This window comes from Triticum aestivum, chromosome 5A (genome assembly GCF_018294505.1).
Source record: "Triticum aestivum cultivar Chinese Spring chromosome 5A, IWGSC CS RefSeq v2.1, whole genome shotgun sequence".
NCBI classification, from domain to species: domain Eukaryota; kingdom Viridiplantae; phylum Streptophyta; class Magnoliopsida; order Poales; family Poaceae; genus Triticum; species Triticum aestivum.
This window is the reverse complement of record NC_057806.1, coordinates 473,171,577-473,243,665: the sequence shown is the minus strand read 5'-3', so window position 1 is coordinate 473,243,665 and position 72,089 is coordinate 473,171,577. Positions and strand designations below refer to the sequence as shown.

General features: G+C 46.0%; 2 protein-coding genes across 2 annotated transcripts; one reads left to right on the top strand and one right to left on the bottom strand.

Annotated features, from left to right (window-relative positions):
• Positions 1–49,014: 49,014 nt before the first annotated feature.
• On the top strand, positions 49,015–50,105 carry LOC123104117 (small heat shock protein, chloroplastic). The gene is made up of 2 exons (XM_044525868.1): positions 49,015–49,380; positions 49,474–50,105. The coding sequence occupies exons 1-2, from the start codon at positions 49,155–49,157 to the stop codon at positions 49,995–49,997; spliced, it is 750 nt and encodes a 249-aa protein (XP_044381803.1). The 5' UTR covers positions 49,015–49,154; the 3' UTR covers positions 49,998–50,105.
• A 1,827-nt stretch (positions 50,106–51,932) lies between these two features.
• Positions 51,933–53,314, bottom strand: LOC123104118 (uncharacterized). Its single transcript, XM_044525869.1, has 2 exons — positions 52,865–53,314; positions 51,933–52,393 (listed from the first exon to the last, which is right to left on the bottom strand). The coding sequence occupies exons 1-2, from the start codon at positions 53,212–53,214 to the stop codon at positions 52,063–52,065; spliced, it is 681 nt and encodes a 226-aa protein (XP_044381804.1). The 5' UTR covers positions 53,215–53,314; the 3' UTR covers positions 51,933–52,062.
• Positions 53,315–72,089: the final 18,775 nt, after the last annotated feature.

The following is a 72,089-nucleotide window of genomic DNA, read 5'->3' as shown; positions in this document are numbered from 1 at the left end:
AATCCACTGCAGTGACGAACACGGTCTATGTCCCTGTTTGTATTGAGTGTAATTTTTCCGAAGCTCCCTGATATCTACTCCCTCAGTAGTTGCAGAGGGAGCAGCACACAATGCAAGAATTACACTCGATCCAGGATGATTTGGGCTCCAAAAGGATTAGTCTGATGTAACCCCACATCCTTAATTATCTTGAAGGCATATATGCTTAGCCTTCTCACTAGTGCACAAACAATTGAGGCTTGCATTTTCCCTGTAGAAACATAATGCATCAGTAGAACTGTAGAAGACTCAGGATTGGAGGAAAACATGACATTTTCGGAATGGACATAGGCCTAGAAGTTCATAAGATACAACCTATGGTCACTAGGCACTATCTATTATGTGAATACTCTGAGCATAAAACATGGAGCAATTAGACTATCTAGGACGTGCGGCCAAGCATGTTTGTGACCAAAAAGAGCTGATGGATGTCACTCGTGGTGAATACATATATGCTTTGAGAGGACCATTAAAAGACCTGTCTTATCAATATCCATTGACTTCAGAAAACACATACGTTTGATACTGTTTCTATCTCCATCTGGCGGTACATGCAAATTAAGTAAACTGAAACCAAATTAACAGCTACCGTGTACTGAACAAATTAAGGCACAGATATGTATAAGCATATGATCAAGGCTAGCTAGCTATGAGCAAACTGCAGATACTTTGTAGATATAGATAGACGACAGTCCAACCATTTGACCACAATCAAATAGAAATATCGCGGTGTGGTGATTTTGGCTGTCTAACTGAATTCCAGATTCAGTCATCGAAACCGGAACCAAAGATGACGATCAAACAGGCAGCCCAGCCATGACAATTGACAACACTCAGGGCTGGGTACAGTCGAATCAATCGACTTGTGTCCTCTCACCAGAGTACCAGGCAAGCAATGCATATCGATACCATCTAAGCGCGTGTAGACTAGCCTTTGCGATCACTGATGTACAAGCCAGGCAACCATGTCACAGTAGTCTCTGCCCATCTCACCAAAACTGTTCTGTACGTAGATGGGATCGACAGTGGCGAAAATTAACCCGATCGAACCCGATGGTGGCTTCAGAATCAGAGGGCTACGCAATTCTAGTCATGGCATGAATTGGAAACAAAACTTGAGACGAAGCATGGGTTCAATCTCCGGCTGCTGCTGCCTCGTCTCCAGCGGCTGCAGCTCCGGCTGTACGTGGAAGCAAACAATCATGTGAGCAAGACCTCAAACGTAGATTCTCCAAGCTTGTTGACGGTACGTCGGCGACCAGGAAGGAAAGGAAGCTAGGCGAGAAAGAGTAAACAAATTAACCTGCGTCGGCGTCGGCGTCGGCGTCGGCGATCGGCGGGCCGAAGAACTGCATCACGCGTCTGGGAGGCGGCTCATCCAGAATGTCCTCGCGGAGGCCTCGCAGGGTGACCAGGACGCGGCGCAGATTCTCCGAGGCCTCACGGGCGTGCTGAGCCGCCGTGCCGCACCTCTCGGCGGTCGCGACACATGCCTCGACGGCGGTGGCCGCTCCCTCGGGCTCCGATGACATCGGCACGGCGAGAAAACGAGCCAGATCCGGGTGAACACGCTCCGCCTCCGAGCGCGCGTGGTTCAGCCTGTGGAGCGCGTGCGTGACCTCCCTCTTCACGCGGTGGAGCCAGCCCGGGTACCAGGCGTCGCGGTCCTCCTCCCAGCGCAGCGAGAAGGAGTGCATGACATGCTCGGGAGGCTCGGTGCGCAGGAGGAGGTCGATCCCGCAGCCGACGTTGACCAGAAGGCCACAGTTGGGGCGCAGGGCGGCGCCCGGGCCTGGCTCAGCGGCGGCGGCGGCGAGGGGCTCCTCGCGGCGGAGATCGGCGACCCGGTCGCGGTCGAGGTCGAGGGCGACGTAGATGTCGCGGCGGAGGAGACACAGGACCGTCGAGTAGGAGGCCCAATGGGCTATGGCGGCGAGGCGGTTCGCCTCCGCGGCGGCAAGGTCGAGCTGCTGCGCCGCCTGCTCCAGCGTCTGGCGAGCCACCGCGGCGTCGGCGATGATCCAGGAGAGGATGGGGAGGAACTCGTACCAGGTGTGGTCGTCGCCGATCGCCGCCTCCATGACCGCCTCCTTCGCCTCTCTCTCGCGCGCGCGCGGGGCCGGATCAGCGTAAGAACAAAGCAGATGACGTGGAGCAACCGAAGCCTTTCGTTTTGAACCAAGGCGCGGTTGGGGGAGGGCAGCGCGGGCGCCCAAAAGTATCTTTTACCGCAGTAGAAATCCTCTTTTGCTCGCGATGGGTGGTGGGTCCCGGTCTGTCAGCAAAGCAGTAATTATTTCTTTTTTAACTTTTCTTAACGTACACGCGCACTCATACGTACATATATTCATCCCTATAAATGCGTGCCCACACATCTTGTCCCTATGAGCAGGGTTGGATCCACCCCAGCGGGTCGCCCCGGGCCCCCTCTGTATACTGTAGTAATTGGTACAATATTGTGCTACGGTGTACAAAGGAGTTGGGCCGCACGCACACAACCCCACCCCCACCCTCCCCCCCCCCACCCCCGGGTCTGGGGCCTAGATCCGCCACTACCTATGAGCACCTCCAAGAAAACCGAGACGGCATATTCGTAGTCGACGAGAACGTCTCTTCTTAGTAAACACACATAGTTTGTAGGCCTGAAATAAATTCAGAAAAATACGAGTATCAGTGTCAAGTCTAGAATTTAAATTCTCGTAGGCTAAAGAAACCGCTGTCCTTTTAACCATCAAACTACAAGTTGGTTCGCTATTTCCCTTTTTAGTTGAAGAGAGAAGTTTGGACTTTGGACATGTTAATGTTATAGCATCTACAACAAATCCCATATATTACTCACATACATCAGGGCGGAAGACCCGGTAAGTGACCGGTCAAGAAATCATGATCCAGCCGCACCGTCCAAATCGTTCATATACGTTCGGGCTGACCGACACCTCTCATACTCAGCCCGTATCTAGGGCGGATATGGGGAGGCCCAAACCCGCCTAGCCACATTTGTCACGCCGGTCCATGCTCCCCTAGCCCGACACCACAAGTATCTCCATCATATCTACATTCAGACGAAACCCTAGCCACTTGCCACTCCAATCCACTTACAGTCTCTGCCGCTCCGTCCTCCCCCAGCTCCTCGCCAGCGATCTCCAGCCTCCTCTGACATGTCGGGCAGCATATTCGACTCCGACAAGTCTAAATTTGCCGACTGGGAGATCGTCCCGGCAGAGACGAGCTGGAGCTGTCATGTGCCTGGCTATCTGACGCTCCTAGGAGGAATCGTCCCAAATACACGATGACATATGCTTTCATCTGGGCAGTCAAGGCCACTCCGACGAGGAGCCACTAGTGGGCCTTGTCCTTCGGCTGCGTTTAGTAAGTTCTCTTCTTTGCGCCCACAGTTTTGGTTATAGGAATAGGGTTTCAAAGTATATATTGGGGGAAATAAAGGGAAATTTATGGATTAAGTTTAGGGTTTGGATTACAGTTGGGTTTTACAAATTAATTGTCCACAAAGCACTTCCATGCTCTGCCTAATTGGATATGTAGGTTATGTAAAAATTATATTGTTTTAAACTACCACTACTGCAGGATGCTGCTAACGCGACACTATGATCAGAGACCCTTCGAGAAACTGTGTGCGATGCTATAATCGCAAATGATGTTGTATGAAAACCGTTAGAAATGTATAAAACGTTTGCGATGACGGATGCATCAAACACGGTTCAGGTTTTAATTGCATGTGCGACGAAGGGCATACGGTTCAGTTCAATTAACTGTTTGCGATGAGGAGGAACAAAAGAAACGGGCAGCCAGATGAAGGCGTGCGCGATACACAGCATATGGTTCACTCAGATGAACTGTTTGTAATTAGGCAACACAAAAGAAACGGCCAGCCAGATCAAGGTGTGTGTGATTGAGGGCATACACTTCAGAAGGATTAACTGTTTGCAATTAGGCAACAGAACAGAAATGGGTCAGCCAGATCAAAGTGTATGCGGTTGATGGCATACACTTCACATGGATGAAAGTTTTGCGATTAGTCACAATAAACTAAAACAGTTAGATAGATCAACCAGTGTGCGCTAGACGGGCACACACATTTTAATTAAAAAAACATGCGCGATGGTGCTGACATTGCCTATTGTGGTGCACCCTATGGTGCAAACGCCACGTACGTGGCCGAGAAGGCGTACGGCCCACGTTACGCCTTCCGGGAATAGTGCCGCACTTATAACCTTCAGTAAATTTTGAGCATGCGTCCCGTCACAATTTTTTTAGAAGAACAAGGAGGTCGCGTCCCGTCACATTCCAAATTGCAAACCTGTTCACACCGACCAAAACCTAAACGGTTTCCCACTTAGGAGCGTATTACTACGCGGTTATAAATACCACTACTTCAAGATGACTGCACATTCCTCCTCAAATCTTCACCCACAAAAATTCAAAAACAAACAAATCATTCATCATCGTTCCCTTGCGTCCGCCATGGCCAGCGTGAGTTCTGGGTCGAGAGATTGCCATCAGGGAGAGGCGAGCCTGGAAGCGGGAGCATGAGAGATGTCTTGCCTCGCCGCGAAAGCAGCCAACATGTCCCGCCGCACGGCCGTAGCAGCAGAGAGGTCCCGCCGCGCTGCCGAAGTAGCACGGAGGACCCGCCGCGCCGTCGAAACAACAGACTGGTCCGACCGCGCCGCGGAAGCAGAAGAGACGTCCCACCGCGCCGCGAATGCGGCAGAGATGTCCTCCCGCTCCGCGGCGGCCTGGGAAAATGCCTCGCGGGCAGGCGGGGACTCTTACAGGCGCATGTGTGCCCTCGTCCTTAGGCAGATGTATCAGATCTCCAAGTGAGCGAGGTTGCAGGATGACCTGCAAGCCTCGTTTGAACAGTCTACCGACATCATCCGGCAACTAAATGAGAGCAATGCAAAGCTCCGGGCTGAGTGCGACCTGCTGAGGGCGAAGATCGTCGGAAGTGCAGAGCAGCAGGAGCAGACCACTGCCTTGTTGAAGAGGACCGGCCTCATCGTCGAAAAACTTACGGACGAGAATGCCATGCTGCGCATCGAGCGCAGAAGGCTAGTGGAGGAATCCGTAGATGCTCTCGACCAGCATCTTGAGGACAAGAAAGAGGTCGTCGCCGCCCGCCGCGGAGACTAGTTGTCTTCCTTTTTCTTTTGCCCTTGTGTATATCGGGCGTTGCCGCATGTGGCTTTTTAATTATGTTTATAAATATGTAAGACAATTATTATCCAATGTCATCGTCCTTATATTCATCATGCTTGCTACAAGTCATAGTCGATGCTATATAGGTCCGTCGGATCTTACATCAAGATCCGTGCAAAACTTTCTTTTTAGATTTTCATTTTTCTCTCTTACACCTCAATCCAGTGAGACATATAGCCACGCCGTAGAACAGGTGCTCGGGCGCCATTAATGGAGATGCTGGGAGGGAGGTGCGCGGCGGGTAGCGGTCAAAAGGGTTCTTCTCCCGATGAGCATGCGCAGGGATCTGATCAGACGCCTCCCATACTCAAATAGCTACCCCGCACGGCACCTCCTAGCCAATAAAAAAAGGGACACGTGGCCGCACGTAATTTGTAAGTCGAACGCCCACGGTTTTAATAATACTTGTGTTTCTGATTTGTAACGTGACAACACTTGTTCCAAAATGACTTTGTTGATTGTTAATGTGTGCGCCTTCGCAAATCGGACAGAAAAATTACCACATCATGTTGGTGCCATGTCATGAGACCATGCCAAGTTTCATGATTTTCAGGCGTGTTTTGGAATTACAGGATTTAAAAAACCAAGTTTCTCAATCTTTCCGGCCGAGCCAGGATGCCCAGATATTTGAATTTTACTCTCATCTCTTGCATGGGACCTAGAAATTCATCCCAGGACACACATGTGATTTTTCAAACAACTTTGGTGCACTGGAGCATCTGCTTGTAGTTCAAATTTGAATTATGCATATTAAATGCCCAGAAACTCAATTAATGTATAAAAAAGGCCAAACGAACCCGAAATAATTCCAAAATTTAGCATGGTACTACTATTTGGTCTAATCTGGTTGTGTAAAAAAATTAAGGCAGGAGAAGGCAGTGTACGTATGTCGTTTCGCACACTAAGGTGACACGTTCTCTCTCGGAACCACGAGCCTTCTTGAGGAAGCTCCGGTTTGCAAGAAGCTTACACCAAAGCTTGTCTCAATTCGATCAAAAAATTTACCGCAACATATTGGTGCCATGTCATGACACCATGCCAAGTTTCATGATTTTCAGACATGTTTTGGAATTACAGGAATTAAAAAACCAAGTTTCTCAATCTTTCCGGCCAAGCCACGACGCACAGATGTTTAAATTTCACTCTCATCTCTTGCATGGGACCTAGAAATTCACCCAAGGACACACATGTGATTTTTCAAACAACTTTGGTGCACTGGAGCATGTGTTTGCAGTTCAAATTTGAATTATGCACATTAAATGCCCAGAAACTCAATTAATGTACAAAAAAGGCGCAACGAGCCCGCAATAATTCCAAAATTTAGCACGGTACTTCTATTTGGTCTAATCTAGCTGTGTAAAAAAATTAAGGAGGGAGAAGGCAGTGTATGTATGTCGTTTTGCACACGGATGTGACACGTTCCCTCTAGGAACCACGAGCCTTCTTGAGGGAAGCTCCGGTTTGCAAGAAGATTACACCAAAGTTTGTCCCAATTCGGCCAAAAAATTACCACAGCATGTTGGTGCCATGTCATGACACCAAGCCAAGTTTCATGATTTGCACGCATGCTTTGGAATTACAGGAATTAAAAACCCAAGTTTCTCAATCTTTCCGCCCGAGCCACGACGCCCAGATGTTTGAATTTTACTCTCATCTCTTGCATGGGACCTAGAAATTCACCCAAGGACACACATGTGATTTTTCAAACAACTTTGTTGCACTGGAGCCTGTGCTTATAGTCCAAATTTGAATTATGCACATTAAATGCCTAAAAACTCAATTAATGTATAAAAAAGGCAACACGAGCCCGGAATAATTTCAAAATTTAGCACGGTACTTCTATTTGGTCTAATCTGGCTGTGTAAAAAAATAAGACGGGAGAAGATAGTGTACGTATGTCGTTTCGCACACGGAGGTGACACGTTCCCTCTCGGAACCACGAGCCTTCTTGAGGGAAGCTCCGGTTTGCAAGAAGCTTACACCAAAGCTTGTCCCAATTCGACCAAAAAAATTACCGCAACATGTTGGTGCCATGTCATGAGACCATGCCAAGTTTCATGATTTTCAGACACGTTTTGGAATTACAGGTTTAAAAAATCAAGTTTCTCAATCTTTCCGGTCGAGCCACGACGCCCAGATGTTTCAATTTCACTCCCATCTCTTTCATGGGACCTAGAAATTCATCCAAGGACACACATGTGATTTTTAAACAATTTTGGTGCACTGGAGCCTGTGCTTGTAGTTCAAATTCGAATTGTGCACATTAAATGCCAAAAACTCGATTAATGTATAAAAAAGGCGAAACGAGCCCGGAATAATTCCAAAATTTAGGACGGTACTTCTATTTGATCTAATCTGGCTGTGTAAAAAAATAAGGCGGGAGAAGACAGTGTATGTATGTCTTTTCGCACACGGAGGTGACACGTTCCCTCTCAGAACCACGAGCCTTCTTGAGGGAAACTCCGGTTTGCAAGAAGCATACACCAAAGTTTGTCCCAATTCGGCCAAAAAAAATACTGCAACATGTTGGTGCCATGTCATGACACCATGCCATGTTTCATGATTTTCAGGCGTGTTTTGGAATTACAGGAATTAAAAAACCAAGTTTTCAATCTTTCTGACCGAGCCACGGCGCACGGATGTTTGAATTTCACTCTCATCTCTTGCATGTGACCTAGAAATTCAACCAAGCACACACATGTGATTTTTCACACAACTTTGGTGCACTGGAGCCTATGCTTGTAGTTCAGATTTGAATTATGCACATTAAATGCCCAGAAACTCAATTAATACAAAAAAGAAACAAACACAGAATAATTCCAAAATTTAGCACGATACTTCTATTTGGTCTAATCTGCCTGTGTAAAAAAATTAAGACATGAGAATGCAGTGTAAGTATGTCGTTTCGCACACGGAGATGACACGTTCCCTCTCGGAACAAGGAGCCTTCTTGAGGGAAGCTCCAGTTTGCAAGAAGCTTAACCAAAGCTTGTCCCAATTCGGCCGAAAAAATTACTGCAGCATGTTGGTGCCATGTCATGACACCATGCCAAGTTTCATGATTTTCAGCCGTGTTTTGGATTTACAGGAATTAAAAACCAAGTTTCTCAATCATTCCGGCCGAGCCACGACACCTAGATGTTTGAATTTTATTGCCATTTCTTGCATGGGACCTATAAATTCACCCAAAGACACACATGTGATTTTTCAGCAAACTTTAGTGCATTGAAGCATGCTTGTAGTTCAAATTTGAATTATGCACATTAAATGCCCAGAAACTCAATTAATGCATAAAAATGCCAAACGAACCCGGAATAATTCCAAATTTAAACACGACACTCATGTACTAGTTGCATGTTCACTGTACATAAAATGTTCTAGCAATTCACCATCCTTTCCCTCCGTAACACCATTTTATCTTTGCAAACATAATGAAAAAAATCAGGTATATGATACATCTCCAACGTATCTATAATTTTTGATTGTTCCATGCTATTATATTATCAACCTTGGGTATTTTATATGCATTTATATGCTATTTTATATGATTTTTGGGACTAATCTATTAACCCAGAGCCCAGTGCCAGTTTCTGTTGTTTCCTTGTTTTTGAGTTTTACAGAAAAGGAAAATCAAACAGAGTCCAATTGACCTGAAACTTCACGGAACTTATTTTTGGACCAGAAGAAGGCCATGGAGTAAAAGAGTTGGGCCAGAAGAGTCCCAGGCTGCCCATGAGGGTGGGGGCGCGACCACCCCCCTGGGCGCGCCTCCTTATCTTGTGGACAGCCCGGAGACCCCCCCCCCCTCCCTGACTTGTTCTCGACGCCAAAACCTCTTATATATACTGAAACCTCCAGAACATAACCTAGATCAGGAGTTCCGCCGCCGCAAGCCTCTGTAGCCACCGAAAATCAATCTAGACCCGTTTCGGCACCCTACCGGAGGGGGGAATCCCTCTTCGGTGGCCATCTTCATCATCACGGCGCTCTGCATGACGAGGAGGGAGTAGTTCACCCTCGGGGCTGAGGGTATGTGCCAATAGCCATGTGTTTGATCTCTCTCTCTCGTGTTATTGATTCAAAACGATCTTGATGTATCGTGAGCTTTCCTATTATAGTTGGATCTTATGATGTTTCTCCCCCTCTACTCTCTTGTAATGGATTGAGTTTTCCCTTTGAAGTTATCTTATCGGATTGAGTCTTTAAGGATTTGAGAACACTTGATGTATGTCTTGCATGTGCTTATCTGTGGTGACAATGGGATATCACGTGATTCACTTGATGTATGTTTTGGTGATCAACTTACGAGTTCCGTGACCTTGTGGACTTATGCATAGGGGTTGGCACACGTTTTCGTCTTGACTCTCCAGTAGAAACTTTGGGGCACTCTTTGATGTTCTTTATGTTGGTTGAATATATTAATATGAGATTGTGTGATGCATATCGTATAATCATACCCACGGATACTTGAGGTGACATTGGAGTATCCAGGTGACATTAGGGTTTTGGTTGATTGTGTCTTAAGGTGTTATTCTAGTACGAACTCTAGGATAGATTGAAGGAAAGAATAACTTCTTGTTATTTTACTAGGGACTCTTGAATAGATCGATCAGAAATGATAACTTTGAGGTGGTTTCGTACCATACAATAATCTCTTCGTTTGTTCTCCGCTATTAGTGACTTTGGAATGACTCTTTGTTGCATGTTGAGGGATAGTTATATAATCCAGTTATGTTATTATTGTTGGGAGAACTTGCACTAGTGAAAGTATGAACCCTAGGCCTTGTTTCCTAGCATTGCAATACCGTTTTCACTCACTGTTATCATTAGTTACCTTGCTGTTTTTATATTTTCAGATTACAAAAACCTATATCTACCATCCATATTGCACTTGTATCACCATCTCTTCGCCGAACTAGTGCACCTATATAATTTACCATTATATTGGGTGTGTTGGGGACACAAGAGACTCTTTGTTATTTGGTTGCAGGGTTGTTTGAGAGAGACCATCTTCATCCTACGCCTCCCAAGAATTGATAAACCTTAGGCCATCCACTTGAGGGAAATTTTCTACTGTCCTACAAACCTCTGCACTTGGAGGCCCAACAACGTCTATAAGAAGAAGGTTGTGTAGTAGACATCAGTATACCACAAACAGTTTACTAGAAAGAATCGTGTGGGATACGATATAAAATATCTTAGCGCATTGTCTTGTCTGGCTTACGGAGGAAGCTCCGTGTCTATAGTCCACCGCCCCCGCTTGAACCACACTTGCTCGCGAGTTTCTTGCGGCACCGAGCGAAATTTTTTTGCCACCATGGAAATATCTATCTCCCCGCCCCTCCCTCCTACCAAAAGCCACATTTCCACTGTTCCTCCTTGCTTTCCAAGTTCAAACCTTCACTGGTGCTTCCTGGCAGCTCAGCCTCCTTGTCGGTGACCCTTCTTCTTGCAATGCCGCCTCCTCGCCGGCCACCCTTCTTCTTGCGGCACCGCCTCTTCGCAGGTGACCCTTCTTCTTGCAGCGCCGCCTCCTCACCGGCGACGCTTCTTCTTGCTGCGCGACCTCCTCGCCGCCGACCCTTCTTCTTGCTGTGTGGCCTCGTCGATATGGTCAGGTAATCCACACCCCACCCACACCATACTTCTCATTTCCCATCCCACATGCCCCGACTGACAGAGCGACACCTTCCACCGAAATCACTGCCCCCTCCTTCAGTTAAGAGCCTCCCACACCCATTTTACACGCAGTATAACATGGAGCTGAGTAGCATGCGGCCGCACGTGCGAACGAGGTCGCTATGGCTGACATGCGTGTCAACCGCCAGATCTTGCAGGAGCACCTCATCTTCGAGGCCACCGAAAAACACCGTCAGGCGGTTGTCTAATTTAAAATACAGTTCGTGATGTTTTCTCGAGGCCACCGCGAGTGCCTTCTAGTGATCTGTCCTCTGTAATGTTAATATGCAATCTGATGTTCAGTTAACACTTTGGTCCTCTGAAATGTAATGTTCAGTTAACACTTTGGTCCAACAATTGCTACATTTCGTAGTACTGTTCTCAAGCATTCTTTGTTTTGTTAACTGTCTTATCTTCTCATACATGTTTCTACTCTGCAATGTTGTGCTCAGTTAACTATTTTGGTTCATTTGGTCTGGTGTCCATTTAACTGTTTGGTTCAGTTCTGCAGTTTGTCTGTACTCAATACATATTCTACTGATAGTATGGCAACTCTCAGTTAACCTGATCAAGATCTTCCTTATGTGTGTTGTAAGGAAACAATGGGAGACACTGCGGTTTACCATCGAGGTTTTTTCAAGCATGGTCCTTTGGCTAATAGCACATTATTGTGCAGTTGCAGGAATCATTCTAATATTTAGGTTTCTTACAATTTGGTCTTGCACATGTAGGTCCTGCTGTCACACTAGTAGAAAAAGGATCAAATGTGCGACACATTAGTCCCGGTTTGTAACAGAACCGGCACTAATGTGTCCATTAGTGCTGGTTCCAACGGCTAGGAGGGAGGAGCTCTTTAGTACCGGTTCGTGGCGAACCTTTAGCACCGGTTCGTGCCACGAACCGGTACTAATGAGAGTGGTGGCAGGATGTTGTCAGAGTGGGGCCCCTCCAGCACCTTTAGTACCGGTTCATGCCACGAACCGGTACTAAAGGTCGTCCTATATAAACCCTTCGTCCACCAGCACTCTGTTCTTCCCCCTTTCCCCTCTCCCTCTCCTCTGTTCTTCCCTTCTTCCTCTTGAGTTCATCACAAAATAAGCCTCAAATTTGTCAAGATTTGCAAGCCCCCATCCATTCAAATGATCACAAAGGTTAGCAACTTTGTCCTTTCATCTCTCAATGCTAGATTAGCTCTTGCATTGGTTTATATAGTGATTAATTGTGGGTTTTAGTAATTTGGGAGGAATTATATGTGGTAGTATTTGATTTATATGCAAATTGAGGTCAAAATAACACTTAGTTTGCATATGTAGGTGTGGTTTACTTAGTGACTTCTAAATCTCCGTCGTAACCACCATCGATCGCCCGCACCGTCCCATCGCCGGCACCACCTTGTGGTGAGCCTCTTGTTCATGAAATTTTATATAAAATATTGATGTTTGTGTGATTTGGATATATAGTTACTCGTATAATTATCTTACCCGTACGTTGTTTGTTATACATAGTGCCATGGTTTTGATATCCGTCCCCGTCGGCCCTCGCCCTTGTTATGATTCGGATGTGGTATATTCTCTTTTAAAAACTATTTGTTGCATTTCGTGTTTATGACAAATTATGCCCATCAAGCTGACATAGATATTTGTATGTAGGAGGTAGTTGAACCGGAAATTCCAACCGACCCTATTGTCGAGAGGTTAAATTTAGTTGAAAGAGAAAACGAGAATTTGAAAGAAAAATTGAAAAGAATTGAGGGGGAGAAGATGGAATTGGAGTTGCATTTTGCCGATGTCGTCGATGATCACAAGATTAAGATGGAGAAAATGCGCTTGAAGATTAGAAAGATTAGAAAATATGCCATTCATAGTGAGGCTTGGTATCATTATGTTGTTGGATCAATTGTTACCTTAGTTGCGATCTTGATCGCATTTGTTGTTGCATTTAAATTCTTTAGCTAGAGAGTTATTTGTTTGTTGCATTTAAGTGTTGTATGAACTTTATGTATTGTATTAATTTGGTGTTTTCGGTGCTGTGTATTGAAGATGAGCCGGCAATGGATGTACGATGACCGATGCTCTCCCTGGTTCATTAATGTTGTGCATACTTTTCTACTTGCGGCTAAGGCAAACAAGCGGGCGGATGGTTTTATGTCTTGTCCATGTGTTGGCTGTAAGAATGGTCACAATTACTCTACGTCAAGAACCATTCACGTCCACCTGTTTGAGTCCGGTTTCATGCCCCACTATAATGTTTGGACCAAGCATGGAGAAAGAGGGGTTATGATGGAAGACAATGAAGAAGAAGAGGACGATGACAGCTATCCTGGCCATGGGTTCCCTGAATACGATGATACAACAATGAGGGAAGAAGCTGAGCCGGTAATGCGGGAAGAAGCTGAGCCGGCAATGCGGGAAGAAGCTGAAGAAGAGGCATCAGATGAGCCCGTTGATGATCTAGGTTGGGCCATTGCCGATGCAAAGAGAAACTGCGCAAGTGATTTGGAGAAGAAGAAGTTGCAGCGCATGTTAGAGGATCACAAAAAATTGTTGTACCCGAGTTGCATAGGTGACAAGAAAAAGCTGGGCACCACACTGGAATTGCTACAATGGAAGGCAGAGAATGGTGTATCTGACAAGGGATTTGGAAAGTTGCTGGTAATGATAAAGAATATGCTTCCAAAGGACAACGAATTGCCCGAGAGTACGTACGAAGCAAAGAAGGTTGTCTGCCCTCTAGGGTTAGAGGTGCAAAATATACATGCATGCCCTAATGATTGCATCCTCTACCGCGGTGAGTACGAGCATTTGAACGCTTGCCCGGTATGCGGTGCATTGCATTATAAGATCAGCCGCGATGACCCTGGTGATGTCGATGGCGAGCGCCCCAGGAAGAAGATTCCTGCCAAGGTGATGTGGTATGCTCCTATAATACCATGGTTGAAACGTTTGTTCCAAAACAAAGAGCATGCCAAGGCGATGCGATGGCACAGAGAAGACCGTAAGAAAGAGGGAAAGTTGACAGTACCCACTGACGGGTCGCAGTGGAGAAAAATCGAAAGAAAGTATGGGAAGGAGTTTGCAGATGACGCAAGGAACGTATGGTTTGGTCTAAGCGCAGATGGCATTAATCCTTTTGGGGAGCAGAGCAGCAACCATAGCACCTGGCCTGTGACTCTATGTTTGTATAACCTTCCTCCTTGGTTGTGCATGAAGCGGAAGTTCATTATGATGCCAGTGCTCATCCAAGGCCCTAAGCAACCCGGCAACGACATTGATGTGTACCTAAGGCTATTAGTTAAAGAACTCTTACAACTCTGGAATGGAACAGGTGTACGTGCATGGGATGAGCACATGGGGGAAGAATTTGACCTAAAGGCGTTGCTGTTCGTGACCATCAATAATTGGCCTGCTCTCAGTAACCTTGCAGGACAGACAAACAAGGGATACCGCGCATGCACGCACTGTTTGGACGATACCGACAGTATATATTTGGCTAATTGTAAGAAGAATGTGTACCTGGTACATCGTCGATTTCTTCCGAGCAGGCATCCCGTAAGAAAGAAAGGCAAGCATTTCAAAGGTGAGGCGGATCACCGGACGAAGCCTCGCCACCGTACTGGTGCTGATGTACATGATATGGTCAACGATTTGAAGGTGGTCTTTGGAAAGGGTCCTGGTGGACAACCTATTCCGAATGACGCTGACGGACGCGCACCCATGTGGAAGAAGAAATCTATATTTTGGGACCTGCCCTATTGGAAAGACCTAGAGGTCCGCTCCGCAATCGACATGATGCACGTGACGAAGAATCTTTGTGTGACCCTGCTTGGCTTCTTGGGCGTGTATGGGAAGACAAAAGATACACCTGAGGCACGGGAGGACCAGCAACGTATGCACGGAAAAGACGGCATACATCAGGGTCATGCAAGCTACGCTCTTACCAAAGAAGAGAAGAAAATATTCTTTGAATGCCTGCTTAGTATTAAGGTACCGTCTAGCTTCTCGTCGAATATAAAGGGAATAATAAACATGGCAGAGAAAAAGTTCCAGAACCTAAAGTCTCATGACTGCCACGTGATTATGACGCAACTGCTTCCTGTTGCATTGAGGGGGCTTCTACCGGAAAACATTCGATTAGCCATTGTGAAGCTATGTGCATTCCTCAATGCAATCTCTCAGAAGGTAATCGATCCAGAAATCATACCAAGGTTAGAGAATGATTTGGTGCAATGTCTTGTCAGTTTCGAGTTGGTGTTCCCACCATCCTTCTTCAACATCATGACGCACGTCCTAATTCACCTATGCGAAGAGATTAACGTTTTGGGTCCTGTATTTCTACACAATATGTTCCCCTTTGAGAGGTTCATGGGAGTCTTAAAGAAATATGTTCATAACCGTGCTAGGCCAGAAGGAAGCATCTCCAAGGGCCATGAAAATGAGGAGGTCATTGAGTTTTGTATTGACTTTATTCCTGACCTTAAGCCGATTGGTGTTCCTGAATCGCGGCATAAGGGCAGACTGGATGGAAAAGGCACGCTAGGAGGGGAACAAATAACATGTATGGACGAACATTCTCTCACTGAAGCACACTACACAGTTCTACAAAATTCTGCCTTGGTGGCTCCGTATATGGATGAACACAAGAATTTGCTACGCTCCAAACACCCGGAGCGGTCTGATGACTGGATTACACGTGAACAAACCAGGAGTTTCGCCAGCTAGTTGCAGACACGTACCATGCATGACGCCTCTATTCAAGATGACCTGTACTTGCTGTCCCAGTTACCATCTTCGAATATAATGACTTTCAAAGGGTACGAGATAAATGGTAATACATTTTACACGATCGCCCAAGATAAGAAGAGCACCAACGAAAACAGTGGTGTCCGCTTTGATGCAGAAACCAAGACGGGAAAGGAAACATATTATGGTTATATACAGGACATATGGGAACTTGACTATCGACGTGGTTTGAAGGTCCCTCTGTTTTTTAATGGATGTATAGAAGTTGTTTTTTCTGTTTTTAGTGTTAGATGCTTAATTAGTATGAAATAGCATATAGAATTTTGACATATGCAATGATAGCATAATTAGTGTTACATTTGCATATAGTATTTGTTGTCGACGATGCCCGGCCCGCATCCTCGCCGTCGACCCATTCGCGACGACGTCCTGCTTCAGAGGACCCATGTCCGGGACCGGGCTCCACCGGGCTGGCACTGGGAGGTGCTACCTTCAGGGGCGCGACCCTTGGTGAGGAACCCGGCCCCGGGTCCTGTCGTCGACCCTCATCTCCTTTGGCGGCGTTCGCGTGGGACACTTTCGGTGCGGAGGGAGCCGGCCCCGCTGGAGGTGGTACGTCGCCGTGTTAGGGAGGAGGACGAGCACGTCCATCGCTACATAGCTGCTATGGATGCCAGGTTCTCCAATACCTGGCAGGATCTTTGGGGAGATCACCCGAGCTAGGATCCAGTGATGGTTCCTTCATTTTGGTTGTCCACCACCTAGATTACTCTCTAGTATTCGATCTTTATTAGCTAGCTAGCTAGCTAGCTAGTGATGTATTCGATATATAATATTCGAGATGATTTATTCGAGATTATATATATTATTCGAGACGATGTATTCGAGATTATATCTATTATTCGAGACGACGTACTCGAGATTATATTCGGTGATGCTTATTATTTACTATGATTATTGATTCAGTTTTTCCTTATTAATTGATTGCATCCATGCATTGTAATTTGAATATATTTCTTTTGGATTAGTTAAATAAAACCTATGGCGAACAATACCGGCAGAGAGGGAGAAGAGGCCCTGTTCAATATCATACGCAATCCTCGCGGGCCAGATGATCATCAGAATGAAGAAGATTATGACGGCTCCGAATATCTAAACAACACCGGGGAGGGTGATAAGATATTCGATCGCGACGACCGAATTGATGAAGTCATGAACTATGAACATGACGAAGAAAATGTTGATCTTGAAACAATAAAGACCGATGAGGTATATTTATATAAGAAGGCATATGGTGATCATCACATGTTTTAAATGACTTGAAGATATATATTAACGAATCGATCTTTCTTCTTTTAGCCATCCGGATCGGGAAAATCTTCAGGCAGCAGGACAGTACGAGGCCCGAACAAAAAGTTGAAGGAGGGCGTAAAGTACAATATCGAGGCCATCAAACCTAATGGCGAACCATTAGCGCCTAAGAAGATTGCGGACAAGTTCATTCGTCAGTGCGGAGTTCTTGTGAAGGACCAACTCCCGATCTCCCTTCAAGAATGGAGAGAGCCAGCAAAGCCATGTCCAGGACTTACTTTTGTCGACGATAGACAAAAACTTCTGCTTCGGGAAACGCTCATGGAACATTTCACCCTACCAGATCATTTCACAGATGCAGATGTGGAGAAAGTCAAGGACGCTGCTCTTAGGAAGATGGCGGTTGCATTCAACAACCACAAGAATCGTGTATGGGACAAGTACGTCAAGGGAGGAAGGAAGACTCCAGTATTCGAGGGAACACTAGAGAAGCAAAGTGCTCATTGGGACGATTTCGTGAAATTCAAGGATTCGGAATTATCTAAGGAACGGTCGAGAATAAACAAGGCCAATGCCGCAAAAAAGTATAAGTTCCATAAGTTGGGGCCAGGTGGCTGTCAAGGGCCCCGGTGCCCAAGACAGCAGGACCTCGACTACGTAGTGCGTAGTCTCGGGGGATAGGAGCGCTAGGGTTTTTGCCTAGCTGCTCAATGGTGCGGGAGGAGAGGATAGGAGTAGAGGAAGAGGTAGGAGATAATAACTTTATTGCTTGCCCTCAAAGGGTGCTGGTTATACGGTATATAAAGGCCCCATTGGCTGCTAACAAACTAGAAACCTATGCCTAAACTACTCCTTTATTATAGGAACTAATGTATAAGGACCAGGACTCCTGCCCAGCCTACACCTCGCCTGTTGCGGCCAGCGGCTGTCGCTCCTGGCTGCGTGGCCCACGCCTGTAGGTCGTGCCCCACATGACATCTCTCCCCCCCTCGACGAGCAGCTCGTCCTCGAGCTGAAAACCGGGGTAGCGCTTGACGAAACTGTCAAGATCCTCCCATGTAGCTGATGATGCTGCTTCACCCTTCTAGTGGACGAGCAGCTGGCGAACGCCGCGTGCTAGTCGTGCACGAGTCACGCGCTCCGATTCTGGAACAGCCGCCCTGTTGTGGATTGGAGGCAATCCCAGTGGTGCAGTTGGAGGCGTGCCGAAGAACTTCTTGAGGAGGCCCACGTGGAACACGTCATGGAGGCGCGAGCATGCCGGAAGCTCAAGGCGGTAGGCCACGTCGTTGACGACCTCTGAAATGTGGTACGGCCCATAGAAGCGTGGCTTGAGCTTGCCCCTGGTTGGCGGGTTGAGAGAGGATGCGGCACACTGGCGAAGACGAAGCCAGACCCAATCGCCCACGTCATGCCGAATGTCCCGATGGCGTCTGTCGTAGTAGGACTTGTAGACCGCTTGTGCCTGCTGTAGACGATAGCGGACGTCCGCGAGTAACTCGTCGTGCTCCGCCATGCTCCTGGCCACTGCGGCCACCCGTGTATTGCCCGGCTCGTAAGAGCGGATAGTGGGAGGGTCACGGCCATACACAAGCTTGAACGGAGTTTCTTGGGTCGCTGTCTGGTAGGCGGTGTTGTATATGTACTCGGCCCAGGGAAGCCACCGGAGCCACTGCCTGGGACGATCCCCGGTGAGACAACGGAGGTACATCACAATGATCTTGTTAGCAGCCTTCGTTTGGCCATCCGACTGTGGATGAAACGCCGTAGTCATGTGCAGCTTGGTCCCGGTGAGGCGCATGAGCTCCCGCCAAAAAGCCGAGGTGAAGATGGGGTTGCGGTCAGAGACCATGGACTGCGGGACGCCATGGAGACGCACAATCTCAGCGAAGAACACCTGCGCCACTGATTCCGCCGTGTACGGGTGGGCCAGCGCCACAAAGTGGCAGTACTTGCTGAAGCGATCCACCACGGTGAGGATAACAGACTTCCCGCCCACACGAGGGAGCGCTTCTACGAAATCGATGCCGACATCAGTCCACACGGCCGTGGGCACCGGCAGTGGCAGCAGCAGACCGGCTGGGTGCAAGTGCTCGGACTTGTACCGCTGGCAAGTACCACAAGCGCGGACATACTCCTGCACCGTTTTGTGAAGGTTAGGTGCGTGGAAGTCACCGCGGAGACGATGCAGCGTGCGCAGGACACCTTCATTTCCGTCATTGTGCACTGCGGTGAGAAGCTCCTGGAGTAGTGGAGACGTTGGCGGGATGTAGAGGCGGCCGTTAAAAGTGACGAGGCCGTCAGAGAGCGCCCACGGCAGCTGCCGAGCGCTTGCCGTGATATCCTCGTGCAGCGCGACGAGTGCTGGGTCGGTGGACGAAGCTTGCCGTAGGCGGTCGATGAAGTCGAAGTGAGGACCAGATATAGCCATGACCCCCGTCTCTTCCGTGTCGCGGCGGGAAAGGGCATCTGCCACCGTGTTTGTACTATCGGCCTTGTACTCCACAGTGAAATCGAACCCCAGTAGTTTGCCGACCCAGTGGTGCTGCCGAATGGTTGCCAAGCGCTGGTCAAGGAGGAATTTGAGACTGTAGTGGTCAGTTTTTACCACAAATTGGCGCCCCCAGAGGTACGGTCGCCAATGGTGAATAGCGAGCACCAAGCCAATGAGTTCCCGTTCATATGCCGCCAGAGAACAGTGACGAGGTGCGGCCGGCCGGCTGAAGAAAGCCACCGGGTGCTGATCCTGGAGAAGGACGGCCCCGAAACCGTATGTAGACGCGTCACACTCAACGATGAACGGCCGTGTGAAATCGGGCAACGCGAGCACGGGAGCCGTGGTGACCGCCGTCTTGAGGGCGTTAAAAGCTGTTGTCGCCTCCAGTGACCATGAGAAGCCGTCCTTGCGAAGCAGGGCCGTCAGGGGCACGGCGACCACGCCAAACTCCTTGAAAAACTTGCGGTAGTACCCTGCAAGACTGAGAAACCCCCGGACCGTGCGTGCCGAGCGAGGCTGCGGCCAGTCGGCCACGGCCTGCACTTTTTCCGGATCCATGGCTACTCCGGCCGCGGAGATGGTGTGACCCAGGTAGGAGATCGACTCGACGGCGAACGAGCATTTGGACCTCTTGACGAAGAGCCGGTGCTGGTGCAGTACGGTAAAGATGGTGCGCACATGGCGAAGATGATCGGCCCATGACTCGCTGAATATGAGGATGTCGTCAAAGAAGACGAGAACGAAGCGGCGCAGGTACGGCCGCAGCATATCGTTCATGAGTGCCTGGAACGTTGCCGGCGCGTTGCAGAGGCCGAACGGCATCACCAGGAACTCGTAGAGGCCGTCGTGGGTACGGAAGGCGGTCTTTGGGATGTCCTCTGCACGCATCCGCACCTGGTGGTAGCTGAAGCGTAAGTCGAGCTTGGTGAAGAAACGAGCGCGTCGGAGCTCGTCGAGGAGTTCGTCCACCACCGGAATTGGAAACGCATCCTTGATGGTGATGGCGTTCAGGGCGCGGTAGTCGATGCAGAAGCGCCAGGACCCGTCGGGCTTGCGGACCAGCAGTACCGGCGATGAGAATGCAGAACGACTTGCTCGGATGATGCCCTGGGCGAGCATGGCGGCGCACTGACGCTCCAGCTCGTCCTTGTGCGCGGCTGGGTAGCGATACGGACGGACGGCCACCGGGGCGGAGCCGGGCAGCAGGGTGATGCCGTGGTCGCAGCTGCGGAGTGGTGGTACGCCGGAGGGTTCGGCGAAGATGCCGTCAAACTCGGTGATGATTGCGTCGAGGAAATCGCGGCCATTGCATGATTGCAGGGCTGGCCCGTCCGGTCCTACAAGGCCGCGCCAGCAGACCCGATGGCCCCTCCGCCAGAACGTCATGGAGAGGGCGCGGAAATCCCACAGGATCGGTCCAAGTGTCGCCAGCCATTGCGTGCCCAGGACGACGTCGTAGCCTGCGAGCGGCAAGGCGAGGAAATCCTCCGAGAACGCCTCCTGGTCGATGCGGAAGGACACGGCGCGGTATGCGCCCTGGCACGGAACACGCTCACCGTTGGCCACTGTGACACGCATCTTCTCGGTGGTGGGGGATGGCAGTGTAGCACGAGCGGCCGCCTCCTCGGCGATGAAGTTGTGGGTGGAGCCTGAGTCGATCAGGGCGAGGAGGGAGACACCCCTGAGGGTGATATGCATCTGCATGGTCTCGCTCGTGCGCACGCCGGAGATCGCGTGGAGCGAGATCCGAGGGTCGGCCGGCGAGGCATCAGCGGTGGCGGAGGCCGTGTCGTCGTCGTCGTCCGGCGCCAGGTCGAGGAGAAAGATGCGCTGGCAGACGTGGTTGTGGCCCCTGCCAAACTTCTCATTACAATTGAAGCATAGGACCAGGCAACGGCGTTCCTCCATCTCTGTCTGTGACAGGCGTTTGATTGGGCGCCCTTCCGGCAGACTGGGAGCAGGGGGTGCGGCTGGTAGAGCCGGTGCGGGGGGCGCGAGGCGTGGTACGGGCGCCGGCAGGATGCCCTTCTGCTGAAAACGCACCGGTGGCGCGGAGGTGAGTGCGCACTGGTTGCGCAGCTCCAACTTGCGGGCGAGGCTCATGGCGACGGCGAGGGACTGCGGGTTGTGGATTTCCACGTCGAGGCTGAGGGGTGGCTGGAGTCCCGCGGTGAAGATCTGAACCTTCTGTGTCTCTGATAAGATGCCTGCCCGGGGGAGGAGCGCCTCAAACCGCTCCTGGAAGTCGACTACGGATGTTGTGCACTTGCACGCCATTAGTTCGCCCAGCGGGTTAGCGCGTAGAGGTGGCCCGAAGCGGAGGTTGAGCAGCTCGGAGAAGCGGCGCCACGGCGGAGTGCCCTCGTCACGCTGGACCTGCATGTACCACAGCTGGGCAGAACCCTCAAGGTTGTAGGACGCCATCCAGACTTTTTCCTCCTCGGCGATCCGTTGTTGATGGAAGAAGGACTCGCATCTGTTGAGGAAAGCGAGCGGATCTGACTTGCCGTCAAACTTGGGGAAGTCCATCTTCTGAAACCGGGGCGGGCGATCATTATGGTGCTGCCCATCGTGGGCGCCGGCAGCGCTCGAGGAGGAGGTGGACTTGTCCTTCTAGAGCACGGCGACGGACGTCTGCAGGGATGCCACCGTTGCAGTCAAGGCCTCGATTATCTTGGCCAGATCAGCGGTGGTTGGTTCTGCCATGCCGGACGTGACTGAGGCGGCGGCGGAAGGTGGTGATGGAGGTGTGCTTGGCGCGGACGCAGAAGAGGATCGCTTGGAACCTGATACCAAGTTGTCATGGGCCCCGGTGCCCAAGACAGTAGGACCTCGACTACATAGTTCGTAGTCTCGGGGGATAGGAGCGCTAGGGTTTTTGCCTGGCTGCTCAATGGTGCGGGAGGAGAGGATAGGAGTAGAGGAAGAGGTAGGAGATAATAACTTTATTGCTTGCCCTCAAAGGGTGCTGGTTATACGGTATATAAAGGCCCCATGGGCTGCTAACAAACTAGAAACCTATGCCTAAACTACTCCGTTATTATAGGAACTAATGTATAAGGACCAGGACTCCTGCCCAGCCTACGCCTTGCCTATTGCGGCCAGCGGCTGTCGCTCCTGGCCGCGTGGCCCACGCCTGTAGGCCGTGCCCCACATGAAAGTGGCTATGCGGTGGGAATGCCTAAGTGGGATAAGTCTGAGAAAGAGATGGAGGATGCAGGTGTCACTCCAGAAACATTGAGCTGGCCCCCCAGGTCCAGGACTTGGTTCTATGCGCATGGGGGGGAGTTGGACCCGAAGACAGGCAAAGTTTCGAAGAAGGCATGTCTGGACGGAGCCGAAGATAAGCTACTTGTTGCAATAGAAGAGGCTCGATCGGGGGTGTTCGAGCCCAACAGAGAGAACAACGAGCTTACGTGTGCCCTGGGAAATCCTGAACACCCGGGAAGAACACGAGGCAAGGGCGCTATTCCGTGGTATGAGGGGTTTTCGGACTGGAACGCCGACTACAGAACCCGTGTGAGAAAGAAGATTGTGAAGGAGAAGAAGAGGAAGATGGAGGAGGAGCAGAGGAAGCTGGACTATGAACGCCTTCAAGGCCAAGAATCAGCGCACACGGACTTGGCAGTCAAATTCCAGCGGTAGCAGGAGCAGATCGACTCACTTAGCCAGCAAAGGGGGTCTCAGCAGCTACAGCTGCTAGCGGATGATCCAGCATTGGATAGCACCGTCCCATCCATGCCGAGAAGCAGCGTGGGTTCCGCCCCGGGCGACGCATTGCTGGATAGCTACCCAGTGGATGACATCATGGAGAACACTAACTGCAAGCTACACTTCAAAATGAAGAACATATCCATGAAGGTGGCGGACATTGTTGCTTTTACAAATCCCCCCGAGGCAACCTTCCATTGCAACCCGATTCCAGCGGGCTATGCTCGTGTCTTGGTTGATGAGGTGGTGGATCAATATTCGGGGCTAGAGCTTGACATTCCTGAAGGTGACGAGGAGCACACACTTGGAGAGGCCAACCATCGTATCATCCTATGGAGAAAGGATTGAATCATCTTTCGAAGGCCACCGACACCGCGTCATCCGACTCCTCGTCGAAGTCCGCCACCGAGTCAGCAGACTCCCGCTCCTCAAAGTCCACCAACGCGTCAGACCACTCCTCCTCCAAGTCCGGCACAGCTTCAGGCCACTCCTCCTCCTCCAAGTCCGGCAAAGCGTCAGGCCACTCCTCCTCCAAGTCCGGCACAGCTTCAGGCCACTCCTCCTCCTCCAACTCAGCCACGTCAGCCGTCTTCGTCGCCTCAGCAATCACGGAAGAGAGCCGCCTCAACTATGGTGCATAGCGGTACAAGTCGAGGTAGTACTGGAGGTACAGGCGGAGGCAAGCGATTTCAATATGGTCCAAGTAGCCTCGCGCCTCTTCCGCAGAGGCCTTACGACAAGTCCGAGGAGGAAAACATAGCCATATCGAAGGCCGAGGTGGAAGCCCATTTTGCACCGAAACCGCCACCGCCGCCAAGGGAGAAAGTGCCTGAGGAAAAGATTGACCACTTCATTCGTATGGCTAGAGTACCAGCTCCCAAGCCTGTTGACACAGACTATGAGCGCCACCTCAGGAAGTTAAATCGAGCACGTCTACAGAAAGAGGCGAGCTCGAGCTCGAGCAAATCAGCTGGCAAAAGGAGCGGTAAAACCGTTCCCCAGCTGGGAGAACAGGCGGCGCAATCAACCCCCCCCCCCCTGTTGTGCCAACAACACATGTGAGTAGGCGCGCCCAATATTATTGTGGGCAAACCGTTTACGTTCCCGAGCTGGGCGATGTGGTAATAACCGAGGAGCATATAAGGCAGGCTGAAATCCTCAAGATCACTGTTGTACAACTCCTCGACATCGAGCCCATGCCTCCGCTTATAGAGGAGGAAATAAAACGGAAATATGTCCGGGGCCAACCTTTGGTCGAGCCAGACGAGGTCAAGAAGCTCCCAACGAGAATGTATGAATTGCATCAATGGTACATGGACATTACCAAGATTTCCAATCGAGAGTCCCTCACGGTGAATGTCAAGAAGGATCAATACCACCATGAGAAATTTGTGTCCGTTGAGTATTCAGAACTATTTTAGTTATACAATCAAGATGCACTCGACAAATCTATCGTCAGTTGCTATTGTCTGTAAGTGATTTTTTTCTGTAATTTAAGTCTCAAGCTAGCTGTAGTGATCATTTTGATCAATCATTACCTGTAATTATCCTCACTATATTCTTTTCTGTGGTATTATGCAGGATGAAGATTTATGAAATGAAAAAAGGTGGACGCTATGGCATTGGGTTCATTGACCCAAATACCATTAATGAACACACATGGAAATTAGATCCATATTATGAAAAAAGTGTAGAGGAAAGCATGCTAGAGTTCTTCAAGCGCCTCAATACCAATGAAGATATACTACTTCCTTACAACTTCGAGTGAGTCACACTGTCTTGTACTACAAATTCTGTTTTTGCCTACTAGCTAGCTACATGTTTTTGCTTACATATGCCCGCTTAATTAAGACATGCAAACGTGTGTGCATGCAGATTTCACTGGATCTTGTTAATCATTAAAGTTTATGAAGGAACAGTTGAAGTACTAGACTCACTACTTAAGAAAGCAAGTGACTACACCATCTTGTCTGGGATAGTCAACATGTAATTTCAATCATTATTAACTATATCTCAGCCTATTTAGTTCGTCATTTCCTGATATGAACTATTTAATAACCCCTTTATTAATTTTCTTTGTCGGCGGGCAGGGCTTGGGCAAAGTTCATCAGCGTCACTCCAGGCCAATGGAAAACAAAGCTGAAATGGTATCGACCCAAGGTAAGTAATTAAGTAGTACTAGCTAGCTAGCTGCCATCTCTTTAATTATCATGCTTGATTAATTATTATCTGATCAAATTACATTCTCGTAAAGGCCCTGAAGCATGCGTCGGGGAACAATCTGTGTGCATACTATGTTTGCGAGAACATTCGCATGATGGCGTCCGAAAGGAGCAGATCTCAAAGACAGGAGTGGGTACGTTTGTCAGAACACTGTTCACAATTTTTACACCATTATCGATATCTAGTCACACAACTAATACACATGCATATTGATCTCCTTCTTAACAGTTCAAAGAGGTGCGGGAGCAGCTCCTACCAGAGGACCGCATAGAAGCAATTCAAGAGGAAATAGCGGGATTTTTGCTCGACCAGGTCATAGATCCCAAAGGAGAATACTATTACCCGCTACCGCCCCCATGAACCACTTCCAATTGTCATCGTGCTCCGAAGGCACCAATTAGGCTAATGCCACTAGCTCCGAAGGCACCAATTAGGAGAAATTGTATATAGCTACCTAATTGTATACATATATGAAGGAAATATGCCCTAGAGGCAATACTAAAGTTATTAGTTATTTCCTTATTTCATGATAAATGTTTATTATTCATGCTAGAATTGTATTAACCGGAAACATAATACATGTGTGAATACATAGACAAACAGAGTGTCACTAGTATGCCTCTACTTGACTAGCTCGTTGATCAAAGATGGTTAAGTTTCCTAACCATATACATGAGTTGTCATTTGATTAACGGGATCACATCATTAGGAGAATGATGTGATTGACTTGACCCATTCCGTTAGCTTAGCACTTGATCGTTTAGTTTGTTGATATTGCTTTCTTCATGACTTATACATGTTCCTATGACTATGAGATTATGCAACTCCCGTTTACCGGAGGAACACTTTGTGTGCCACCAAACGTCACAACGTAACTGGGTGATTATAAAGGTTCTCTACAGGTGTCTCCAAAGGTACTTGTTGGGTTGTCGTATTTCGAGATTAGGATTTGTCACTCTGATTGTCGGAGAGGTATCTTTGGGCCCACTCGGTAATGCACATCACTATAAGCCTTGCAAGCATTGCAACTAATGAATTAGTTGCGGGATGATGTATTATGGAATGAGTAAAGAGACTTGCCGGTAACGAGATTGAACTAGGTATTGAGATACCAACGATCGAATCTCGGGCAAGTAACATACCGATGACAAAAGGGAACAATGTATGTTGTTATGCGGTCTGACCGATAAAGATCTTCATAGAGTATGTAGGAGCCAATATGGGCATCCAGGTCCCACTATTGGTTATTGACAAGAGAGGTGTCTCGGTCATGTCTACATAGTTCTCGAACCCGTAGGGTCCGCACGCTTAACGTTCGTTGACGATATAGTACTATGAGTTATGTATGTTGGTGACCGAATGTTGTTCGGAGTTTTGGATGAGATCACAGATATGACGAGGAACTCCGGAATGGTCTGGAAGTAAAGATTGATATGTGGATAGTGGTGTTTGATCTCCGGAAGGGTTCCGAAATTCACCGGAAGGGGTTCCGGATGTTTCCCGAAATGTTTGGGCACGAGAACACTTTATCTGGGCCAAAGGGGAAAGCCCACGAGGCTTTTGGAAAGTGCAAAAGGAAGTTTTGCGGAGACCAGAGGCTAGACGCCAGGAACCCTGGCGTCTAGGGGGTAGACGCCGGGAACCCTGGCGTCTAGCCCTGGAGTCCGAGAAGGACTCTTGCCTTTCGGATGAAACCGACTTTGAGGAGGCTTTTACTCCAAGTTTCGACCCCAGGGCTCAACATATAAATAGAGGGGTAGGGCTAGCGCCAAAGACACATCAAGAAACACCAAGCCGTGTGCCGGCAACCCCGTCCCCTCTAGTTTATCCTCCGTCATAGTTTTCGTAGTGCTTAGGCGAAGCCCTGCGGAGATTGTTCTTCACCAACACCGTCACCACGCCGTCGTGCTGCCGGAACTCATCTACTACTTTGCCCCTCTTGCTGGATCGAGAAGGCGAGGACGTCACCGAGCCGAACGTGTGAAGAACTCGGAGGTGTCGTGCTTTCGGTACTTGGATCGGTCGGACATGAAGACTTATGACTACATCAACCGCGTTGATATAACGCTTCCGCGAACGGTCTACGAGGGTACGTAGACAACACTCTCCCCTCTCGTTGCTATGCATCACCATGATCTTGCGTGTGTGTAGGAATTTTTTTGAAATTACTACGTTCCACAACAATGGCATCCGAGCCTAGGTTTTATGCGTTGATGTTGTGCACGAGTAGAACACAAGTGAGTTGTGGGCGATATAAGTCACACTACTTACCAGCATGTCATACTTTGGTTCGGCGGTATTGTTGGATGAAGCGGCCCGGACCGACATTACGCGTACGCTTATGCGAGACTGGTTCTACCGACGTGCTTTGCACACAGGTGGTTGGCGGGTGTCAGTTTCTCCAACTTTAGTTGAACCAAGTGTGGCTACGCCCGGTCCTTGCGAAGGTTAAAACAGCACCAACTTGACAAACTATCGTTGTGGTTTTGATGCGTAGGTAAGAACGGTTCTTGCTAAGCCCAGTAGCAGCCACGTAAAACTTGCAACAACAAAGTAGAGGATGTCTAACTTGTTTTTGCAGGGCATGTTGTGATGTGATATGGTCAAGACATGATGCTAAATTTTATTGTATGAGATGATCATGTTTTGTAACCGAGTTATCGGCAACTGGCAGGATGTTGGAAATATGCCCTAGAGGCAATAATAAAAGTATTATTATATTTCATTGTTCATGATAATTGTCTTTTATTCATGCTATAACTGTATTATCCGGAAATCGTAATACACGTGTGAATACTTAGACCACACAATGTCCCTGGTAAGCCTCTAGTTGACCAGCTCGTTGTGATCAACAGATAGTCATGGTTTCCTGACTATGGACATTGGATGTCGTTGATAACGGGATCACATCATTAGGAGAATGATGTGATGGACAAGACCCAATCCTGAGCATAGCATAAAAGATCGTGTAGTTCGTTTTGCTAGAGCTTTGCAAGTGTCAAGTATCTCTTCCTACGACCATGAGATCGTGTAACTCCCGGCTACCGTAAGAGTGCCTTGGGTGCACCAAACGTCACAACGTAACTGGGTGACTATAAAGGTGCATTACAGGTATCTCCGAAAGTAGCTGTTGGGTTGACACGGATCGAGACTGGGATTTGTCACTCCGTATGACGGAGAGGTATCTCTGGGCCCACTCGGTAATGCATCATCATAATGAGCTCAATGTGACCAAGGTGTTGGACACGGGATCATGCATTACGGTACGAGTAAAGTGACTTGCCGGTAACGAGACTGAACAAGGTATTGGGATACCGACGATCGAGTCTCGGGCAAGTAACGTACCGATTGACAAAGGGAATTGCATACAGGGTTTGATCGAATCCTCGACATAGTGGTTCATCCGATGACAACATCGAGGAGCATGTGGGAGCCATCATGGGTATCCAGATCCCGCTGATGGTTATTGACTGAGAGCGTCTCGGTCATGTCTGCATGTCTCCCGAACCCGTAGGGTCTACACACTTAAGGTTCAGTTACGCTAGGGTTATAGGGATATGTATATGCAGTAACCCGAATGTTGTTCGGAGTCCCGGATGAGATCCCGGACGTCACGAGGAGTTCCGGAATGGTCCGGAGGTAAAGATTTATATATGGGAAGTCCTGTTTCGGGCATCGGGACAAGTTTCGGGGTTATCGGTATTGTACCGGGACCACCGGAAGGGTCCCGGGGGTCCACCGGGTGGGTCCACCTGTCCCAGGGGGCCACATGGGCTGTAAGGGGGTGCGCCTTGGCCTAATGGGCCAAGGGCACCAGCCCCACATAGGCCCATGCGCCTAGGGTTCAAGGGGGCAAGAGTCCTAGGAGGGTAAGGCACCTCCTAGGTGCCTTGGGGGGAGGGAAAACCCCCCTTGGCCGCCGCACCCCCTAGGAGATTGGATCTCCTAGGGCCGGCCACCCCCCCTTGGCACCCCTATATATAGTGGGGGAGAGGAGGGACTTCATACCTGAACGTCTTGGCCTTTGGTTGCCTCCTTCTCCCTCCCCAACACCTCATCCACCTCCATAGTGCTTAGCGAAGCTCTGCCGGAGTACTGCAGCTCCATCAACACCACGCCGTCGTGCTGCTGCTGGTGCCATCTCCCTCAACCTCTCCTCCCTCCCTTGCTGGATCAAGAAGAGGAGACGTGGCTGTTCCGTACGTGTGTTGAACGCGGAGGTGCCGTCCGTTCGGCGCAGGTCATCGGTGATTTGGATCACGTCGAGTACGACTACATCATCACCTTGCAAGCTTCCGCACGCGATCTACAAGTGGTATGTAGATGCAAACTCTCTCCCTAGACTCGTTGCTTAGATGAACTCATAGATGGATCTTGGTGAAACCGTAGGAAAAATTTTAATTTTCTGCAACGTTCCCCAACAGTGGCATCATGAGCTAGGTCTATGCGTAGTTCTCTTTGCACGAGTAGAACACAACTTTGTTGTGGGCGTGGATTTTGTCATCTTACTTGCCTCTACTAGTCTTTTCTTGCTCAACGGTATTGTGGGATGAAGCGGCCCGGACCAACCTTACACGTACTCTTACGTGAGACCGGTTCCACCGACTGACATGCACAAGTTGCATAAGGTGGCTGGCGGGTGTCTGTCTCTCCCACCTTAGTTGGAGCGGAATCGATGAACAGGGCCCTTATGAAGGGTAAATAGAAGTTGACAAAATCACGTTGTGGTGATTCGTAGGTAAGAAAACGTTCTTGCTAGAACCCAATTGCAGCCACGTAAAAGATGCAACAACAATTAGAGGACGTCTAACTTGTTTTTGCAGCGATTGATCATGTGATGTGATATGGCCAGAAGTTGTGATGAATGATGAATTGTGATGTATGAGATCATGTTCTTTGTAATAGGATTCACGACTTGCATGTCGATGAGTATGACAACCGGCAGGAGCCATAGGAGTTGTCATTATTTTTTGTATGACCTGCGTGTCATTGAATAACGTCATGTAAACTACTTTACTTTATTGCTAAACGTTAGTCATAGAAGTAGAAGTAGTCGTTGGCGTGACAACTTCATGAAGACACGATGATGGAGATCATGATGATGGAGATCATGGTGTCAAGCCGGTGACAAGATGATCATGGAGCCCCGAAGATGAAGATCAATGGAGCTATATGATATTGGCCATATCATGTCACAACTATATAATTGCATGTGATGTTTATTATGTATTATGCATCTTGTTTACTTAGGACGACGGTAGTAAATAAGATGATCCCTTATAAAATTTCAAGAAGTGTTCTCCCCTAACTGTGCACCGTTGCTACAGTTCGTCGTTTCTAAGCACCACGTGATGATCGGGTGTGATGGATTCTTACGTTCACATACAACGGGTGTAAGACAGTTTTACACAGCGAAAACACTTAGGGTTAACTTGACGAGCCTAGCATGTGCAGACATGGCCTCGGAACACGGAGACCGAAAGGTCGAACACGAGTCGTATGGAAGATACGATCAACATGAAAATGTTCACCGACGATGACTAGTCCGTCTCACGTGATGATCGGACACGGGCTAGTCGACTCGGATCGTGTAACACTTAGATGACTAAAGGGATGTCTAATCTAAGTGGGAGTTCATAATTTGATTAGAACTTTATTATCATGAACTTAGTCTAAAACCTTTGCAAATATGTCTTGTAGATCAATGGCCAACGCTAATGTCAACATGAACTTCAACGCGTTCCTAGAGAAAACCAAGCTGAAAGATGATGGCAGCAACTATACGGACTGGGTCCGGAACCTGAGGATCATCCTCATAGCTGCCAGGAAACAATATGTCCTAGAAGGACCGCTAGGTGACGCTCCCGTCCCAGAGAACCAAGACATTATGAATGCTTGGCAAACTCGCGCTGATGATTACTCCCTCGTTCAGTGCGGCATGCTTTACAGCTTAGAACCGGGGCTCCAAAAGCGTTTTGAGCATCACGGAGCATATGAGATGTTCGAAGAGCTGAAACTAGTTTTCCAAGCTCATGCCCGGGTCGAGAGATATGATGTCTCCGACAAGTTCTACAGTTGTAAGATGGAGGAAAACAGTTCTGTCAGTGAGCACATCCTGAAGATGTCTGGGTTGCACAACCGTATGACCCAGCTGAACATTAACCTCCCAGATGAGGCGGTCATTGACAGAATCCTCCAGTCGCTCCCACCAAGCTACAAGAGCTTTGTGATGAACTACAACATGCAGGGAATGGAAAAGACCATTCCTGAAGTGTTCTCGATGCTGAAGTCAGCAGAGGCTGAAATCAAGAAAGAACATCAAGTGTTGATGGTCAATAAGACCACTAAGTTCAAGAAGGGCAAGGGTAAGAAGAACTTCAAGAAGGACGGCAAAGATGTTGCCGCGCCTGGTAAGCCAGTTACCGGGAAGAAGTCAAAGAATGGACCCAAGCCTGAGACTGAGTGCTTTTATTGCAAGGGGAAGGGTCACTGGAAGCGGAACTGCCCCAAATACTTAGCGGATAAGAAGGCCGGCAACACCAAAGGTATATTTGATATACATGTGATTGATGTGTACCTTACCAGTAATCGTAGTAACTCCTGGGTATTTGATACCGGTGCCGTTGCTCATATTTGTAACTCACAGCAGGAGCTGCGGAATAAACGGAGACTGGCAAAGGACGAGGTGACGATGCGCGTCGGGAATGGTTCCAGAGTCGATGTGATCGCCGTCGGCACGCTGCCTCTACATTTACCTACGGGATTAGTTTTGAACCTCAATAATTGTTATTTAGTGCCAAGTTTGAGCATGAACATTGTATCTGGATCTCGTTTAATACGAGATGGCTACTCATTTAAGTCTGAGAATAATGGTTGTTCGATTTATATGAGAGATATGTTTTATGGTCATGCTCCGATGGTCAATGGTTTATTCTTAATGAATCTCGAGCGTAATATTACACATGTTCATAGTGTAGATGCCAAAAGATTTAAAGTTGATAACGATAGTCCCACATACTTGTGGCACTGCCGCCTTGGTCACATTGGTGTCAAGCGCATGAAGAAGCTCCATGCCGATGGACTTTTAGAGTCTCTTGATTATGAATCGTTTGACACGTGCGAACCATGCCTCTTAGGCAAAATGACCAAGACTCCGTTCTCCGGAACAATGGAGCGAGCAACCAACTTGTTGGAAATCATACATACCGATGTGTGCGGTCCAATGAGCGTTGAGGCTCGCGGAGGATATCGTTATGTTCTCACTCTCACAGATGACTTGAGTAGATATGGGTATGTCTACTTAATGAAACACAAGTCTGAGACCTTTGAAAAGTTCAAGGAATTTCAGAATGAGGTGGAGAATCAACGTGACCGAAAGATAAAATTCTTACGATCAGATCGTGGAGGAGAATACTTAAGTCACGAATTTGGTACACACTTAAAGAAATGTGGAATCGTTTCACAGCTCACGCCGCCTGGAACACCTCAGCGAAACGGTGTGTCCGAACGTCGTAATCGCACTCTATTGGATATGGTGCGGTCTATGATGTCTCTTACCGATTTACCGCTATCATTTTGGGGATACGCTCTAGAGACAGCTACATTCACTTTAAATAGGGCACCGTCTAAATCCGTTGAGACGACACCGTATGAATTATGGTTTGGAAAGAAACCTAAGCTGTCGTTTCTAAAAGTTTGGGGATGCGAAGCTTATGTCAAGAAACTTCAACCTGAAAAGCTCGAACCCAAGTCGGAAAAATGCGTATTCATAGGATACCCTAAGGAAACTATAGGGTATACCTTCTACTTAAGATCCGAAGGCAAGATCTTTGTTGCCAAGAACGGATGCTTTCTGGAAAAAGAGTTTCTCTCGAAAGAATTAAGTGGGAGGAAAGTAGAACTCGATGAAGTACTACCTCTTGAGCGGGATAGTGACGCAGCACAGGAAACCATTCCTGTGATGCCCACACCAACTGAAGAGGAAAACCATGATAATGATCAAGGTACTTCGGATCAAGTTACTGCTGAACTTCGTAGGTCCACAAGGACACGTTCCGCACCAGAGTGGTACGGCAACCCTGTCCTGGAAATCATGTTGTTAGACAACAATGAACCTTCGAACTATGAAGAAGCAATGGCGGGCCCGGATTCCAACAAATGGCTTGAAGCCATGAAATCCGAGATAGAATCCATGTATGAAAACAAAGTATGGACTTTGACAGACTTGCCCGATGATCGGCGAGCGATAGAAAACAAATGGATCTTTAAGAAGAAGACGGACGCGGATGGTAATGTTACCATCTATAAAGCTCGACTTGTCGCTAAGGGTTATCGACAGGTTCAAGGGATTGACTACGACGAGACATTCTCTCCCGTAGCGAAGCTAAAGTCCGTCCGAATCATGTTAGCAATTGCCGCATACTATGATTATGAGATATGGCAGATGGACGTCAAAACAGCATTCCTTAACGGGCATCTTAAGGAAGAACTGTATATGATGCAGCCGGAAGGTTTTGTCGATCCTCTGAACGCTAACAAAGTATGCAAGCTCCAGCGATCCATTTATGGACTGGTGCAAGCATCTCGGAGTTGGAACATTCGCTTTGATGAGATGATCAAAGCGTTTGGGTTTATGCAGACTTATGGAGAAGCCTGCGTTTACAAGAAAGTGAGTGGGAGCTCTGTAGCATTTCTCATATTATATGTAGATGACATACTCCTGATGGGAAATAATATAGAATTTCTGGACAGCATTAAGGCCTACTTGAATAAGTGTTTTTCAATGAAGGACCTTGGAGAAGCTGCTTATATATTAGGCATCAAGATCTATAGAGATAGATCGAGACGCCTCATAGGTCTTTCACAAAGTACATACCTTGATAAGATTTTGAAGAGATTCAGAATGGATCAGTCCAAGAAGGGGTTCTTGCCTATGTTACAAGGTATGAGACTAAGCTCAGCTCAGTCACCGACCACGGCAAAAGATAAAGAAGAGATGAGTGTCATCCCCTATGCTTCAGCCATAGGATCTATTATGTATGCCATGCTGTGTACCAGACCCGATGTAAACCTTGCCGTAAGTTTGGTAGCAAGATACCAAAGTAATCCCGGCAAGGAACACTGGACAGCGGTCAAGAATATCCTGAAGTACCTGAAAAGGACAAAGGACATGTTTCTCGTTTATGGAGGAGACGGAGAGCTCGTCGTAAAGGGTTACGTCGACGCTAGCTTCGACTCAGATCTGGATGACTCTAAGTCACAAACCGGATACGTGTATATGTTGAATGGTGGAGCAGTAAGCTGGTGCAGCTGCAAGCAGAGCGTCGTGGCGGGATCTACATGTGAAGCGGAGTACATGGCAGCCTCGGAGGCAGCACATGAAGCAATTTGGGTGAAGGAGTTCATCACCGACCTAGGAGTCATACCCAATGCGTCGGGGCCGATCAAACTCTTCTGTGACAACACTGGAGCTATTGCCCTCGCAAAGGAGCCCAGGTTTCACAAGAAGACCAGGCACATCAAGCGTCGTTTCAACTCCATCCGTGAAAATGTTCAAGATGGAGACATAGAGATTTGCAAAGTGCATACGGATCTGAATGTCGCAGATCCGCTGACTAAACCTCTCTCGCGTGCAAAACATGATCAACACCAGAACTCTATGGGTGTTCGATTCATCACAATGTAACTAGATTGGTGACTCTAGTGCAAGTGGGAGACTGTTGGAAATATGCCCTAGAGGCAATAATAAAAGTATTATTATATTTCATTGTTCATGATAATTGTCTTTTATTCATGCTATAACTGTATTATCCGGAAATCGTAATACACGTGTGAATACTTAGACCACACAATGTCCCTGGTAAGCCTCTAGTTGACCAGCTCGTTGTGATCAACAGATAGTCATGGTTTCCTGACTATGGACATTGGATGTCGTTGATAACGGGATCACATCATTAGGAGAATGATGTGATGGACAAGACCCAATCCTGAGCATAGCATAAAAGATCGTGTAGTTCGTTTTGCTAGAGCTTTGCAAGTGTCAAGTATCTCTTCCTACGACCATGAGATCGTGTAACTCCCGGCTACCGTAAGAGTGCCTTGGGTGCACCAAACGTCACAACGTAACTGGGTGACTATAAAGGTGCATTACAGGTATCTCCGAAAGTAGCTATTGGGTTGACACGGATCGAGACTGGGATTTGTCACTCCGTGTGACGGAGAGGTATCTCTGGGCCCACTCGGTAATGCATCATCATAATGAGCTCAATGTGACCAAGGTGTTGGACACGGGATCATGCATTACGGTACGAGTAAAAGTGACTTGCCGGTAACGAGACTGAACAAGGTATTGGGATACCGACGATCGAGTCTCGGGCAAGTAACGTACCGATTGACAAAGGGAATTGCATACAGGGTTTGATCGAATCCTCGACATAGTGGTTCATCCGATGACAACATCGAGGAGCATGTGGGAGCCATCATGGGTATCCAGATCCCGCTGATGGTTATTGACTGAGAGCGTCTCGGTCATGTCTGCATGTCTCCCGAACCCGTAGGGTCTACACACTTAAGGTTCAGTTACGCTAGGGTTATAGGGATATGTATATGCAGTAACCCGAATGTTGTTCGGAGTCTCGGATGAGATCCCGGACGTCACGAGGAGTTCCGGAATGGTCCGGAGGTAAAGATTTATATATGGGAAGTCCTGTTTCGGGCATCGGGACAAGTTTCGGGGTTATCGGTATTGTACCGGGACCACCGGAAGGGTCCCGGGGGTCCACCGGGTGGGTCCACCTGTCCCGGGGGGCCACATGGGCTGTAAGGGGGTGCGCCTTGGCCTAATGGGCCAAGGGCACCAGCCCCACATAGGCCCATGCGCCTAGGGTTCAAGGGGGCAAGAGTCCTAGGAGGGTAAGGCACCTCCTAGGTGCCTTGGGGGGAGGGAAAACCCCCCTTGGCCGCCGCACCCCCTAGGAGATTGGATCTCCTAGGGCCGGCCACCCCCCCTTGGCACCCCTATATATAGTGGGGGAGAGGAGGGACTTCATACCTGAACGTCTTGGCCTTTGGTTGCCTCCTTCTCCCTCCCCAACACCTCATCCACCTCCATAGTGCTTAGCGAAGCTCTGCCGGAGTACTGCAGCTCCATCAACGCCACGCCGTCGTGCTGCTGCTGGTGCCATCTCCCTCAACCTCTCCTCCCTCCCTTGCTGGATCAAGAAGAGGAGACGTGGCTGTTCCGTACGTGTGTTGAACGCGGAGGTGCCGTCCGTTCGGCGCAGGTCATCGGTGATTTGGATCACGTCGAGTACGACTACATCATCACCTTGCAAGCTTCCGCACGTGATCTACAAGTGGTATGTAGATGAAAACTCTCTCCCTAGACTCGTTGCTTAGATGAACTCATAGATGGATCTTGGTGAAACCGTAGGAAAAATTTTAATTTTCTGCAACGTTCCCCAACACAGGAGCCATATGGTTGTCGCTTTATTGTATGCAATGCAATTGCGCTGTAATGCTTTACTTTATCACTAAGCGGTAGCGATAGTCGTGGAAGCATAAGATTGGCGAGACGACAATGATGCTACGATGGTGATCAAGGTGTCGCGCCGGTGACGATGGTGATCATGACGGTGCTTCGGAGATGGAGATCATAAGCACAAGAAGATGATGGCCATATCATATCACTTATATTGATTGCATGTGATGTTTATCTTTTATGCATCTTATCTTGCTTTGATTGACGGTAGCATTATAAGATGATCTCTCACTAAATTTCAAGATAAAAGTGTTCTCCCTGAGTATGCACCGTTGCCAAAGTTCATCGTGCCCAGACACCACGTGATGATCGGGTGTGATAAGCTCTACGTCCATCTACAACGGGTGCAAGCCAGTTTTTGCACATGCAGAATACTCAGGTTAAACTTGACGAGCCTAGCATATGCAGATATGGCCTCGAAACACTGAGACCGAAAGGTCGAGCGTGAATCATATAGTAGATATGATCAACATATTGATGTTCACCATTGAAAGCTACTCCATTTCACGTGATCATCGGTTATGGTTTAGTTGATTTGGATCACGTGATCACTTAGAAGATTAGAGGGATGTCTTTCTCAGTGGGAGTTCTTAAGTAATATGATTAATTGAACTTAAATTTATCATGAACTTAGTCCTGGTAGTATTAGCATATCTATGTTGTAGATCAATAGCTTGCGTTTAGCTCCCCTGTTTTTGATATGTTCCTAGAGAAAACCAAATTGAAAGATGTTAGTAGCAATGATGCGGATTGGATCCGTGATCTGAGGTTTATCCTCATTGCTGCACAGAAGAATTATGTCCTTGATGCACCGCTAGGTGGCAGGCCTATTGCAGGAGCAGATGCAGACGTTATGAATGTTTGGCTAGCTCAATATGATGACTACTTGATAGTTTATTGCACCATGCTTAACGGCTTAGAATCGGGACTTCAAAGAGGTTTTGAATGTCATGGACCATATGAGATGTTCCAGGAGTTGAAGTTAATATTTCAAGCAAATACCCGAGTTGAGAGATATGAAGTCTCCAACACGTTCTATGGCTAAAAGATGGAGGAGAATAGCTCAAGCAGTGAGCATGTGCTCAGATTGTCTGGGTACTACAATCGCTTGAATCAAGTGGGAGTTAATCTTCCAGATAAAATAGTAATTGGCAGAATTCTCTAGTCACCATCACCAAGTTAGTAGAACTTCGTGATGAACTATAATATGCAAGGGATAACGGAAACGATTCTCATGCTCTTCGCGATGCTGAAATCGACGAAGGTAGAAATCAAAAAAAAGCATCAAGTGTTGATGGTAAACAAAACCACTAGTTTCAAGTAAAGGGACAAAGGGAAGAAAGGGGAACTTCAAGAAGAACGGCAAGTAAGTTGCTGCTCAAGTGAAAAACACAAGTCTGGACCTAAGCCTGAAACTGAGTGCTTCTACTTCAAAGGGAATGGTCACTAGAAGCGGGACTACCCCAAGTATTTGGCGGATATGAAGGATGGCAAAGTGAACAAAGGTATATTTGATATACAGATTATTGATGTGTATTTTACTAGTGTTCATAGCAACCCCCCGGTATTTGATACTGGTTCAGTTACTAAGAGTAGTAACTCGAAACGGGAGTTGCAGAATGAACAGAGACTAGTTAAGGGTGAAGTGACGATGTGTGTTGGAAGTGGTTCCAAGATTGATATGATCATCATCGCACACTCCCTATACTTTCGGGATTAGTGTTGAACCTAAATAAGTGTTATTTGGTGTTTGCGTTGAGCATGAATATGATTTGATCATGTTTATTGCAATACGGTTATTCATTTAAGTAAGAGAATAAATTGTTGTTCTGTTTACATGAATAAAATCTTATATGGTTACACACCCAATGAAAATGGTTCGTTGGATCTCGATCGTAGTGATACACATATTCATAATATTGAAACCAAAAGATGCAAAATTAATAATGATAGTGCAACTTATTTGTGGCACTGCCGTTTAGGTCATATTGGTGTAAAGCGCATGAAGAAAATCCATGTTGATGGGCTTTTGGAATCACTTGATTATGAATCAGTTGATGCTTGCGAACCATGCCTCATGGGCAAGATGACTAAGACTTCATTCTCCGGAACAATGGAGCGAGCAACTGACTTATTGGAAATAATACATACTGATGTATGCGGTCTGATGAGTGTTAAGGCTCACGACAAGTATCGTTATTTTCTGACCTTCACAGATGATTTGAGCAGATATGGGTATATCTACTTAATGAAACACAAGTCTGAAACAGTTGAAAAGTTCAAAGAATTTCAGAGTGAAGTGGAGAATCATCGTAACAAAAATAAAAGTTTCTACGATATGATCACAGAAGTAAAATATTTGAGTTACGAGTTTGGCCTTCAGTTAAAACAATGTGAAATAGTTTCACTACTCACGCCACCTGGAACACCACAGTGTAATGGTGTGTCCAAACATCGTAACCGTACTTTATTAGATATGGTGCGATCTATGATGTCTCTTACCAATTTACCACTATCGCTTTGGGGTTATGCATTAGAGACAGCTACATTCACGTTAAATAGGGCACCATCTAAATCCGTTGAGACGACAGCGTATGAACTATGGTTTGGCAAGAAACCTAAGTTGTCGTTTCTTAAAGTTTGAGGTTGCAATGCTTATGTGAAAAAGTTTCAACCTGATAAGCTCAAACCAAATCGATAAGTGCGTCTTCATAGGATACCCAAAATAATATGTTGGGTACACCTTCTATCATAGATCCAAATGCAAGATATTCGTTGCTGAGAATGGATCCTTTCCAGAGAAGGAGTTTCTCTCGAAAGAAGTGAGTAGGAGAAAAGTAGAACTTGATGAGGTAACTGCACCTGCTCCCTTATTGGAAAGTAGTTCATCGCAGAAATTTGTTCCTGTGACTACTACACCAATTAGTGAGGAAGCTAATGATGATGATCATGTAACTTCAGATCAAGTTACTACCGAACCTCGTAGGTAAACCAGAGTGAGATCCGCACCAGAGTGGTACGGTAATCCTGTTCTGGAGGTCATGTTACTTGACCATGATGAGCCTACGAACTATGAGGAAGCGATGATGAGCCCAGATTCCACGAAATGGCTTGAGGCCATGAAATCTGAGATGAGATCCATGTATGAGAACAAAGTATGGACTTTGATTGACTTGCCCAATGATCGGCGAGCCATTGAGATTAAATGGATCTTCAAGAGGAAGACGGACGCTGATAGTAGTGTTACTATCTACGAAGCTAGAATTGTCGCAAAAAGGTTTTCGACAAGTTCAAGGTGTTGACTACGATGAGAGTTTCTCACTCGTATCTATGCTTAAGTCTGTCCGAATCATGTTAGCAATTGCCGCATTTTATAAAATCTGGCAAATGGATAAACAAAACTGCATTCCTTAATGGATTTATTAAAGAAGAGTTGTATATGATGCAACTAGAAGGTTTTGTCAATCCTAAAGGTACTAACAAAATATGCAAGCTCCAGCGATCCATCTATGGACTGGTGCAAGCATCTCGGAGTTGGAATATACGCTTTGATAAGTTGATCAAAGCATATAGTTTTATACAGACTTGCGGTGAAGCCTGTATTTACAGGAAAGTGAGTGGGAGCACTACAGCATTTCTGATAAGTATATGTGAATGACATATTGTTGATCGGAGATAATGTAGAATTATTCTACAAAGCATAAAGAAATGTTTGAAAGGAGTTTTTCAAAGAAAGACCTCGGTGAAGCTGCTTACATATTGAGCATCAAGATCTATAGAGATAGATCAAGACGCTTGATAAGTTTTTCAATGAGTACATACCTTGACAAGATTTTGAAGTAGTTCAAAATGGAACAGTCAAAGAAGGAGTTCTTGCCTGTGTTACAAGGTGTGAAGTTGAGTAAGACTCAAAACCTGACCACGGCAGAAGATAGAGAGAGAATGAAAGTCATTCCCTATGCCTCAGCCATAGGTTCTATAAAGTATGCCATGCTGTGTACCAAACCTATTGTATACCCTGTCCTGAGTTTGGCAAGGGAGTACAATAGTGATCTAGGAGTAGATCACTAGATAGCGGTCAAAATTATCCTTAGTAGAATAAGGATATGTTTCTCGATTATGGAGGTGACAAAAATGTTCGTCGTAAAGGGTTACGTCGATGCAAATTTTGACACTGATCCAGATGACTCTAAATCTCAATCTGCATACATATTGAAAGTGGGAGCAATTAGCTAGATAGCTCCATGCAGAGCATTGTTGACATAAAATTTGCAAAATACTTACGGATCTGAATGTGGCAGACCCGTTCACTAAACTTTTCTCACAAGCAAAACATGATCACACCTTAGTACTCTTTGGGTGTTAATCACATAGCGACGTGAACTAGATTATTGGCTCTAGTAAACCCTTTGGGTATTGGTCACATGTTGATGTGAACTATGGGTGTTAATCACATGGTGATATGAACTATTGCGATCAAATCACATGGCGATGTGAACTAGATTATTGACTCTAGTGCAAGTGGGAGACTAAAGGAAATATGCCCTAGAGGCAATAATAAAGTTATTATTTATTTCCTTATTTCATGATAAATGTTTATTATTCATGCTAGAATTGTATTAACCGGAAACATAATATATGTGTGAATACATAGACAAACAGAGTGTCACTAGTATGCCTCTACTTGACTAGCTCGTTGATCAAAGATGGTTAAGTTTCCTAACCATATACATGAGTTGTCATTTGATTAACGGGATCACATCATTAGGAGAATGATGTGATTGACTTGACCCATTCCGTTAGCTTAGCACTTGATCGTTTAGTTTGTTGCTATTGCTTTCTTCATGACTTATACATGTTCCTATGACTATGAGATTATGCAACTCCCGTTTACCGGAGGAACACTTTGTGTGCCACCAAACGTCACAACGTAAATGGGTGATTATAAAGGTGCTCTATAGGTGTCTCCAAAGGTACTTGTTGGGTTGGCGTATTTCGAGATTAGGATTTGTCACTTCGATTGTCGGAGAGGTATCTCTGGGCCCACTCGGTAATGCACATCACTATAAGCCTTGCAAGCATTGCAACTAATGAGTTAGTTGCGGGATGATGTATTACGGAACGAGTAAAGAGACTTGCCGGTAACGAGATTGAACTAGGTATTGAGATACCAACGATCGAATCTCGGGCAAGTAACATACCGATGACAAAGGGAACAACGTATGTTGTTATGCGGTCTGACCGATAAAGATCTTCGTAGAGTATGTAGGAGCCAATATGGGTATCCAGGTCCCGCTATTGGTTATTGACAAGAGAGGTGTCTCGGTCATGTCTACATAGTTCTCGAACCCGTAGGGTCTGCACGCTTAACGTTCGTTGACGATATAGTACTATGAGTCATGTATGTTGCTGACCGAATGTTGTTCGGAGTTTTGGATGAGATCACAGATATGATGAGGAACTCCGGAATGGTCCAGAAGTAAAGATTGATATGTGGATAGTGGTGTTTGATCTCCGGAAGGGTTCCGAAATTCACCGGAAGGGGTTCCGGATGTTTCCTGAAATGTTTGGGCACGAGAACACTTTATCTGGGCCAAAGGGGAAAGCCCACGAGGCTTTTGGAAAGTGCAAAAGGAAGTTTTGCGAAGACCAGAGGCTAGACGCCAGGAACCCTGGCGTCTAGGGGGTAGACGCCGGGAACCCTGGCGTCTAGCCCTGGAGTCCGAGAAGGACTCTTGCCTTTCGGATGAAACCGACTTTGAGAAGGCTTTTACTCCAAGTTTCGACCCCAGGGCTCAAAATATAAATAGAGGGGTAGGGCTAGCACCAAAGACACATCAAGAAACACCAAGCCGTGTGCCGGCAACCCCGTCCCCTCTAGTTTATCCTCCGTCATAGTTTTCGTAGTGCTTAGGCGAAGCCCTGCGGAGATTGTTCTTCACCAACACCGTCACCATGCTGTCGTGCTGCCGGAACTCATCTACTACTTCGCCCCTCTTGCTGGATCGAGAAGGCGAGGATGTCACCGAGCCGAACGTGTGAAGAACTCGGAGGTGCCGTGCTTTCGATACTTGGATCGGTCGGACGTGAAGACGTACGACTACATCAACCGCGTTGATATAACGCTTCCGCGAACGGTCTACGAGGGTACGTAGACAACACTCTCCCCTCTCGTTGCTATGCATCACCATGATCTTGCGTGTGCGTAGGATTTTTTTGAAATTACTACGTTCCCCCACAATATATACATGTGTGTATATATGTGTGAATTAATGGTGGTCTTGAGACATTCAATGATATATATATATATATATATATATATATATATATATATATGATCGGTTCTACTAGAAATTCTATTTATATATATGCATAACGTGTACAATATGTAGCATCGTAAAATACCAGCAAACGAAAAAGAATTAAATGGAAAACACAAAATTAAATGAAAAATAAATCATAAACCCAAACCCCCCAACCTTTTAATACCGGTTGGTGTCACCAATCGGTATTAAAGGGCTCCCTGCCCCCGGAGCTGGCTCGTGCCACGTGGTTGCCCTTTAGCACCGGTTCGTGCTGAACCGGTACTAAAGGGGGGGGGACCTTTAGTGCCCACACTTTAGTGCCGGTTACCGAACCGGCACTAAAGGGCCTTACGAACCGGTGCTATTGCCCGGTTCTGCACTAGTGTCAGAGGCTTAGACCCACTGTTCGACCCATTTTGCATATGGGGAAATGAGATGTCCATGAATATCAGTCAAGTCAAGAAACTCAGAAAGATTGTTAGGATGAAGAAACTTGCGACGAATAATAGCAAGATCTTTGTTTGCACAATGAAGAAGACATCAGTCAACTATAGGATGATACCAACTCTTTTATCTTGTTTTTACCCCTTGCGCCATTTCAAAATTTACAACATCGATTTATGCATAACTTTGTTTTCAGTACTTTTCAAAGCAGTTCACCGATGATTACCTCTCAAACCACCTGCATGGTCAAGAGGCGAGGAAGGTATTCATTCAACACCCACTGTACAATATTGAAGTCTTGCTGAAGAGGACGAAGGTTGGGTGGGCAATTATCCATAGCCACTGGCCTAAAGTTGCAAGGACATTCAACATCACTGAAGGCTCAATATTTGCCTTCTGCTTCTGCAGTTTCTCAGATGAGATTCATCTGTCTATCTACCGTGTATGATGCTACTTTTCAAAGGTTTTTGATGCTGCATGTGAAACTTGGTGTTGTTGTGTAATGGCGTAACTGAGTGCCGAAGCTATCTGATGTAATTCGATTATGAAATTCTGGTTGCTTTTATACGAATATGAAATATCTGGCGTGTTTTATAAGAAATATCAGTTTGATTAGTACATGGATTATCAATAATAGACTAATTACCCTGCTTATTAGGGTTTTCTATTGCAAATAGTTACTCAGGCAGCACCGTGGGCGATGAACTCAAACAACCCGCACGGTTTCTAGAAAGTAGGCGTGTTCGATCAACTAACAATCACACACGGCTTCCGGCAGCGAACTGTTTGCGTTAGGCCACCTTGCACAAACGTTTCCACACAAAGAACTGTGTGGGATGTACATACCTACGGAAATGATTTTTTGAAATTCACCGTGTGGGATGTACATACCTACGGAAATGATTTCTGGGATTCATCGTGTGGGATGTACATACTTACGGCAATGATTTCTGGGATTCACCATGTGAGATGTACATACCTACGGAAATGATTTCTGGAATTCATCGTGTGGGATGTACATACCTACAGAAATGATTGGGCTTCGATGCCTCGCCCGATTGCACACGACCCCAGCCTGGGTCCCAGGAGAGCCTATCCTCGACGATTTTTGGGTCGTGTGGGAAAGACACCCTATCACACACACTCACTTGGCGACGGTTCCAAATACCGTCGCGAAAAGGGGTTAAAACCGTTTGTTTAGAACCAACGCGCAACAGTGTGCATATACTAGAAAATGAATGCAGAGAAAATTATACGAGAACAATATGTGAGTTTTTCTCATGAGAAACACAACGATCGTGATGGAAAACAAAGATGACATGCTAGAAGGTGCGAGACAACATGATACATGTGTTTAGGTGTTGGTCCAGAACCAATGGATTGAGTTTTTTTTCGAAAAGCATTACATCTATTATAAGCATTCACTGAAACCACATAGCAACTCAAACATAATAAAAATTACATCAACATTTTGACATCACCGAATGACCACTACTGTCACCAGAACAAGCCATTGGCGTGACATTGTCGCCGTTCCCCTACCGAAACCGGCTTGACCTTGTCGATGACAGCCGAGAAGTCTTCGTGCACGTGCACTAAGGACCAGCACCCTGGAACCGCAGTCGTCGCCGTTGCACCCAGGCATAGATCTGAAATACCTGACAACAAATCTGACCACATGACAAGAAACCCTAACCTCATCGGCACGCTCTAAGAAGACGAGATAAATCTACACTAGAGCTTCGCCGACTACGTCCAGACAGACAAACTCAAGGAGTATCAGAGCCAGAAGACAAACTTGAAGAAAAAACACCGCTATCCACCCGAATGATGGACTAAAAATCCTAACGTAAACTACCAACAAGAGTGGAGGCATCGGAATTTCCTTCCCCGTCACCAGTCGCCGGAAATTCATGTAGAGGGGAGGTGAATATATAGGTGCACCTATGAAGTCTGGAGGGAAGAACTTGCCCTAGCCGTATAGGGTTAGAGAACAAAAATGATATATTACCACTAAATTGAGGTCCTAATCCAGCATCATCATCGGCTATACTTGGCGCGATAAGGTATTTCAAATATGTTCTCAGATCCGACAAGATCACACTGTAGATTGTACCATATTTACCAAAAATATTACATATTTTTAGACAAAACCAAAAATATTACATGAGTTCGAACGAGGGTATGTAGTGTTAGTTCATCGTTGCGTTCGCTCGTTTGTTACATCGCAAAAATTACTTTACATGATTTCCAAGAAACTTCCACCGCACAATAAAAAATGTTCAAGGAATATAAAATTAGTTTGTGCAATTTTCTTAAAAAAAATCTTTAGATCATTTAAAAATGTTCACACGATTTAAAATATGTTTCATGATATTTCTAGAAATGTTCATGAAAATTTTCAAATTTGTTCGCGCAATTTTTCAAAAACAAATAACAACATTAAAAAATATGATTTTTTTAAATGTTCCCCTGTTTGTAAAATTCATTTTACATTTTTTAATTCCACCACGCACTAAAAACTGTTCATGAAATATAAAACTTATTTACGCAAATAAAAAATCAAGTAATTAAAAAACCCATATCATTTAAATGTGTACACGTTTGTAAATATGTTTCATGATATTTCTTGAAAGTGTCCGTGAACATTTAAATATTTGTTCGCATAATTTGTAAAAAGATGTTCATACCATTAAAAAAAAGTGACTTTTAAAGCATGTTCGCGTGTTTAAAAATATGCTCACACAATTTTTTTATAAACATTATAATATATAAAAGATGTCCCTACCATTAAGAAAATGTTCAACCTGTGTATAAAACGTTAAATGTTTATACAAAAAGTAATCAACTTGTATATAGAACTGTAAAACCTGTATACAAAAAATGTTGTGGGTGTATTAAAATTTGGCATGTATTTGAAAATTAAAAATTAAAAATAAAAAAGACAGAAAGAAGAAATGGGACACAGAAGAAAAGACACACGGTATCCTTTACAAAACCGGACGGAAGATGCCTAAACCAACCCCAAATGTAGCTTAAAAGGTTCCTACAACCGTTGCCACACAGGTTGTTGGGCTTGCCCATGCTGTTCGGTGCAGTAGTAGGTGATTGCTATTATTTGCCGAAATCACTAATTAAGAGGCATCTTTGCTGCGTAAAAACAAAGGAGAGGCATCTTTGCTAAAAATAATAATTAAGAGCCATCTCTTTTAAAGGTCATTGTCGACAAGCGGCACAATATATGTCTGTCACACTACATCTGCGTCACTTGTCATAACCTGAGTGTTTTTCTTTCTTTTCATATATTCATTTTTCTCAAAATGGTTTATATCTTGAACTACGCATCCAAATAAAGAAAAGAAAATTCCTTATTTGACATTGTCTTAAAATCTGTTCCTTATTTGATACTGGAAAAGTTTTTCTTCTCTATTTGATACTAGTCCTAAATTTTATTTCCTATACGACACTTCCGTCCATTTTGAGCTAAAATGACACCTTAAAAGATGATTTTGCCCTTCATGTGATATGTGCGCGCGCGCGCGTGTGTTGTTGCGTGTGTGGGTGCACGCGCACATGTGTGCTGTTGCTGCATGTGCGTGTGTGTTTGCTGCTGCGTGTGTACGTGCGTGCATGTGTGTGTGTGTGCTGTTGCGTGCCTATGTGCTGCTTGCGTGTGTGCTGCTGCGTGTGTTTGCTACTGCATGTGTACGTGCGCGCGTGCGTGTGTGTGTGTGCGGTTGTGTGCCTATGTGCTGCCTGCGTGTGTGCTGCTGCTGCTGCTGCGTGTGTGTATGTGTGTGTGCTGCGTGAAGTGTGGTGTGTGTGCGCGTGCATGTGTGTTGCTGCGTGTGTGTGTGCACGCGCGCGCGCGTGTTGTTGCGTGTGTGTGTGCGCGTGCATTGTGTGTTGGTGCATGTGTATGTGTTGTTGTGTGTGTGCTCCTGCCCTCGCACTGATGCTGCGTGTGCGCGCTATTGTCCCCCACACACATGCCACATGAGGGGTAAAATAGTCTTTTCAGGTGTCATTTAGGCTCAAAATGAACGAAAATGTCATATAGGAAATAAAATTTAGAACTTGTGTCAAATAGGAAAAAAAAACTTTTTCAGTGTCAAATGTCAAATAAGGAAGCAGATTTTAAGATAGTGTTAAATAGGAATTTTCTCAATAAAGAACCATTTACACCGTTAGATTTTTTGAGTCAAGATCTTTAATACTAGATCCATGGTAATAGGTTTCGATGAACTTTCTTTCATAAAAAAAAAATCCAAAAAACAGGAATGAAAAATAAGTCTAAAAAAGAGAAACAAAAAACCAAAAGATAAAAACACGAAACCAGGGAATGAGACCCAAAACAATTACCCCAAAGGCACAATTCTGACAGGCTTGCTTCTCCTTTTTTTTCCCGGGAAGCACAACTATATTTTTCCTTTTCGAAAAGAACAGCTTATTTCCGGAAGCGCAAATGTATTTTTTTTTGGGAAAGCATAGGTTGTGGTTTTCATAGAAGCACGGGCTATTCCCTTTTGAACAGTGGATTTTTTTATGAAGCACAACTGTGTTTTTTTTCCTCTTTTTAGAAAGCACATATGTGGTTCACGAAAGAAAAGAAAACAACACTTTAAAAAAAATACGCCCTCTATAAAAAAATATAAATGCCTTTAGATAACTATTCCTTCCATTTCTAAATATTTGTCTTTTTAGAGATTTCAAATGGATTACCACATACGGATGTATATAGACATATTTTAGAGTGTAGATTCACTCATTTTGCTCCGTACGTAGTTATTTGTTAAAATCTCTAGAAAGACAAATATTTAGGAACGGAGGGAGTACGTTAGTGCACTAAACGCCTTTATATTTTTTTATGGAGGGAGCATATTTCTTAAAAAATTCTGCCAAAGTCTAGAAAGACAAAAGAACAAATACACGTGCAAAAAAAAAAAAGGAATCCTGCTGGTGCGTCCAACGCGTGACAAGTGACGACAGATGGGCGCATCATGCAGCGCCCCCGCACGCCTGATGCCATTGTTTGCCTTGTATTCGGCTTCCGTTTTGGTTGCATTTTGAAATATAACAAATGGGGATCCGAAATGTTTGATGGGATGTACGTGTTGTTTTACCCGGATCTCTCGAAGCCCATGGGCCTATGCAATACAAATCCGATGCAAAAATCCGTGGTCCAGCGTACGCGTCCTGAAAGTTCTGGAACCTGCTCTGAAAACCAACCCAAAGATGGAAAAAGATAGTTCTGGAACCCCAAACCTTTCTCTAGAAACCACTCCATCCTTCCTTCCCATGATCCCTGTGCTGCGTCCGCCATATCTCTGCTCCTCACTTGTACTATATAAAATACACAGGGCAGCATTGCGCTCTACAGTCGCGCTCATTTCTCATCAAGCAACCAATTTAATCCAAGTCCAAGGCAAATCAAGTCTCCGGCGAGAATGCTGCAGGCGGTGGTCTCCAACCCGCAACCCGTCGCCGCGTCCCTGGGGCTGGGGACTCCTTGCCACCCTGGGCGAGGCTCGGTGAGGGTCCGCTCCACTAGGAACGGATCCGCCGATAACCTTGACCACCTGCGTAGGCCCCCGACGGCAACTGCTAGGCAGCCGCGGCAGGGGAATGGGAATCCTGCTCCGAGGAGGAGGGTCATCCAAACCTCGCCATTTGGTAAGAGCTCCCGGAGTTTCTTGATGATTTTCCACCCACAATCTGGACGAATGGTGGCAAATTCAATTCTCGGCTTGGCCGCTTGACTGGCAGGGCTATGGGACAGCTTCCCGGACGCGCGAACCCTGGACCAGATGATGCGCACCATGGAGCGCATCATGGACGAGGCCGACGACGACGACGGCCGTCGCCCCTTCGTGGTGCCTGGCGCGACGGTGCCGCCCACGGCGGCACGGCGCGCGGACGACCGACGCGGGCGGACGCCGTGGGAGATCAAGGAGCGCGCGGGGGACTACCTGGTGCGGTTCGACATGCCGGGCATGACGAGGGAGGACGTGCGCGTGAGTGTGCAGGACCGGACGCTGGTGGTGGTCGCCGAGAAGGCGGCGAAGCAAAGGGAGGCGGTCGGAGAGAAGGATAAGGATAACGAGGAGGATGGGGAGGAGGAGGAGGCGTGGCCGGCGGCGAGCTACGGGCGGTACAGGACGCGGGTGGAGCTGCCGGAGAACGTGGAGGTGGAGAGGATCGCCGCGGTGGTGAGGGACGGCGTGCTCTACCTCAGCATCCCCAAGGTGTCGCCGTCCGGGGGCAAAGTCGTGAGCATCCAGGTGCAGTGATGGATGTGGATAAGGCTAGCCGGTAGCTCAGATTGTATTTTGAGTTTGGACTCGAGCCAGTGAAGAACGGACTGACATTACTTCTGTTCAATATTATTGAGTCCACAATTTTTTTTCCAAGAAAACTTTCCACCTTTACATCTTCATACAATGAACATCGTAAATAATAAAAATTGCATCTATTCATAGACCACATAGTGACGACAAGAATTGAAGCGCAACGAAGGCCCGCCACCGTCATTGTCCCTTCTTTGTTGGAGTCGGTTAAAGCTTGTTGTAGTAGACAGTGTTAAGGACCCATTAGACCATTGCAGCAAAACAACAATCGTCGACAATCGCAGCAGAACAGCAACCGTCGTTTATGAAGAGTAGCGTAGATTAAAAAGATTCAATTTGAAAGATTCAATCTGAAAGTAAACAAACTACGCTCAGATCCGTGAAAATCCACCAAGAATAGAACCATCGGAAACGAGGCGGACAAATGACGGCGGCTGCGAAAGATAAAGGAATCCTAGACTTTTATTATTATTGGTTCCATAATTTATATACCAGCAGAATGAATGATTAGTTGGATATCTTCTCTGGTTGTTGGCTGCATCCTCTGGCACAAAGTCACTCCTGCACATACCAAGAAGAACATACAAAAAGCAACAAAACCTTAAGTTCCATTGGATACATACCAAAAAGAACATACGAAAAGCAACAAAACCTTGAGTTTCATTGGACGTGCTTTTTAAGAGATGCATCCTCGTTGCAACATACTTGCGCTGTTGCATACCGATCGAGGTGAATTGAAAAGGTGGTGGCTCCGAATTAACCGGATGATTTCACGATTGCAGCAATGCGCCGTAGCCCGTAGCATTGAGCGTGGCGAAGCTTCATTGCAGCTCTCATGGTGCACCGTGCAGCGCGACAAAAGCTGCAAGCCTGCAACGCAGCAACGATTGCGTCCAACGAAGCTCCATTTGTAGCGTGTGGGCTATACTTTTGTTAGAAATATTGGGCCGCATAATTTCTAAAATTTTAAATTAGTCCCATGAAAACTGTAAGTGATGGTTCTAAAAGTTTAACCCTATATCTTCTACTACTAATGTATCAGTTGGTAATCTCTGTGGTTAAATTTCATCCCACCAACTGGTTTTTCCGTCCTTCCTCCGATCTCCCATGTCCCAGCGATCCCTCTGGACCCGCGAACCAACAAGAAACACATCAAAACCACGGTAGGAGGGAGCGATCCAGGAGCGAGCGAGGCGATCAGAATTAGGAGGGAGCGAGCGAAAAAAAGCCTATGAAAAAAATCGATGACTCGCACACGCACGAGCGAGCGAGGCGATCAGACTGCCCTCGATCCCATCCAGGTCACAGTCGGGACACCTTCGCCGCCGCCATCGCTCGCCCATCAAGCGCCATTGATCCCTGCGCCACCGAACCCTTCGCTGCCGCCTGTCTCGTCGCTACGTCGACGGCAAGATTTGACGCTGCCGAACCCCTTGCCATCGCGGATCCCTTGCCATCGCGCATCCGATTCAGGAGCCGCCGCTGATCCCCATCCAGGTCACAGTCGGGACACCTCTGCCAGCCGTGCCTTACCCTCCTCTATGTGCTGGTGGTGGGGATGCAGCGCGTCATCGATCGCGAGATCGGCAAGCCCAAGTACCGCTGCGCTTGGGCCTGTGTCGACACTGTCGCGGACGGCGGCTGCAGGAGGACCGAGTGCGGCGTACCTCCGCTCCCTACCGGCAGCTCTGGCGGATGCTTCTGCTCCTGCCGACTAGCCGCATCGCCCTATCGCCGCCGCCGCCCATCCTGACGAATCCGGCGGCGGCGGCCTTCCCCTCACCTGCCGCGAGTCCCGTAACTACTCGAGGGCACCACCCTTGGTGCTCCAGTGGTGGTCCGAAGCCAGCATGGTGGAGGTGGTCGGACATGGCAAGCAGCAGCACTACATGAACATAATAAAAAAGATGTACCAAATCTGAAGGTGCTACGATTGATCTACTCATATTTCCCCTGATTTGAATAGGCGGGTGCTAGGCGCCGGCGCACCGGCCCAAATTTGGGCCGGTCACATCAGCACCGTGCGATTCAGAAAATTAGAGCCGCCCGATCTTTTTCCTTCTTCCCCTGTGTCTTCTTCTCTAGGAAACATCCCCATCGCGCCGTGGACGAACGATGCGCCTGCCCTAGAAGCACCGCCCGACTCATCTCGCCGGTCGCCACCCCTCGCCGCCGGCCGCCGCCCCTCGCCGTTGTCGGACTCCTGTGTTTCTCGCCAGTTCCGTGCATGCAGCAACGTGTCCCGTACTTGTAGCTTCCCATGGCGGCGGCCACAGCTCCGATGGCGGTGGCCGCAGCTCCGGCGTGCGCCGGTTCCAGCTCGCAGCACCTGTGTCGTCCTGCTCGTCGCCCATGGTATCAATTTCGATGTTGTTGGTAGCAAAAAAACAGAGACGTTCCAGCAAAAAACAAGGTTCCAGCAAAAAAATTATATGGTTCCAGCAAAAAAAATATGTGGTTCCAGCAAAATATAAGATGGTCTCCAACAAAACATTTACATGCTTGTCGCAAAAAAATTACATAGTTCCAGCAAAAAAATTATATGGTTCCAGCAAAAAAAATATGTGGTTCCAGCAAAATATAAGATGGTCTCCAACAAAACATTTATATGCTTGTCGCAAAAAAATTACATAGTTCCAGCAAAAAAATTATATGGTTCCAGCAAAAAAAGCAAAATGGCAAAAAGAAAAAATTGGCATTGTTCTGCAGCGTCTCCCCTCTCGCCGCAGTCGTAGCAGCACCTTGCTAATCCCGTTGTAACATCTCATCTTGCCGATTGTAGCAAAAAAAGAAAAAGAATAAAAGCTCACCGTTCCATGGCCGCACCGCCGCCATAGCCTGAAGCTAGTCGCCGCTCATCGTCTGCAGCTCCCAAGGACGCCGGTTGCAGCTCCTTTGGATGCCTATTCCAGCTTCCCGCTATCCACGGTTGCAGCTCGCCGTAGCAGTCGGGGCTCCCGTAGACTCCGGATGCAACTCTTCTGAGCATCGTTTGCAGCTCCCCAATCCATGGTTGCAGCTGCCTTCTGGTCGCCAGGAAGACGTTGCAGCTCCACCCTCTCGCCAATTGTGTTGTGACCTCGCCGGGGGAGAGAAAGAGCAGGGGATTTGCTGTGGCCTCGCCGAGAGAGGAGAAAGAGGAGGGGATTTGCTCGGGCATGGCCGCTTCGTGGAAGAAGAAACGAGAGGATAGAAGTGGTTCCAGATGAAGATAAGGATGGGCTGTTTGTAAGGCCCACGTGGATCCCGCCCGATCGAACGCGTCCCGTGCGACCGGCCGAAACTTCGGCCGGTGCGCCGGGTGGAAACGTTTCCCATTTGAATAATTGTCAGTTTGTGAGCACGTCACTCGGCATGTTTTCTAATGTATGTGCGGGGCTTAGCTGGGGCAATTTTGAAGCGGTTCAGATGGGGATTTGTATCATATCCTGCTGCTGTGTATACTGTTCTTTGCTCTCATTGGGGCAATTTTGTACATGGAGATATGTTTGGATCAGTTATGTGATGCTCTGTCATGCTCTTTGTGCACCTGCTCAAGACAGAAGAATTTAGATATTTGTACTGATTATTGGTACCGGCACTGATCGTATTTATTCTCATTGTTCCAGGTTAATCATCTAGGGAAAGTAACACTTGATCACAGGGTATTAAAGTTAGTAGATGTATGTAAAGTTATGTAGCTTCGTAAAACAGATGTCAGTTTTTAGATTTTGGTCATTTATGTAGCTGCTCTCCAATGACCTTTTCAACTCAACATGTCGTCGGTCAAATATAGATGGAGGACATGAAACAAATCAGAAAGAAATTAGCAATCTGTTAAATCCGGATATTTCTCTGATATGCTGCTTTCATTTTGTGGAACCTAGCTTGTGAAATGTTCATGTGTTCTTACCTGAGTGCCTCTTGTGGTTTTAGCAATGGAGTTGGCTCTAGCTCTTGAAAAGATGGTGAACGAGAAGCTGCCCAACGTGCTCACTGTAAGTTTCTCTTTCTTGCCTATTTATACAAGGAGGCTACTTTCAAGGTATTGGTGTGCCTGTTCGACACAATGAATTCTTTATTGAGTGCAACTAGGAGATTGCGGCGGCAGCGGGGGTTTTGTGTCGGCATGCTGCGGGGAGCTGCTGGACAGTGACCGATGGTGGTGGATCAGAGTTGGAATTCAAGAGGGTTGGTGTGGTTGCAGTTATATGACGATTGGGAGAGAGCGGAGCAACAGAGGAGGCTGGCCAAGGACATGGCCGTGGATAACACATCTTGCTCGGTTTCCCTGACAAACCAAGGTTGGTTGCATCCTGCATGACCTCATATTTTTCATGAAAGTTTTGTGATGCTCTTTTTTAGAAAAGTTTTGTGATGTTAACTCATGAGACATTTGACATGATACTATGTGAATGTAAACGTAATCTGCAGTGCAAAGCAAACAGAGTGAACAAGCCAAGAACGTGTTGGTCAGTCTGTCATTGTCATACTTTTATTTTTGTAATTTTATCGTACTATATAGTTAGTACAAGATCATCAAATATTCAGGATATGTTTTGGAAATACTCCCTCTGTAAACTAATATAAGAGTGTTTAGATAACTAAAATAGTGATCTAAATGCTCTTATATTAGTTTACGGAGGGAGTATAATTTTGTGAAATTGAATGCACAACATGTTCAGAGGAGAGGAGACAGAGGCTTGCTATTAATAACTTGAGTCGCTGTGATGATCGCCCGGGCGGCCGTGTAGCCATCTCAGATGGAGTCCCAGGGGAAGGACCAAAAGGACGTGCTCGTAGGTATGATAAGATTCAGCTTTCCGGAATTTTGGTAAGGCGCTCGGCGCACTGCAAAACTTTTATTTGTAAATATTGCATGCTACTACCTCCTAATTAATATGTCAATGAAAAGAAGTAGATGCAGCTCTTCATAGATATTGTAACATGTTTTGGTTTGCAGGTTTAATATTTGACGTCCTCTGTTTGGTAATGAGAGCAAGCATCTTATGTTGGTTGTGTCATCAAGCTCTGGCTTGTAACTGTGTACTTCTCTCCTCATCTTCTTTGAGGAGGTTTTTTTAGGGAGTCTTGATAGATTTGGTAGAGGATCTAAACTTTCTTTAGAATTTTAGAACCACTATCCTTTTTAGTGTCGGTGTTCAATTGATTATAGATGATAGGGACACTTTGGACCATGGTCCTGGTTCGGTGTGGTTTCACGATTGTCATTGGTGTCCCATGTGTCATGTCTCTGCTTCTGCAGAAATTCTCACTCAGGTTGAGTAATTTGGAACATATGGAACTGCGATGCTTCATTGTGTACACATTCATCTTGTGGAGTTAGTATGCATTTAAATTTCAGTTCAAGCATGTTAGATCAGAGGGATTAAGCAAGGTGCATATAATTTTTGAGTTCTTCCAAACTTCGATGAGATTGCTTCTGCACTGTTTGTCACAGGACGGTGAGTTCCTTCTCGTTGAAACATCTCGGTACATTATGTTTGGCATCAATTTTTTAGCCCCCTACCAATTGTTGTCAAAAGTAGGCCTGGCATTGTCAAAATAGCTTTTGAGGGATTTTTTTCGAAGCAAACTTCTGCGAGGCACAACCATAATCTGTGTGTTAGAAATAAGCTCTGTTCATGTATATTATTATGCCCAATTTAAGACTGAGTATGATCAGAATGGTTTCATTATGGTTATTGTGACTTGTGACTGAAGGACTATCCATTGTTGCCCCGTAAAGATTTGTGCAGGTCCATATTTCCTTTTTCCAATGTATTGCAAGGTCGAGGTCTCTAGCAAGGATACCCTCCCTGGGGTGTTCCGCACTTCGTGGACTGCGTCTGCTGGCCCAACGCCAGTGGAGATCTGCTGCTGCAACACCGGAAGGAAACGTCTTGCAACACGGCGCAACGGCTGCAGGATTGTCCTTCGGGAACTCAGCACCTGGACCTAGGCAGGGCAACGTCGTCTGTGCTATCCTTGTCATCCTGGTGAGCCATACTTTCCTTTTCTGATCCGTCCGTTTGAAAACAGAAAAGCTTTATTACTTTGTTCGTTCATCTATATGGAGGTCCTAGAAATTGAGGCATGGTGGATGCAGTATTAGCGGCTGGATTAACTGTGCTCAGTACCACCAATGTTTTTCTTGAAAATGTGTTTTACATGCTTCTATATAGTCAAATGATGTGCTTGCTTGTTACATAGTTGTTTTTAGCTACAAATCAGAATACTGGGATGTTAATGATTGTAGGCGATGTTTTTCTCTTCCATGCCTAAATTGTCTTTAGTATATGTCCATATAAAGAAAATTGCAGTGTTCCAACTATTGAATCAAAATTGTTAAATTAATTATTTTTAGCTATATTATAGTTTGAGCCGAGGGCTTCTTACAATTTTTACTACTACTAATTTCCACTTCTACTAGATTCATTTGTTACATGAGTTTTTAGAGCAGGGTACTTGGTAAATGATTTAGAGCAGGGTACTTGGTAAATGTTAAGTAGACAAAGAAGTACTTGCTTAAGCTTACTGGATCTACTCATCTTCTCAGTATGGAAAGGACTATGAATATGATGCACCTGTCAAGTTGTTGGTAAAGCATTTGTATTCATTCAATGGAGCAATCACCTGATGATCAGCATGGTGGTATCATAGGTTATCAGTTCTTCTCATGTTAGTTCATGACATCCCAATCCGAGCAACCAGCCGTCGATTCAAGCGACCCCCTTTAGGAATCCATGGAATTTGAGGTGGATTTCCTGGAAGAGGGAGGAGGAAGGATGATGGTGGGGTTCATGAGGAAGAGGATTCCACCATCTACGACTCTCTCCCTCAGGGGAACATCGCAGATTTGACTAGGAGCTCTCAAGCACGAGATCCCCTGCGCCTCTCATCTGTCCTTGCAGGCATGTGTTCTTCCTCCTCTTATGAGATCATCATGTGCAAATATGCTAGTGTTGTACTCCCTTTGTAGACTAATTGTGATCTAAAAGGTCTTATATTAGTTTACAAATATAGTACATAATATCTTGCAAGGCCTGACTAATAAGTAGTTGTGGCTTAAGATGCTTCTAGAGACTCATTGGAATGGTGGAATTCAATTGGACTATCATATGAGCATAATAGACTATGAGCATCATTCATATTATAATGAATGAGAAGTGAAGGTCTGAATGTCAAACAAAAAACACAATGCTAAATATCCAGTCAGGTACGGCTCATGGGATGCTACAACTATTAGTGGGACAAAAGGGTTGTGCATGCACATGCTTATTGATTCAAGGCGGGATTATGGGAGATAGTGCATGGTCCAGATGAATAGATGGAACCCGTCTAGAGAAAAGAAAAAGGAGAAAACGGTGCCACCAATTTGCATCTGTACATAATTTATAGAACCGAGATTCAGTTGAACCTGATCTAAGATGTGCGTGCATTGTAATTACAGAAGAAAATTGTTCTTCGTAAACAAATACTCCCTCCATCCCACTTATTTTGGGACGGAGTACATATTACATCATATGTAACCGGAGAATGGCGGCATGTCAAGATCAGGCAAGAACTCTGATGCCTGTGTGCACTTGCTGAATATAGATGATTGTGATGGCCTCATTCCTTGGATGTGTAGGGAGCTTCAACCTGGTACGTAGTTTATTACCTCCTACTTTTTGCGCCTACAAAAAATTATGTACATTGATATATGTGGTCTAATCAGTACCATGCATCATAACCTATCCTTCGTTTTACTGAAGTTTTTAGTTATTTATTTCTTGGCCGAATAAATTCCCTTTCGTATGTAAAATACAATTGATCATCGTGAATAAGAAGTATCTCATTGTGATTTTATTTGTTACTGCGAATGTCAAGTAAAAAATCGAATTATTGACATTGAACTCTTAAACCTTTCTCCATGTATGTACAAACACTCAAATCTGAAGTAGTTTTTCCTATGTATAGGCAGTTCACAAGATACGCGGCCAGTGATGCATTCAGCGGTGGCGAAAATGCACATACTTTAGGGGTGCCTCGGTATGGCTGTTGGCTCGCGTGTTCCCCTTGGACGAATCATTGGGTATAGGAGGAGTAGGCGGCCGGGGGTGAATGAATGGTGCCTCGAGGAGTTTCTTGATCGTGCTTTTTCCATCTTGTAGATGGTTCAGTGGATCGTGAAGTTTTTATGTAAGGTATTACATGTAATTAATTTTTTGGTTGGATGGATGCAAAAAAAATCATGTACTTAACTCATCTGGATTGTTTGTGCACAGTTACTAGAGAAGAGAGGGGAAGGGGAGAGGAGAGGGGGTGGTTGAAAATAGAAGATAAAGAAGAATAGAAGTGTTTTTATCATGCATGAGGATCTTAATAGCACATGTTAAATACGATTGATGTTGAACTAGGAAAACAAGTGTGTCCCGTTGCAACGCACGGGCATTGTCCTAGTTATTAGTAAAGGTGGTGTGAGACCTTTGTATATAGTGAGTTCTGTACACCACACTATTATACTTGCCATTCCAACCTTTGATTCTCGATTTCTAGTCCTCTCAAATTGCTTTTCACTCCAACCTTTGATTCTTGATTTCTAGCCCTCCCAAATTGCTTCTCACTAAAATCCTTTTTCTACTACCATACCAAATATGCGAGAGAGTGATTGTGTGTTGAGGAGACTATCTTTCGAAACACAAGAGCAAGGAGTTCATCATCATCGACAACATCTATTACCTTTTGAAGAGTGGTATCTCCTAAATTGGTTAAGTGTCACTTGGAAGTCTCCAGATCTTGTGGAATGGAACCAATGAGTTTATAGGGGCAAGGAGATCACCTACTTGTGAAGATCTACGCCGAGTGAGGCTAGTCCTTCGTGGACAAAACCCATGATTGCATAGACAAGGTTGTTTCTTCATGGATGCTTTGTGAGTGGATCCCTCCGTGGACTTGTGCAGCCATTACCCTCTATGGGTTGAAATCTTCATCAACATGGGCGTACGATAGCACCACCTAACGAAACCACATCACACCGAGTCTTCATGCATTTGTTTTTCTCTGGCCCCTCCTTTACGTTCATATGCAAAGTCTTTACTTTGCATTGCCTACTATCTAGACTTGCATGTGTAGGATGTTGCTTGACTTGTGACTTGAAGAAATGCTAAAACTTGTCAAGAACTAAATTGGAAAGGGCTAGGTTTTTTATTTTGTCAAGTAGTCCAATCATCCCTCTTTAGACAGACTTGCGATCCTACAACAAGGCTGACATAAAGTGAGAGAATATCAATCTAGATAGACAGAAGATGAACCTTGATTCACAGAAAATGTGCTTAGGGTTCAAACCATATACTAAACCACACCCCCTCTCCAAAACACCATCACTGCCTACCAAAAATTAAGCCCAACTACTATACACTAAATAATCTAGCAAAACAAAATTACCAACCCCCACAAAACTCTATGTTCGATTGGGGCAAAACACACTAGATCAAAATCAACCCCCTACTGAAAAAATCCTACCATCCCACTGAATCTCTAGACACAAAATGTGCCCCGCCCCACTGAATCTTACCATCTTAAAATTCCTCCACATTTTACACAAAAATATCTCGATTGGAACAAACTCTAGATCGATGAAATACACAGAAAGGGCGCGCAGAACAAGAATCATAACGAAGAAGAGAAAACAGGAGTGAACAAAAAATTGACTTCGCTGCGGCTCTTTCCTCTCCCTTTTCGCTCTCGAGAATCGCTACCGCCTGGAGAAGTACTGCTCAGAGAGGAATGCGAGTGGGTGAGGGAATGTGAGTGGATGGAACACTTCCACCCATTTTGATCGATGAAAAATGCTCACTTCGATGGGCTGCTGGAGTGCGGACTGTGGATAAACAACGGCCCGCCAGCATAATATTGCGGGAGAAAGAAACAACAACGACCCGGCTCCCACTCGCATTGGCATGCACCGCCCGCGCCGCGCTACAGCGCGACGCGAGCGAGGGAAAACCTAAATGACATCAGTTGGGCCCATTTTAGTTCTCTTCACTAATGGGCGCATACCCCCGCAGCAACTTGGGCTCGACCCATCTACCTTCTTTTTGTGCTTTTACCCCGCGAAAAAGGCACGCACGTGGGTGGGATTCAAACCCATGACTTCTTCATGCTATGTAGGCCGCACTAACCAACCGGCCAACCACATCACAGGTTGATTTAGTGGTGAATGCGTCAAGCTGCGAATGGTGTGTGCTCGGTTTGAATCCCAGTGATCCCATATTTTCAATTAGGATTAGTTTCTTCTTTTTTTCTCCGTGTTTCCTTGTTGAGTCCATTGGCGGGCTTGCCCGCCACGCGTCACTAGCGAGCGCCGGTAGCGCCAGCCGGTGTCTGAAGCTCTGGTTAGGAGCACCCGCGCACGAGTGAGCCGAACAAGTTGCACGAATTTTAAACACAAACGAGATCCAACGGTTCTGCACTTAGATGTGAAATAAGTATTTTTCACGTCTAGGTGTGAAATAGCAATTTCGAAAAATAAAGGGACTGTCTATTCAACAATCGACTGATTTGTTATTGGTTATCAGTCAGATTTTCCAACCAATAAACTGTTGATAGTTGTATGTCTGTTTTTCTTGAAGAAAACGGGTCGGGCTGTATATGTGATCCATCAAGCGACTACAGCGAAAAAAGGTTGAACCGGTCGCCCCTACTGTCCTTTCCTTGACCCGTCAAAAGCACTTGACAGGAAAAATCTTCAACTCCTCTGTTGCACTCTGCTTTTGGTCACCTCTGTTTTGAGAGACTACATTAGGTCCAGAATAGAAAACAAAGCAGAAAAGACATATCACTAATTCGTCAGAGTACAAAAAGACCAGGGGACTAAACTTAGTGATGACATTAAATCAACAGTGAAACACTGGGGAGAAATAACTCAAGCATGCATGACATAGATGAAATCCCAACTGATGTACTGACATTGCTGTCAGTAGATAACACTAGAGCATGATCAAACAAGATGAACACCATGGAGATAAATACTGCCATCATACCAAATTAAATAGTAGAGCATGATCAGACAGGATGAACATTGCCACTGTTAGTTCAGACAACAATTCAGTAGATACAGAAAAGAACACATTTAGGGAACACCAAAAAATTCAGGAGCACTGCCACTATTTCAGGAGCACTGCCACTGTTGCTAAGAAAATTGTATAGTAATAATTTCCTTTTTTTGCAATTGTACTGGCATTACTTCAAAACTCTAAATGGCTGGTGCAAAGTAAGCAGAAAAGCAATGACTGAAGAAGATCTACTGTCAATGTCAAAAAAAATCTCATACTAAATGTGAGTTATAAAATGGCCATAAAAACAAACAAAAATACTGGGAAGATCTTTATATGCCCGAGAAGTTGATAAATTAAAATGAAATACTGCAGGAATCATTCTCATTTACTACACTCCTACAATCGGACATCATATACAAGGTAACGGAAAAGAGCAACAAACTACAAAAGGTTGATCTGGATAATACTTGAATTTGAAACAACAAGAGGACAAAACAAAAACTATCTTGTTGCTTGCAGGTACACTCAGCAGGAGGACTTGCAAACATGAGTCACCAAAATGATGGAATTTTCATCAAACAAGCAAAAATCAGCTACAAACTCGTTAGAAGACACAAGAGTAAGTGATTTGAAACAAATACACAATTTAGGGTATCGAAAGATAAGAGGATAACAAAGTATATTTTGAATTACTCAACAAATAGGGCAAGAAATGCATGAAGATGATCAAGCAGACAAAGAGGCAACAACGGAAGCTAATCCTTGGGAGGCGGCCCTGTTTGAGAACATGAACATACAACAGGCAAGCAAACTAAAAAAATGATGTGATCCAAGTATACATATTGTATATTGGAAAATGTTGGAAAATCAAATCTCACTAATGGAGAGTAAAAATGAGATGAATGATGATCTTGAATCTACAACTACAACAAGCACTCATAGGAACCAAAGCAATCAAGAAAAGGGAGAGAAACAAAGGACTTGGGTCAACAACCTGAAAGCAATGCCTTCCTTGGAGAAGATGATTCATTTCTTGACGAAGATGACATTGAAAAGTTCCTACAAAATGAAGAATACACAGCATCAGAGGGTAATTTGAGGCACACTAGAAAGACAAAGGGGGATACCCCAGCAAAAATAACATCACACAATCAACCCAAAAAAATGAGAAAAAGGGAAATTACACTGAAAGAATTATGGGTACAATTGAAGGAAATATGCCCTAGAGGCAATAATAAAGTTATTATTTATTTAATTATTTCATGATAAATGTTTATTATTCATGCTAGAATTGTATTAATCAGAAACATAGTACATGTGTGAATACATAGACAAACAAAGTGTCACTAGTATGCCTCTACTTAACTAGCTCGTTGGTCAAAGATGGTTATGTTTCCGAACCATAAACATGAGTTGTAATTTGATAAACGAGATCACATCATTAGGAGAATGATGTGATTGACTTGACCCATTCCGTTGGCTTAGCACTTGATCATTTTAGTTTACTGCTATTGCTTTCTTCATGACTTATACATGTTCCTATGACTATGAGATTATGCAACTCCCGATTACCGGAGGAACACTTTGTGTGCTACCAAACATCACAACGTAACTGGGTGATTATAAAGGTGCTCTACAGGTGTCTCCGATGGTACTTGTTGAGTTGGCATAGATCGAGATTAGGATTTGTCACTCCGATTGTCGGAGAGGTATCTCTGGGCCCTCTCGGTAATGCACATCACTATAAGCCTTACAAGCAATGCAACTAATGAGTTAGTTGCAGGATGATGCATTACAGAATGAGTAAAGAGACTTGCCGGTAACGAGATTGAGCTAGGTATTGAGATACCGATGATCGAATCTTGGGCAAGTAACATACCGATGACAAAGGGAACAACGTATGTTGTTATGCGGTCTGACCGATAAAGATCTTCGTAGAGTATGTAGGAGCCAAGGCATCCAGGTCCCGCTAATGGTTATTGACAAGAGAGGTGTCTCGGTCATGTCTACATAGTTCTCGAACCCGTAGGGTCCGCACGCTTAACGTTCGGTGACAATCTGTATTATGAGTTTATGTGATTTGATGTACTGAAGGTAGTTCGGAGTCCCGAATGTGATCACAGACATGTCGAGGAGTCTCGAAATGGTCGAGACATAAAGATTGATATATAGGATGACTATATTCGGATACCGGAAGTGTTCCAGATGATTTCAGAGAAAACCAAAGTGCCGGAGGGTTACCGGAACCCCCCGCGAGAAGTAATGGGCCACATGGGCCTTAGTGGAGAGAGAGAGGGCCGGTCAGGGCAGGCCGCACGCCCCCTCCCCCTCTGGTACGAATTGGACTAGGGAAGGGGGGCGGCGCCCCCCTTTCCTTCTCCCTCTCCTCCTTCCTGTCCCCCTCCTAGGAAGAGTAGGAAAGGGGAGTCCTACTCCTACTAGGAGGAGGACTCCTCCTCCTGGCGCGCCCTGCAAGGGCCGGCCGGCCTCCCCCCTTCCTCCTTTATATACTGGGGCAGGGGGCATCCCTAGGACACACAAGTTGATTGTTCCAAGCCGTGTGCGGTGCCCCCGTCCATCATAATCCACCTCGATCATATCATAGCGGTGCTTAGGCGAAGCCCTGCGTCGGTAGCAACATCATCACCGTCATCACACCGTCGTGCTGACGGAACTCTCCTGTGAAGCTCTGCTAGATCGGAGTTCGTGGGACGTCATCGAGCTGAACGTGTGCTGAACTCGGAGGTGCCGTACGTTCGGTACATGGATCGGTCGGATCGTGAAGACGTACGACTACATCAACCGCGTTCTCATAACCACTACTAGGGAAAAGCTTATAGGCAGACGCTTACTAGTAGCGAGGGTTTATACCCCTCGCTAGTGCTACTTACTAGTAGCGCGGATTTTTACCCCTCGCTACTACTAAGTGGTCTCTACCGTGCCCCCTGAGACATGCCATAGTAGTAACGAGGGGTATAAACCCGCACTACTACTAAGTTGATAGTAGTAGCGCAGTTTTATACCCCTCGCTACTACTAAGTATGAGGTAGGTGAAGTCGCCATATCCTCGGCCAAATCCCTATGTCCTCCCCCAAATCCCTCCTCTCTTCCGCCACTCTCTCCTCTCACTTTCCATACGCTCTCACATGGACCTCTTGCCCATGCGCCCATCCTCCTCCGTGGCGCCGAAAGAGGCCGCCTCCTCATGCCACCGGCGTCTAGGAGCTAGCCAGTCTTCCACCGACATCTAGGAGGCCGCCACCCCACGCCACCACACTAGAGAACCTCACCACCGGTGACTAGCTCCGCTGCTCCCTCCATCACCTTCCTCTCTCCCTCGGTTTTCCTTTTCTCCCTCTCCCTCTGATTTGACTCACCCTCCCATGTCCATGCCCATGCAGGTCGCCGCCATGGATGACCCGGAGCTATCTGGCATGGTCGGAAGAGGAGCCCCATGCCGCGGCCTGGCTTTGCCATAGAAACGGGCCCTCTCCAACAACCACCGCCGGATCTGGTCTTCCGCTATCCGTTCATGCCTCCGGGTACGCCAATCGTCGCTAGATCGAACCACTGCTGCTATTGACAACACACACGGGATCGAGATTTTTTTTTGTTTTTGAAAGCAATAGCAGTAGCGCGGGGTATACGACCCGCTACAGATAATTAGCAGTAGCGTTGTCTGCAATGCACGCTACAGCTAACCATGTATATCAGTAACATGTGTCAACACGCGCTACTGCTACAAGTTAGCTGTGGTGCCGTATCAGTAGCGCGGGCACCCGCGCTACTGATACACCCAAAACCCGCGCTGCTACTAGGCTTTTCCCTAGTAGTGAACGCTTCCGCTTACGGTCTATGAGGGTACATGGACGATACTCTCCTCTCTCGTTGCTATGCATCACCATGATCTTGCGTGTGCATAGGAAAATTTTGAAATTACTACGTTCTCCAACAACAATTACACTGTACAAATGCATAAGGGGGTAAAATTACAGAGTAAAATCGCATTGGATCACATTGGGACTAGCATATGAAATTACACAATAATTAAGAGTAACATTACAGTTTAAAAAGCAATAAATTACAATATACATTATGGGGAAAATAACACTGCAGAAAATGGAAAATAGGATTACAGTGTAACTACCATACAGATTACACATAAAATTATGAGTCAAATACAATATAGACATGGGTAAAATTACACCGGGGGGAAATGGTATAGGATTACAGTGTAACTACAATACAAATTGTTGGGGAACGTAAATTTCAAAAAAAATTCTACGCACACGCAAGGATCATGGTGATGCATAGCAACGAGGGGGGAGAGTGTTGTCTACGTATCCTCGTAGACCGTAAGCGGAAGCGTTTATCAACGCGGTTGATGTAGTCGTACACCTTCATGATCCGTCCCGATCAAGTACCAAGCGTACGGCACCTCCGTGTTCAGCACACGTTCAGCTCGATGACGTCCTCGCCTTCTTAATCCAGCAAGAGAGGCGAAGTAGTAGATGAGTTCCGGCAGCACGACGGCGTGGTGAGGGTGTTGGTGAAGAACAATCTTCGCAGGGCTTCGCCTAAGCACTACAAAAACTATGACGGTGGATAAACTAGAGGGGACGGGGTTGCCGGCACACGGCTTGGTGTTTCTTGATGTGTCTTGGGTGCTAGACCTACCCCTCTATTTATATGTTGACCCTTGGGGTCGAAACTTAGAGTAAAAGCCTCCACAAAGTCGGTTTCACCCGAAAGGCAAGAGTCCTTCTCGGACTCCAGGGCCAGACACCAGGGTTCCCAGCGTCTGGACCCAGACGCCAGGGACCCTAGCGTCTGGCCCCTGGCCTCCGCAAAACTTCCTTTCGCGCTTTCCAAAAACCTTGTGGGCTTTCCCCTTTGGCCCAAATAAAGTGTTCTCGTACCCAAACATTTCGGGAAACATCCAGAACCCCTTCGGTGAATTCTGGAACCCTTCTGGAGACCAAACACTATTATGCCATATATCAAACTTTCTCTTCGGACCATTTCGGAGTTCCTCGTCATATCCGTGATCTTATCCGGAACTCCAAACAACATTCGGTTACCAACATACATAACTCATAAATACTATATCGTCAAAGAACGTTAAGGGTGCGGACCCTACGGGTTCGAGAACTATGTAGACATGACCGAGACACTTCTCTGGTCAATAACCAATAGCAGAACCTGGATGCCCATATTGGCTCCTCCATATTCTACGGAGATCTTTATCGTTCGAACCGCATAACAACATATGTTGTTCCCTTTGACATCGGTATGTTACTTGCCCGAGATTCGATCGTCGGTATCTCAATACCTAGTTCAATCTCATTACCGACAAGTATCTTTACTCGTTCCGTAATACATCATCCCGCAAATAACTCATTAGTTACAATGCTTGCAAGGCTTATAGTGATGTGCATTACCGAGTGGGCCCAGACATACCTCTCCGTCAATCGGAGTGACAAATCCTAATCTCAAAATACGCCAACTCAACAAGTACCTTCTGAGACACCTGTAGAGCACCTTTATAATCACCCAGTTACGTTGTGACGTTTGGTAGCACACAAAGTGTTCCTCCGGTAAACGGGAGTTGCATAATCTCATAGTCATAGGAACATGTATAAGTCATGAAGAAAGCAATAGCAATAAACTAAATGATCAAGTGCTAAGCTAATGGAATGGGTCAAGTCAATCACATTATTCTCCTAATGATGTGATCCCGTTAACCAAATGACAACTCATGTCTATGGTTAGGAAACTTAACCATCTTTGATTAACGAGCTAGTCAAGTAGAGGCATACTAGTGACACTATGTTTGTCTATGTATTCACACATGTATTATGTTTCTGGTTAATACAATTCTAGCATGAATAATAAACATTTATCATGAAATAAGGAAATAAATAATAACTTTGTTATTGCCTCTAGGGCATATTTCCTTTAGTCTCCCACTTGCACTAGAGTCAATAATCTAGTTCACATCGCCATGTGATTTAACACCAATAGTTCACATCACCATGTGATTAACACCCATAGTTCACATCGTCATGTGACTAACACCCAAAGGGTTTACTAGAGTCAATAATCTAGTTCACATCGCTATGTGATTAACACCCAAAGAGTACTAAGGTGTGATCATGTTTTGCTTGTGAGAGAAGTTTAGTCTACGGGTCTGCCACGTTCAGATCCATATGTATTTTGCAATATTTCTATGTCAACAATGCTCTGCATGGAGCTACTCAAGCTAATTGCTCGCTCTTTCAAAATGTATCCAGATTGAGACTTAGAGTCATCTGGATCAGTGTCAAAATTTGCATCGACGTAACCCTTTACGATGAACCTTTTGTCACCTATAATTTTGACCGCTATTGTACTAAGGATAATTTTAACCGTTGGCCAGGTGGTACCTCGGAAGGACACCTTTCGGTATTTGGGGTCAATGCTGCAGGAGGATGGGGGTATTGATGAAGATGTGAACCATCGAATCAAAGCCGGATGGATGAAGTGGCGCCAAGCTTCTGGCATTCTCTGTGACAAGAGAGTGCCACAAAAGCTAAAAGGCAAGTTCTATAGGACGGCGGTTCGACCCGCAATGTTGTATGGCGCTGAGTGTTGCCCGACTAAAAGGCGACATGCTCAACAGTTAGGTGTGGCGGAGATGCATATGTTGAGATGGATGTGTGGCCACACGAGGAAGGATAGAGTCCGAAATGATGATATACAAGATAGAGTTGGGGTAGCACCAATTGAAGAGAAGCATGTCCAACATCGTCTGAGATGGTTTGGGCATATTCAGCGTAGGCCTCCAGAAGCTCCGGTGCATAGTGGACGGCTAAAGCGTGCGGAGAATGTCAAGAGAGGGCGGGGTAGACCGAATTTGACATGGGAGGAGTCCGTTAAGAGAGACCTGAAGGATTGGAGTATCACCAAAGAGCTAGCTATGGACAAGGGTGCGTGGAAGCTTGCTATCCATGTGCCAGAGCCATGAGTTGGTTGCGAGATCTTATGGGTTTCACCTCTAGCCTACCCCAACTTGTTTGGGACTAAAGGCTTTGTTGTTGTTGTTGTTTTCCAGTGATCTACTCCTAGACCACTATCGTACTCCCTTGCTAAACTCAGTGTAGGGTATACAATAGATCTGGTACACAGCATGACATACTTTATAGAAACTATGGCTGAGGCATAGGGAATGACTTTCATTATCTTTCTATCTTCTGCCGTGGTCGGGCTTTGAGTCTCACTCAATTTCACACCTTGTAACACAGGTAAGAACTCTTTCTTTGACTGTTCCATTTTGAACTACTTCAAAATCACAAGGTATGTACTCATTGAAAAAACTTATCAAGCGTCTTGATCTATCTCTATAGATTTTGATGCTCAATATGTAAGTAGCTTCACCGAGGTCTTTATTTGAAGAACTCCTTTCAAATACTCCTTTATGCTTTCCAGAAAATTCTACATTATTTCCGATCAACAATATGTCATACACATATATTTATCAGAAATGTTGTAGTGCTCCCACTCACTTTCTTGTAAATACAGGCTTCACCACAAGTCTGTATAAAACTATATGCTTTGATCAACTCATCAAAGCGTATATTCCAACTCTGAGATGCTTGCACCAGTCCATAGATGGATCGCTGGAGCTTGCACATTTTGTTAGCACCTTTAGGATCGACAAAACCTTCTGGTTGCATCGTATACAACTCTTCTTTAAGAAATCCATTAAGGAATGTAGTTTTGACATCCATTTGCCAGATTTTCATAAAATGTGGTAACTTGCTAACATGATTCGGACAGACTTAAGCATCACTACGAGTAAGAAAATCTCATCGTAGTCAACACCTTGAACTTTGTCAAAACCTTTTTCGACAAGTCTAGCTTTGTAGATAGTAACACTACTATCAGCGTCCGTCTTCCTCTTGAAGATCCATTTATTTTCTATGGCTTGCCGATCATCGGGCAAGTCAACCAAAGTCCACATTTTGTTCTCATACATGGATCCCATCTTAGATTTCATGGCCTCAAGTCATTTAGCGGAATCTGGGCTCATCATCGCTTCCTCATAGTTCGTAGGTTCATCATGGTCAAATAACATGACCTCCAGAACAGGATTACCGTACCACTCTGGTGCGGATCTCACTCTGGTTGGACTACGAGGTTCGGTAGTAATTTGATCTGAAGTTTACATGATCATCATCATTAGCTTCCTCACTAATTGGTGTAGGAGTCACAGAAACATATTTCTGTGATGAACTACTTTCCAATAAGGGAGCAGGTACAATTACCTCATCAAGTTCTACTTTCCTCCCACTCACTTCTTTCGAGAGAAACTCCTTCTCTAGAAAGGATCCATTCTCAGCAACGAATGTCTTGCCTTCGGATCTGTGATAGAAGGTGTACCCAACAGTTACTTTTGGGTATCCTATGAAGACGCACTTCTCCGACTTGGGTTTGAGCTTATCAAGATGAAACTTTTTCACATAAGCATCACAACCCCAAACTTTAAGAAATGACAGCTTAGGTTTCTTGCTAAACCACATTTCATACGGTGTCGTCTCAACGGATTTAGATGGTGCCCTTTTTAATGTGAAAGAAGCTATCTCTAATGCATAACCCCAAAACGATAGTGGTAAATCGGTAAGAGACATCATAGATTGCACTATATCAAATAAAGTACGGTTATGACGTTCAAACACACCATTATGTTGTGGTGTTCCAGGTGGCATGAGTTTGTGAAACTATTCCATATTGTTTTGATTGAAGACCAAACTCGTAACTCAAATATTTGTCTCCGCGATCAGATCATAGAAACTTTATTTTCTTATCACGATGATTTTCCACTTCACTCTGAAATTCTTTGAACTTTTCAAATGTTTCAGACTTATGTTTCATCAAGTAGATATACCCATATCTGCTCAAATCATCTGTGAAGGTCAGAAAATAACGATACCAGCCGCAAGCCTCAACACTCATCGGACCGCATACATCAGTATGTATTATTTCCAATAAGTCAGTTGCTCGCTCCATAGTTCCGGAGAACGGAGTCTTTAGTCATCTTGCCCATAAGGCATGGCTCACAAGCATCAAGTGATTCATAATCAAGTGATTCCAAAATTCCATCAGCATGGAGTTTCTTCATGCGCTTTACACCAATATGACCTAAACGGTAGTGCCACAAATAAGTTGCACTGTCATTATTAACTTTGTATCTTTTTGGCTTCAATATTATGAATATGTGTATCACTACGATCGAGATCCAACAAACCATTTTCATTGGGTGTATAACCATAGAAGGTTTTATTCATGTAAACAGAATAACAATTATTCTCTAACTTAAATGAATAACCGTATTGCAATAAACATGATCAAATCATATTATTCCTCAACGCAAAACCAAATAACATTTATATAGGTTCAACACTAATCCCGGAAGTATAGGGAGTGTGCGATGATGATCATATCATTCTTGGAACTACTTCCAACCCACATCATCACTTCACCCTTAACTAGTCTCTGTTCATTCTGCAACTCCCGTTTCAAATTACTACTCTTAACAACTGAACTAGTATCAAATACCGAGGGGTTTCTATAAACACTAGTAAAGTACACATCAATAACATGTATATCAAATTTAGCATTGTTCACTTTGCCATCCTTCTTATCCGCCAAATACTTGGGGTAGTTCCGCTTCCAGTGACCAGTCTGTGACGCCCCCGATTCAATCGTACACTAATCATACACGCAAACATGTACGATCAAGATCAGGGACTCACGGGAAGATATCACAACACAACTCTAAAAATAAAATAAGTCATACAAGCATCATAATACAAGCCAGGGGCCTCGAAGGCTCGAATGCAAGAGCTCGATCATAGACGAGTCAGCGGAAGCAACAATATCTGAGTACAGACATAAGTTAAACAAGTTTGCCTTAAGAAGGCTAGAACAAACTGGGATACAGATCGAAAGAGGCACATGCCTCCTGCCTGGGATCCTCCTAAACTACTCCTGGTCGCCGTCAGCGGGCCGCACATAGTAGTAGGCACCTCCAGCGTAGTAGGAGTCGTCGTCGACGGTGGTGGCTGGCTCCTGGGCCCCATCGTCTGGTCGCAACAATCGGGTATAGAAAGGGAGAAAAGAGGGAGCAAAGCAACCGTGAGTACTCATCCAAAGTACTCGCAAGCAAGGAGCTACACTACATATGTATGCATTGGTATCAAATGGAATAAGGGTATCATATGTGGACTGAAACTGCAGAATGCCGGAATAAGAGGGGGACAGCTAGCCCTATCGAAGACTACGCTTCTGGCCACCTCCATCTTGCAGCATGTAGGAGAGAGTAGATGGTAAGTTCACCAAGTAGCATCACATAGCATAATCCTACCCGGCGATCCTTCACTCGTTGCCCTGTTGGAGAGCGATCACCGGGTTGTATCTGGCACTTGGAAGGGTGTCTTTTACTAAGTATCCGGTTCTAGTTGTCATAAGGTCAAGGTACAACTCCAAGTCGTCCTGTTACCGAAGATCACGACTATTCGAATAGATTAACTTCCCTGCAGGGGTGCACCACATTTCCCAACACACTCGATCCCCTTTGTCCGGAACACTTTTCTGGGTCATGCCCGGCCTCGGAAGATCAACACGTCGTAGCCCTACCTAGGCACAATAGAGAGGTCAGCACGCTGGTCTAAATCCTATGCGCGCAAGGGTCTGGGCCCATCGCCCATTGCACACCTGCAAGTTGCGTGGGCGGCCGGAGAGCAGACCTAGCAACCTCCATTACAAAGGAAGTTGCGTTACGCGGTCCAACCCGGCACGCGCCACTCATTCGCTGACGTCACGAAGGCTTCGCCTGATACCACGACGTCGAGTGCCCATAACTGTTCCCGCGTAGTTGGTCAGTGCGTATAGGCCAGTAGCCAGACTCAGATCAAATACCAAGATCTCATTAAGCATGTTATTTTGAAAAAACCACGGACGCCGACCAGGGCCA

What these genes read in the sequence shown, in the direction of transcription:
- LOC123104117 (XM_044525868.1), top strand. Translation starts at nt 49,155, where the DNA reads ATGCTGCAGGCGGTGGTCTCCAACCCGCAACCCGTCGCCGCGTCCCTG. An exon ending in CATCCAAACCTCGCCATTTG is followed by an intron (nt 49,381 to 49,473) that starts GTAAGAGCTCCC and finishes CTTGACTGGCAG; the next exon opens with GGCTATGGGACAGCTTCCCG.
- LOC123104118 (XM_044525869.1), bottom strand. Translation starts at nt 53,214, where the DNA reads ATGCCCGAGCAAATCCCCTCCTCTTTCTCCTCTCTCGGCGAGGCCACA. An exon ending in GGCGGTGCGGCCATGGAACG is followed by an intron (nt 52,394 to 52,864) that starts GTGAGCTTTTAT and finishes GGCGACGAGCAG; the next exon opens with GACGACACAGGTGCTGCGAG.